Here is a 72,089-nt window from a genome sequence, read left to right as displayed (position 1 = left end):
GTGTGGCTCAGTAATCCCAGCAGAAGCTCTGTCTGATTGAAAGGTATGTGTTGGAGAGTGGGGTCAGGTTAAATTCATGCCAAGGGACCAGAAATTAGTACCAGAATCTTGAAGCCTGCAGTCAGTGCCTGGCCCTGATGAGATTCAGAGATTCCTGCACACAAGGTCCATGTCTGGTGCACAAGGATGAGCATCAGGACCCCATCCATGCTCTAGCATCTAACCTTGCAAAGCCTTCTGAACAACCACTCCTTTGTCTTCTCAGCCCTGGAGAATCTACCAGTGCTATTATTCCCTACTCTTTATGGAGGGCTGTGCCCAGGGCCACTCAGAGGTGCTGAAGGCCATGGTGTAGGCCTGGCCCTTACTCTTCCTTCCCTTGAGGGATCTGGCAGAATCACCAAACCTGGAGACCTTCAAAGAGCTTGATCTACTACTGTCCTCAATGGGTTCGATCTCCTACTTGTCAAGAAGGAGCACCCCATTGGGTGGAAACAGCAAGTGCTGTTTGTGGCAATTTGTGGCAATTGTAACTTGAGATCAGGATTTAGAATTATCATTCCATGGTATGAATATCTTCTCTGGAAGTCCTGACTGAAAGGTCAACAGAGAGTTACCTTTCAGCTAGGACTGAAGAGCAACCTTTGATCCTCTCCATTGACCTGACTATCGAAGATGGCACCCAGGATGAATTCCAAACCTATCTCTGCTAGTGGGCCAGGAAGTGGAAAGAAGGCGTCCAACTGTGCTCGACCAAGCTTCAGATTCTGTCTGGCTCCTCTACAAAATCCGGAAGGCTCTGCATGAGGTGGGCCTTGACTCCATCACGGAGCTTGTGTTGAACAATTTCTGGTGTCCAGAAACCATGAGGAAATTTTCTCCTTCCCGGGGTCAGACAAAGAACCTTTGCCTATTCTTCTCCAAGATAAGTGGCAACTTCTACACTTCCAGCTTCAGTAATCTCTCATATTTCTGCAAATACATGGTGCATCTGGGGCAGCCTCAGCATCTCCAGGAGTTTCCTGTGCAGGACATCTTTGTCCTGTATGGATGGCTACCCTCCATCCTCAGGAACCCGACGACTTTGAACACCTTTACTTTGAGTTCATGTTCACTGAAGGAAGCCAATGTGAGGTCCTTGTGCCAGTGTCCCTGTGCCAGGCAGCTCAAGCACCTGTATCTGAGGAGTTTGTGCATGGGCTGTTTCAATCCTGAGTCCCAGCGAGCCCTGTTGGAGCAAGTGACCGGCACCATGGAGATCCTGGCCTTGGAGCACTGTGACATCACTGAACCCCAGCTCTTGAAAATCATGCTCTCCCTGAGCCAATGCTCCCAGCTGCATTTCCTCAGCTTCTATGGAAATTGCATCTCCACAGCCACCCTGAACAACCTACTGTACCACACAGCCAGGCGAGGCCATTTAAGTGAGGGCCCCACCTTGCCCCACTGGAGAGCTACTGCCCTCAACATTGGGGCCTAGGGAACCTTCACCCCTACAGATTTGCCCAGGTTCAGGCTCAGTTGGCACAGGTCTTGAGAGAGAGGGGGCCAAACCAGAAGGTCCAGATCTGTACCAATTTCTGTCATCACTGGCCAAAGGGCCAATTCTATAGCCTGGAGCCCCATGGCTACTAGCAGCTCACCCCCGAGGGTCTTCCTTTCCTTCTGCTCTGCTTATGTAGTCACATGCCTCTTCTGGAATCTCTTGTCGGCATCACAGAGGAACCCCAAGACACAAGTTCATTTTCCATGGAGCACACCCTGCATTCTTCAGTGCGGGTGGAAGAGACTGGGTGTCTTTTCCTGAACTTCCTAGCTATCAAACCCCTGGACTTCTCAGCCCAGTAGGCATCTACGTGTCCTGTGTACACAATATTAGGAAGCTGGAGTGGTCTCTGCCTGGTAAGAACTGGAACACGATCCTGTTCCTAAATGTTTGTAAGCAAACCTACAAGTGCTGGGGCAATCCCTCAAGATCTTTCATTTACTGTATCACTCCCTTAATAAAACAAAAGTAAAGGAAAAGCATGAATAGAATGGTGTCATTTCTAAGCACCAATGAATGAAACTATTTTTGGTGCTGAGAATCCTAGCTACTCTACTAGTCTGAGATCTGAGCATCATAGTTCAAAGCTAGCCTGGGCAAGAAAGTGTCTGAGATTCTCATTTCTAGTGAATCACCAAAAAATGCTGAAGTGGAGCTGTGGTTTAAGTAGTGGCATGCTGGTATTGTGCATTAATTCTCAAGGACAACTCCCAGGAAGTCAGTTCAAGACCCAGAATTGGTACAACCCAACTACCATCAAATATACCCATGATCAAGATATGGATCCAATTTTGGAGAAAATGGAGTGGATGGGGAAATTCAATATCAAATACCAAACGACATCCATGAAAACAATAGAACTTTTTTCCAAAGTGTTTTGTGATGAGCGTCCTAGTTACTCAGCTTGTCTAGGGTCTGAGGATCACAATTGAAATCCAGGCTGGGAAGGAAGGTCTGTGAGACTCTCTTCTCTATTCAATCAACAGATACACTCTTAGTTGTCCCATAGCTTAAATGTTCGAGTGCTTGCTTTGTACATAAAAGCTCATGGACACAATAATGGAATATAAAGTGTATGAACCCTACAAACATGTTTGTGAGATTAAGTATCAGTATCCCACAGTGATGTAAAACGTTTGAAATTTATGTATTCACTTAATCTGTATAAAGAAAAAAAAAAGGTAAAGGGTATCACTACAGACCCTGAATTTAAGCCCCAATGTTGACACAAAAACAAAAGCAAAATAATGCCATGATCACACTCAAATATAAATAGATCCAATCTTAGAGAAATTTATAAGTAATTTTCAAAGTCAAATGTTATAAGACATTACATGTAACAAAGTATTTCTGCTTCTACAGCATATTTTTGGATGATAATTTTCAGTATGTAAATGTGGTTTGTGGTTGATCAGACATGTCTTAAAACTTAAGGCTCACTTCAATTTGTTTTTCTATAAGGAGTATTAACTCTGTGTCCACCCAGGCATGCCAAAAATAAAGAGTGAAAATATATGACCTTCGGTATCCTTCCATGAAGAACTATAAAGTAAAGTATGTGACATCACCTTCCTCTGATGGTAACAGAGTTTCACTGGGTTTTTTTTGCTTCAAATCAAAATAAACTAATCAAAGCGTGGGGACATCTTCCTATGGAGCTACGAGGGAACTGAGAACACCCACACTTTGACCCATCATTGAATACCCATTATATGTACATAAAGTATTATATGTGTATATTTAATATGTACTACTCTGGGATATTTACTATCAGTTATGTGTGACCTGCTTATCTCATGACTCCTTATTGAAGTGGGTATTTATCCATTGAATGTCATTTTTTTTTTTTGGGTCCGGTCGTGAGGCCTGAACTCTGGGCCTGGGCGCTGTCCCTCAGCTCTTCAGCTCAAGGATAGGGCACTACCACTTGAGCCAAAGCGCCTCTTCCGGCTTTTTCTCTTATGTGGTGCTGAGGAATCGAACCCAGGGCCTCATACATTCAAGGCAAGCGCTCTACCACTGAGCCACCTTCCCAGCCCCTGAATGTCATATTTTTATTATTACTAATGTCAATACCAGAACTTCATCTCTACAATTGGCCGTACTATTTGCATAACCTTGACAGTTTGTGTAAAGAATCATCTCTTCTCTTTTTTTTTCTCAGATTTATAACTTTTTTTTTCCTTCCTGATGGCCTAAATGCACTTAGTTCTGCATAATGGATAGTTGGGGACCTCATATGTTGCGACGAGTGTTAATGTGCAATCAGTGTTTAATTCACCAATAATAATCCAATTGTATTGAAGAAATTATTAAAATAAAGAAGAAAGATAAAATGTGAACTTTCTAGAAACTACTGTATTTTGACCATCTCTTGATAAAATACTAATAATTTAGAAATATTTGCAAAGTAGTATGCCTTATGAAAGGATAATAAAGAGTAATATGGATTTTTGCCAATACTTCCAATTCAAAACTAAAGTCCATTGTTAGTATATAATCATTCTCTTAGTAGAAATTAAATATCATTGGACTCATTAATTGCATGTTGAAGGAAAACATTTATAGTACTCAGGTATACTAAAAAATAGATTTTCACATAAAGCAATACAAATGTCAGAAGAAAGAAAGGTACAATAAACCAAAGGACAGGGAAGAAAGGCATGCCATTATGTGACCAGAAATAGTCATGTCTTTCTTTAAACCCAATAGTTCAATCTGTTTCGAATAATGCATTTCTTATAAAATTAAAATAATAGAAATGTAACGATTAATTGTTATCACATCAATTGGAAACATAAAAAGAAAAAGTATTTATAGACAGATAAAATGTATATAATTTTAAGTCAGGTGACAGTTGCTCACCCATGTAATCCTAGCTACTCAGGAGACTGAGATCTGAAGATCACTTTCAAAGCCAGCCCAGGCAGGAAAGTCTGTGACTCTTATCTCCAATAAACCACTAGAAAACCAGAAGTGGTGCTCTGGCTTAAGTAGTAGAGTGCTTGCCTTGAGCTGAAGAGTGCAGGGACAGCATTCAGGCCCAGAGTTCAAGCCCAACAGACCGACAATAAAAACATATAATTTTGTATATATAATATTTTAAAGGCTATAAAAAAAGAATTACTTGAAAAATACATCCAGCCATGGGTAAACAACCTACTATGAATCTTTACTTTTTAGCTATTACTTCATAAAGCCAATACATTATGATATACAATTGAAGTGTATTCTTGTAGCTTATAAAATCCATTTTTGAAATTCTGAAACAACACAGAGAAAGCAGAGACAGAAGAGGATGAAGAAAAAGAATGAAAGGAAAGACAGTGGGAATGAAATTGGAGATGGGGAAGATGGATCTGACAAAATAGATTGAGGAATATGGAAAAAGGCAGATGTGTGAATGGAAATATATAATAATGAAGCAAAATACATTCAACTGAGTATATGAAAGCATGCACTTTTAAAAATGCATAATATGAATGAATTGTGACTAAGAAGAATAGTGATATAAAGGCAGGCAGAAACTATATTTTAAAAATTAGGAAAATATGTATAAACTAAGGTACATAGAAAGTTTTGATCTGGTGGTCAAGGTTAAAAGCTAAATTGGACAGGAAATCAAAAAGAATATTAATTCCAGTTAACTATCACAGAGCAAAAAGTAGAGTTCAATTGGTGAAACATTATCCTTATGCAATAAATAAATAAATAAATAAATAAATGGACTGTACCAGGCTTTAAGTTCAATTCCCAGACAGACTAGCAGCAAAAAAACAAATTTAGGCAAATGCTTAACAAAGCATAATTTGTAAACTAGAATCAATGAAAATACACTAGTGGAGATGATTAGATAAGTACTCAGTAAATAGAAATAACAAAAAAAAAAATAGAATGATATTCAAATTTACCTGGCTTTGGTTACAACTTGTGACTCAACCATCACTAGAAAAATGAGTGCGAATCACTTATTCATGGAATTCATTACAACAATATAAACTAATATCTGATGGAAAAAAGAATGTAGACCATCTGCACATTTGGTCATCCATGTAAGTTCAATCTTAAGAGGACTTATTTTTCATAATATGTGTTTTGTCCCAGAAGCCATGCAGAAAATTTCTATCTGGCCTTAACAAAATGATGTAGCAGTTGGGGGCAAAGATGCCACCCAGCAACTCTTACTGGAATCCAAGATGGAGAAAACCTCTGTAGCCACCGTGACTTTCCTTTTGTCACTGAGGTAGACAGGCAGGAATGTGAACCGGATACTACAGAACACCAGCATGCTGAAGGTTAGGAACTTGGCTTCATTGAAGGTGCCAGACCAGAAAAAACATAATGAAGCTGGCCAGGGACAGGGGAGCCCAAGATCCCAAGCCACAGTAAAAAGTGGTGAGGGAACCCTTGTTACACAGGATGAGCACATGGCCACATTTAGAGTGTATATCTGTGTAAAAGTAGGAAGGTGAAGTCCCCAGTCAGAGTACACAGAGAGGTACCTAGATCAGAGTACAGATAGGAATGGTGACGTTAGGAGCCCCTGATAGCAGCAGCCACCTCATGTTTCTCCCTAGAGAAGTGACCTTGAAGGCCAGATCCACATTTACAGTTTTGGCCAAGACAGCAGAAATAGATACTGTGAATGCAACTCCAAACGTGGTTTGCTGTGGAATGCAGGTGATTGTGTTGGGACAGCCATTAAAGAGCAAAGGAAAGTGAGAACAGAAGATGAGGGAGATGAGCAGGATGTACCTGAGAGCCTGGTTACTAGCTTTTTTTTTAATTGTGAAAATACTGTACAGAGGGGTTGCAATTACATGGGCAAGATAATGAGAGATTACTAGCTTTGACAGTGGAGGTGTTCTGATGTTCACAAAGACTCCAAGGACAATTCCCTGTTAGTGTACATAAACAAATGGCCATGCAGGTCAAGGCCATTCCCAAGAGCTCTCCATAAGCCAGGAAACTTTCATCTCTTTAAGTCACTGGTTACTCTCTGCATTGGCATACTGGTGATCAGGACACTTTACACATTGCTCCATATCTAGTGAGGAAGTCAAATAACCAATAGTCACTTTTCACTACTTAAAAGAATATTGGGAATCCCTACATAGGGATAATACTAACATGTCAACACTTACTAGCAACAAAAGAAAATATTATCAATTATTCCTTGATACGTTCAGTACTATTTCTATTTCTTCTTCATGTTCCCACACTCTTGCCTACATTTTCCTTTTTCAGTTGAATCTTTTTTTTTTTTACATACTGTGACTATCACTCATAATATTTATTTCCATTTGTAAAAGCCTATGAAAAAATTTTTGCACATACTGGAGCATGTGGCTAATTATATCTGAAGAGTATGGTTCAAAGCCATCCCAGGCAGGAAAGTCCATGAGACGCTTATTTTTTTTTTTTGGGGGGGGGGGGCGGTCATGGGGCCTATACTCTGGGCCTGGGCGCTGTCCCTCAGCTCTTCAGCTCAAGGCTAGTGCTCTACCACTTGAGCCACAGCACCACTTCTGGCTTTTTTCTTTTTGCTTATGTGGTGCTGAGGAATAGAACCCAGGGCTTCATGCATGCAAGGCAAGCACTCTACCATTGAGCTACTTTCCTAGCCCATGAGATTCTTATTTCCAGTTAACCACCAGAAAACCAGAAGTGGTGTTTTAGCTCAAGTTGTAGAGTGTTTGCCATTAGCTGAAGCTTAGAGACAGCAGCCAAGCTCAGAGTTCAAGCCCCTTGACAGACCAAAATAAAAAGAATGTTTCTGCATGTTAAATGCTGCCATACTAATTCTCAGTCTTTTCTGTACTACTCAAACCACTAATCCAAAATTCTGGACAGAAATGTTTGGAATTCCTTGAATGTCTCTATGCAATATAAATAAGAACCCATTAGCTATTCCTTGCCGACATTATATTTGTCCATCTGACTCATCAATAAAGTGGTGGAGAACAAAAGCTGTACAATCATCCTCTGCAAAACACTGTTGCCTGCTTCTTCGACCAAACCCAACACAGAGTGCACACTCTGTTGAAAGAACATTTCTGGGCACTAGGAAATAAAGGTGTACAAGATGTCTGTTTTCTTTGCACCCTAAAGTGAACTTGAAGAAGATGGAGACCATGTACTTAAAAAGGCTTCGCACTTCATATGATAGACATTAAACTTACATTGCTAAGGAGTGGAATAATCATGTGTAAAATGAGTAGAAAAAAATAATCTTACAAGTAATTCAGAGCCTGTATTTTTTTATTTCAAGGAGCAGTGTCATCCAGTGTCACAATTAATTTACAAGGTGAAAGAAGGAAGTCTTTGAGTATGCAATTATTATACAACATTTGTGTTTCAGGGATTGGGTAACACAAGGGAGTAATCATAAATTTGTCCCTAAGTCATGCACTTACCTATTATTTATCTCTTTCTCTGAGCAAAGGGTACAATCAAAGCAACAGGTAATCTTTCCTTCCTGAGGGGATTTCCTGAATCCAGGACATATCTCACTGCAGACAGAGTGAGGAGGCTGAGAACAATAAGATATTTGTCAGTAAATGTATAGAATTTTACATAACACTAAAAAGTCCATTGATTTAAAGAATAGGATTATTAAGGATATAATTGTATGAACATAACTCTAATAATGCAGTTATAGATTCCACATCATATATCAAAAGTGTTATGTAGTATATACTTAGTCTCTATCTAGCCTGAACTACTGAGAAGTGTCTGACCTTTAAAAGACAGAGGATAATGATGGGAAAGTAGGTCCTGGTTGACAGCCTTCTAGAATTTCCTTGAATTCATAATATACTATGTAGTCTCCTTCTCATCTGTGACATGTTGAGTAACAAGGAGAAAGAATCCTCTTGATGCTTTAAAAGTATGCTATAAGATAAATCACAGGCCTCATCTTTATAGGGTTATATGAAGCCCAGGCCCTTCCAATATTCTTTTCATCTATCCAGTGCCATGCATTGAAAATCTGTTCATACAAGCTCTTTCACTGATTGCTCTCTCCACAGATCATTAAGTAGCAAGACAACAAACCATTGAATGGATTCTCCACAGAAGGGAGCAAAATAACTCTTTAAAAGAATTAAATGTTTCCTCTGATACTTTCTCTTAGCATAGAAACCAGCTAAGCAAAATACAATTTACATTTTATGATAACATTCTAAATAAACATTGAACAACACGCTTTTAACTTTTTATTTTTTGGGTGCTTAACCTAGAGATAAAAATCTGTATCTGGCCACTGTCCTTGAGGCTGTTTTGCTCAAGGTTACCACTCTACCACTGGAGCCATAGCTCCACTTGATCTTCTTGGTAGTTAATCAAGATAAGAGTCTCACAAAATTTTCTTCCCATTTTAGCTTTAAACTGATATGTAATCTTAGATCTGGGAGGATAGGATTACAATCATGAGTCCCCAGTGCTCAGCCCCATTAATTTATTCTGTTTCTTTTCTATCCAAGAGTCAATCAATAAAATTTCTTAAGTTTGAAATACTTAAATGTTAGTAAGCACAGACAGTATAAAGTCTGTGTGGTTTTTTTTTTTTTTTCTGTGTGTGAGTGTATATGTGTGAGCCAGAACTATTGTTGAATTCAGTGCCTGGGCTTTGTATCTAAGCTTTGCTGCTTAAGGTTAGCACTGTATCACTTGATCCACTGCTCCACTTCCAGTTTTTTGGGTTTTTAAATAAAGATAACAGTCTCACAGACTTTCCTGCTAGGACTGATTTGAAACCATGATACTAAAATCTCTGACTTCTAAACATCTAGTATTATAGGAGTGACTTTTCTGGCCCCAACCAGGAATACATTTTAAGGGTGAAATCTGCTTATTTATATGAAATTATAATTAGATCCCACCCACCTTTGTAGTTCCTATGGCCCACTCTACCATATTTTATTATTCAAACAGGTGATGAACATGTAGTTTATGGGGAGAAAAATTGCCTACTTCCACTTGAGGTCAGAGCTTCTGGAAAATTCCAAATGTTCACAATGTCACACTCTTTTTCTAATTTCCTTTTCTCAATCAAAATCTCTTGTCATCAAATAGATTCTGAAATTGTATTTTATTCACAAAATAGGTACACCTAAAAAAAGATACATCATCTTATGATGAAGTACATCCCAGACTTAAAACAAAAAATCTGAAATGAGAAAAGCTCCTGATTAAAATTTCAGATTCAGCATTCCAAAAAAGCAGAAAAACCTAATGAAGAAATAAAAAATTCTATGGGACAAAAAATCATCAAAATAATCTTTGGACATCCTGGTCACTCAGCAAAGAAATAGAAGGCTTTGTTTCAAGAGAAACCAGTTCCATTCAAATACTCAGAAATGAGACAATTCCCAATTTCCTCACTACAGTTTCACATAACTAAGTTTGTAAAAATCTATAGTTTCAGAATGGTAAAATTTTCATGCATAAAGTTGAATGAATTTAATTTACTTATAAAAATATGGATAATTCTGTTTAGCAGATTATCTTTACTAGTATTAAGAAACACATTAGGAAAAGGTGAATTTTTAATTTTCAAAACATTAGCTATGAGCATGTTGAGGTTATTTCAAACTAAAAGAATTTATGGAAAAATGGAATATATTTTGCACTTGTTACTGACCTGCTTTAAATCAACAGCACAAGCACACATGTGTAAGAGACCTCAATTACAAACAGTTATACAGTAAGAGACCTGTCTAGGAAATGACGTTCCTCACTGTACCATCCAAAACTTTAAGTCCTTATCTGTGCAGGTGAAGGCACTGAACCTTTTCTTTTTTCCGTTGTTTATAATACTGCTTGATGAAGAAGCGTGTCATGGAGGGCCTGGGCCACAGAATATACAGCATTCTATATACTGTAACTGTCTCCAGACATAGTCATGTCAAAAATGTGCCTAGGCAACCAAGCCAAAGAGGCATCATGAGGATAGTTCTCCCCATTACCAAATCAGAATCAGAACCTGAGCAAGTAAAGGAGAAACCACAGCCCACCAAGGAAAATGTCTCCTGGGTATTTGGAACGGTTAACTACTTTGACAAAATTTGTGAATCCAAAAACATCTGGGTGATGATGTAAAAAAAAATGACAGGTACATGTAATGAACTAAGCAGGAAATATTTTTCTTATGGTTAAATGCCATTCTACAACTTTTCCTTTTATTAAAATTTACTCAACACACACCATTAAATATATTAGGAATTCATCATGAACATATAGGATGAGGACATACGCTGATGATTTACTTATATGGTTATAAGGTGCCATGATTTTTAAATTATACATCACAGGTTTGTTATTGCCAGATCAAATTATTCTTGGCCATCTCTTCTTTCAATGCAGGAAGAATCCGCAAACCATTTTCATCTTGTAAGGTTAACAATCCTACCCAATTCCAGCTGAAGTGAAGTAGTAATAAGACCATGGCAGTTGCTACTGATGTGTTCTTTGGGGACATCTAATAGAGAGAAGGAAACTTTTTATGGTCACTCAGTACATGATCAAAAGGCCCAAAGGTAAACTAAAGTGAAGGAATAGAAGATGCTCCATGAATGAGAACATTTCTATCTATGACAATCCCAGTCATTATATATTTTATATAACCATGTGAAGAAAATGGAAGGCATGTTTTTCTTTTTTCTTTTTTTTTTTGCTTCTTCTTTTTTTCTTTTTTTCTTGCCCATGAAATTGTAACCCCTCTTTATGGTATTTTCAAAATAAAAAAATAATAAAAAAAAACAACATTGAGATATCACCTCTTTTTATTATTTTTTTTTATTTTGAAAATACCATACAGAGGGGTTACAATTACATGGGTAAGATAGTGAGTACATTTCCTATGAAAAATTGCTGCCTCCTCCTTAGTTTCCCCATACCATCCCTTCTCCTCCCCACCCACTCACCCCCACACCCCCATACCACAACCACCCTACCCCCTCCCCACCCCCTCACCCCGCCAAAGTTGTAAAGTTCGTTTTTTGACATAACGTCTTGTACATCTCGTTGTTGTAATGGGTCTAGCTCTAACCCTGTTTAAACAATTTGTTTTTTCCCTTCCTCTCCACAAATTATATCAACATCAAATACAGTGAAAGCAGCGCTTATAAAGCATTGTTGCCTCCTCCTTTGTTTCCCCTTCCCATCCCTTCCCCTCTCCACCTCCCCATCCCCCCCCAATCCCACCACCACCACCACCACCACCACCACCTCCATTTGATAGGAAATTAAAAGAATTGGAAAAAATTATATTAAGTGAAGTAAGCCAGGCCCAACGAAACATAGGTCCTATGTTTTTCTTATTTGCAGTAACTAGTATATGTCTGAGACAAACAGAAACTCTTTAACAAATTGATGTTAGGCAAAATAAACCCCAACATAAGGATTCATTTGGGTTTTTTTTTTCTTTCTTATGATTGTTTCCATCATATTTATAAGATGCTTTCTTTGTTGCTGTGTATGTACCTCCCCCATGGTATAACCCCTGCTTTCACTGTATTTTACTTAGACATGTTTTTCCTTTAGTTTTTGAAAAGAAAAAATCAAACTTTTTAATTAAGTATAAAACAAATCAATTTGTACAATGTCTTTTGGTCTTTGTCACTGTCTTTGTCTTTGTCATATCAACTCTTCTGGTCTTTGTCACATCAACTCCTCTCATTTGTATCTACCACAGGTATTCCCTGACTTTAATAGTTCCATTTTCACATATGTACATTGAATATTAGGTTGTATTTGCCCAACCATATTCTTCTTTTTCCTTTGCACCTTTCCACATCCCCTTAAAACGCCCCAAGAAGATATGCTTCTGGTGCTCATTTTTTATATAGTCTGTTAATATTTCAGAAAGGTTAGATTGATATGTACTATAATTTATTCAGATTGATCATGTATATATGTAAGTGAATATATGTGGGCTCCATAACTTTATAATATTTCATGAGCATAATTTTTATCTAATATTACATATGAGAGAACACATACCTACTTTTACTTTCTTTTTTCCTGACAATTGTGGGGCCTGAACTTTGGGCCTGGGCACTGTCTCTCAGCTCTTCAGCTCAAGTCTACCACTCTACCACTTGAGCCATGGCACCATTTCCAGATCTTTCTGCTGAGCAATGGAATCCAGGGTCGCATGCTTGCAAAGCAAGCACTCTACCACTGAGCCACCTTTCCAGCCCCCTACTTTCACTTTCTGAGCCTGACTTTCTTCATTCAATATATCTTACACAGGAGCATATGTATATGTGTAGTAATACAGGGCTATAAACTCAGGGACTCATGTACTACTCCTTTCAAAGCTACCAATCAACAACTTGAACCACACATTAATTCCTGTTTAATTCTTGTTGATTCAGAATGTTTTCTGATTACTTGCACACTCTGCTGAACATATCTTTACACTTTCAAGTCATTTCCTGATTTTTTAAAGAAAATTAGTAAGGGTAAAACTTTTAAAAAATCCCTCTTGTCATATCTAACTTTTCTCTTTTCAAACCAAAGGGACTATCCTATTCCATTATATTTGAGTACTTACTCTTTGATATCACAAAATTTGATAGGTTCATAAATCCAATCTCCTCCTATCATACTCTCCTAACAGCTGAAATGGCCCTAAATTTGATATTTTTACTATCGCCTACCCTTCCTATTCTTATCTGTGAACCTGTAAAGGTTCAGAAATGTAACAATCTGGGCAGATATTCTTCCTGATGGTCCTGTAAGTGCTGCTATGGACTTTTTTCCCTCATATGATTGTGGTTTGGAATATTATAATTTCCCAAGAAGCAAATGAAGGGATCTTTAAATGCTGTTGAAATTCCATATTGAACATTATATATATATATATATATATATATATATATATATATATATATAATCCCAGAGTCAAGTTATGTAAAAGATTAGGATATTTGTTGTTCTCTTTAATAGCAACTACCACAAAAAACACACTAGTAGTTCATGAATGTCAACCTGAATAATGAACATAGAATTTCAAGACGAGTATTTCAAACTTAGGATGTTGAAGTATAAAATGCTTAATTTCTTGCCCATATATATGTTAAAATCTTACCCTAAATTGGGATCTAATGTGAATATAGTTTCATGTGTGAAAGACATGAAGGAAATTTGTCATGAATGAAATTTAAAAAGTTAGTTAAGGCCCAAGATAGTTTGCTTTATCTCTACTACCACATAAACCACAGCAATCATTTTCCATTAAATGTGGGGCTGGCTTTCATGAGACAACAAATATTCTATTGTTTTCATCTTTGGTAACTATCTCCACATATGAGAAAAGTTTTATTTCAGCCCACCTAGTTTGTGTAATGTGGTTATATTGCAGGTCAGAGTAACTAACAAATCTTCCATGTAAGAATGTTTTTCAGAAGCTAAGTGTCATTTAAGGAAGATTCTATAGCAAGTTATGTTCACAGACCCAACAGAGTAAAAAAAAACACTTGATGCAATATCAAGCAAAACAAGACCTTAACCATCAGGTGATGGAATTTTATTTCTTATTCATATAACAATAGTAAAGGGAGTCATCCAACTCCAAGATGCTTATTATGGAGAGAGTAACCTCCAACATGGGGATGAGAATGTCAGCAAGCTTTACATTGAAATCCAATTTCCAAGGCCACCGTGGCACAATGCAGTAATCACTTCCCAATATATTTAGGTTGAGATATTGGAAAGAATGACTATAAAAAAGTAAAGAGGATCAAAGTACTTTTCATTCTCTTTTGTCATGTTTATGTGTATAAAGTTATTCGTGTGTGCACATTCTAAAGAAATTAATGCAATGAAACCTTTCAAGTTAACAATTGAGGCAATATTAAAATATAAGTAATTCAAGAATTACTTACAGAATCCATAGAAGTTCAGGAAAATGGCAATTAAAGTTTCATACACAGTATAACCAAGCAATAGGGCAGATAATCAAGATACAGAAGAAAGGTGAGTAACATGTTAAGAGTTACTAAATAATTCTCAGTCTTAAATATCAATTTTATTGGACTTGACCCTACAATTAAATGACATAGATTGAGAAATTGGATCAAAATATAAAACACATCCACCTGCTGTCCCAACCAAAAAAATTATCAAATAGAAAGCAAACCCACAAAATATAGGGTGGAGTAGCAATCCTAATATCAGATGAAATAGACATCAAATTAAATTAATGAGAATAAACACAGCAGGACATTACATACTAATAAAGGGAACTCTTTCTCAGAGTGATATACCAATTCTAAATATCTATGTACCAAATGCTGGAGTACCCAATTTTATTAAACAATGCATCTTAATCTAACAATGCATATAGATCTAAACACATTGATAATTGGTAACATCAACACAACATTGTCATCTCTGGATCATCCAGGAAAAGCTCTGCAAAGAAAACTCATAAATATATGATTGTATGGACCACCTAGTTTTTCCAGATATCTAGTGAATATTTAAACAGGAGCATCAGAATATAAATTCCTCTCAACAACTCAATGAACACTCTAGCAAGTAGATCATATTTTAAGTCGCAAAACAAATCTTGCAAATTAAAAAAATATGATATTATTCCCCTGCATCCTGACATATCAAAATGGAATAAAATTACAGCTCAACACATAATGCTATGACAGAAAATTCTGTAAAGTGTGGATAATGAATAATATATCACAGAATGAAGAGATTAGAATGGGAATTCAAATATTTATTAAACAACATACATGAACCCATAAAATACATATCCTCTAGGACTCAATGAAGACAGTACTCAGAGGAATATTTATAACTCTGTGCTTACAAAAACAAGTTGGGGAAATCTCAAATCAGTAGTTTAATGATGAAAATCAAGGTTCTTGAAGAACAGGAATAAACCAAAAGCCAAAGTAAAAGGTTGAAACACTAAAAATTAAATCAAATAAAGTAGAGAAAAAAATACCATAAAACATTAACAAATATTGGTTCTTTTAAGAAAATTAATAAAACTGGCATACTCTTAGCAAATCTGATCCCCAAAAGAAGAGTATGTACACACATAAAGAAAATTAGAGGCAAAAATGGGAAAATCAAGAGAGATACAATCAAGCTTTAGAACATTAGAAGGGAATAATTTGTAAACATTTATCATGACAAATTGGAGAATCGGGAGGAATGGTGAAATTTCCAGAGAATGTTGATATATTCCAACTAACAAAATAGATTGGAACCAAGACAATAGACCCATAACAAGTAATGAAATTGAACTGGCAATAAAAGACCTCCCATCCAAGGAATGCCCAGAACCTGATGAATATATAGCTGAATTCTATAAGGCCTTCAAAGAGAACTCACTCCATTATTTCTTAAAAATCTTCAATGAAACAGAAAGGGAAAGATCACTACCAAAGTTCTTTTTTGAAACCAGCAAAACACTCATCCAAAAACCACATACACTCATCATGAAAGAGATCTGTAGACCCATTTCTTGGAGTAACATCAATGCAAAACTTCTAAATAAAATTCCAGCCAACCTAATTTAACAACTATCCAAAGAAGTTGTATTCTATGATCGAATTAGATTCAACACATCAACAGAAACAAGGACAGCAACTACAAAATCATATAAACAAAGTATTTGACAAGATTCAACACCTCTTTATGACAAATGCTCTGGGAGAAGCTTAGAAGCCATGGACCATTCCGAAATATAACCAATGCCACATATAACAAAATTATAGACCTCATTGTATTTTATGTAAAGTTAAAAACAATTCCTCTAAAATTAAGAACAAGCAAAAATGCCCACTCTCTCCATTCCTCTTCAATAGGGTAGTGGAATTCTTAGCAAGATCAAAAAAGACAGAGAAACTAGAAAGGGGACACAAATAGGGAAAGGAGAAGTAAAGCTATCCTTCTTTGCAGATGACATGATCCTGTATTTAAAGATGGCTATAAATTCTTACCACAAATTATTTGAACTGATGAAGAACTTTGGAAGAGTAGCAGGATTTAAATCAACCCACAAAAATGAATACTTTTGTGCTGTATGAACAATGTGAAACTCAAGACTGAAATCGGGAATTCAAATCGATTTACTATAGCCACAAAAGAATTTAAGATACCTAGGAATTAAATTAACAAAAGATGTACACAATATTTAAAGAAAAATTTAAAAATATGAAAAACTGCAGCAACTATAAGGTAATTGAATAACCTTCCATGGTCTTGATTGGGAAGGATTATCATCGTGAAAATGGTAGTAGTGCCTCAAGCTATCTACAAATTCAATGCAATACTAAGAAAAATCTTAAAAAACATTCTTCAATGATATAGAAGAAGCAATCTGAAAATTCTTGTAGAATAGTCAGAGACCAGAACAACAAAAACAGTCCTCAGCATGAAGACTGGTACTAGAAAAATATCAATACCCAACTTCAAACTCTGTGATAAAGTCATAGTAATAAACAGTTTGATAATAGTACAAGAATAGGGCAGAAAGCAGGGCAACAGCAGCTCATGCCTGTAATCCTAGCTACAGAGGAGGCTGAGATCTGAGGATCACGGTTCAAATCCAGCCCAGTCAGGAAAGTATGTGAGACTCTTATCTCCAGTAAACCACTAGAATACTGGAAGTGGCACTGTGGCTCAAGGGGTAGAGTGCTCGCCTTGAGCTGAAGAGCACTGGAACAGCACCCAGGCAAAGAGTTCAAGCCCCACAACTGCCAAAAAAAAGTACAGAGGTGAGGACCAATGGAATAGAAGACCATGAAATGAACCCACATACTTATAGCCACATAATATATCAGGAGAGAAAAAAAATAGGATAGAAGGAAGGCAGTATCTTCAACAAGTTGTTGAGAGAGAATTGTGTAAACATGTGCTGAAAACTTCAAAGAGATTAGAACAGAAATTATAGAGCCTTATATATCACCCTTCACCTAAATCAATTACACAAGAAACTAAGACCTGAGTGTAAGACCTGATACCCTGAAGAGGTGGGGAAACACCAAAGATCCTTGAAACAATTCAAAATGTCTGAAGTCAATATGCAGAATCACAACAAATCAAAGAAAGTCTGGATGCATGGGATTGCCTCAAAATGAAGAGTTTCTGCAATGCAAATGGCATAGCTAGCAAGATAAATTGAAAGCCCACAGATTGGGGGAAGATCTTTATTAAGTATGCATCAGATAAAGGCCTCATATCTAAAATATACTACTGGCGTATAAGATAAGGACTATATATATATATATATATATATATATATACACATATATGTGTGTGTGTGTGTGTGTGTGTGTGTGTGTGTGTGTGTGTGTGTATAATAGGAGGTAAGGGAGTATCTGAAGCCTTTTAGTACAGAATTGGTGACACTGACTCAAATTGTTTGAAATAGCAGCCATCCCATCATAATCTGAAGTGACTTCTGGGATTAAGAAGATAGTTGAGTAAAGTGTAGTGCTTATAGCCCTAGAAAGAGAAGCTATATATGGAAGGAAACCAAATTCATTTCCTACTAGTAGATAGAAATGTACTGAACCATAGATGAAAGTACAAGTATGAAACTGAGCTTTTTACTGGTGCATAAGGATGGGTTGTCATGGTAGAGAATAAAAAGAACACTCATCTGTGCACCTAAACTTCCCTCAGGCATTGCCTATCCTGAGAACAAAACAGCAAATGGAAATAGATTAATGAGTTACTTAGGGCTTGTTCTCTTCACGCCTTGGAAACATCGCCTGTTACTGCGATCTTTGTCTAAAGTGTAGAGGGCCAAAACACCAGCAACATCCATGTGTGCTCAGTACTTCATTGTAGAAAAGCACATAATGCCAGCCAAGGACTAACAAAGAGTGGAACCTGGAGGAAAAGGAATGTGAAAGTCGAAAGGTACATCCCTGAAGTATCTGCTAAGCTGAAATCCTGGTTCAAACTGAGGCCCACAGTTTTAGGTATACACACACACACACACACACACACACACACACACACATATATATGTGTGTATATATAGATATCTTTGCACATGTGCACATGAGTCCTTTTATTCACAAACATGTATAGTATAGTCCATCTTTCATGGGAAACTCTTGTGAATCCCCAGGAAGAATGTATTAAATTCTTCCCTGGAGCTCTGCGTCTGTGGCCTTGCATCCAGAAGAAAAACATAGGTTGGAAAGCACACTTGCAGGTTCTCCTTATTCATCTCGGGTGCTACAGTTTCTTCCAAGACCACAGACAGTGAGTCCCTAGTGTTGAAGTTAACTTTGATATGTTTACTCCAATATCTGTGTCTATTTGCCGAAAAGTCATTCAGAATGATGCAATTGAATTGCATCAGAGGATCCCATGTCAGGTGCATGGTGAAATGGACAGAAAAAAAATGTATTGTAGTGGGATATCAACCAAAGTTATTAGGGCATCAGACCCAATGGGTCAGTTCATAAATTCAATGTCCACAGAACATTGCTGATTGATCTAGGCAGGGTTCCATAAAATTTCCATTTGCACAGGCTTCCAAAAATGTACCTGCTTACTTCTCCCTGGAAGCAATGATGATGCTGAAACCAACAAAATGTTACTAAGGGCTCTAGAATTTATATCTAATATATTCTGATAAATTCACAGATTAGTACATCATAAAAATATCAGTAAGTTAGTCTCAATAAATCAAGATTGATGCCAAATTGAATGTCACATTTGCATTCTGAACTTTCACCTTTACACAGGTAATTTTTACTCAACCTGCTTTCACAATCTAGTTTTGTTTTTCAGGACATGTTTTTGAGAACATATGGTAATAGAAGACATCCTTCTCTACCATGAGCCTAAATCAATATCGGTACCGACTCTATGTTTTCTACTTGTCATAATATATTAGACACAAATACCATACAGAGACCTCAATGGCCCTTGAGAGCAGAGCTACTTCAGAGATGTGTACACACTCTGCAAATGTAGAAACCTTCCATGCACATGATGATGTACTTGCCCATAATCACATACTACGTATCAGAAAATGTGCATTGCTGTTTAAACAAATCAGCAAATGTACTATAGATTGTAGAAGGAAAAACTTTTATTTATTGTGAAAATATCATACAAAGGGGTTACAATTACATAATTTGCAATAACTAGTATATGTCTGAGACAAGCAGAAATGGTCAGATAAGTTGATTTTAGGAGAAATGAACCTCTAGATCAGGATTCAAATGGTTTTTCTTTCATGCTATTGTTTCTAACATATTCATAAGATGATTTCTTTGTTGCTTTGTATGTCCCTCTCCCAAAGTATAACCCATTTTCACTGTATTTGATGTAGGAAAAATTTTTAATGAGGTTTCCACTGGCCCTTTAATCTTGTATACTCCTTATATTATATAATTGTAAAACTTACTTTTTCATTCTTAGCAGCATATGTTAATTCTATAGAGGGTTTATTTATACACATACATGTACATATGCAATGAACCTCAATCTCATAAGGTAGTGGTATTGATTCATATCTTCAATCTATTTATCGTTTTTGTGGGTTTTTTGTCAGTTATGGGGCTTGAACTCTGAGTTTGGGTGCTGTCCCTGGACTCTTCAGCTCAAGAAGAGTGCTCTACAGATTGAGCCACAGTGCCACTTCTGATTTTCTAGTGGATTTTTGGAGATAAGTATCTCACAGGGGCTGGGAAGGTAGCTCAATGGTAGAGGGCTTGCCTTGCATGCATGAGGCCCTGGGTTCGATTCCTCAGCACCACATAAGCAAAAAGAAAAAAGCCAGAAGTGGAGCTGTGGCTCAAGTGGTAGAGCTCTAGCCTTGAGCTGAAGAGCTGAGGGACAGCGCCCAGGCCCAGAGTTCAGGTCCCACGACAGGACCCCCCCCCAAAAAAAAAATAGAGTCTCACAGATTTTCCTGCTCAGGCTGGCTTTGAACCGCATTCCTCAGATCTCAGCCTCCTGAGTAGCTAAGATTACAGGCGTGAGCCACAAGCATCCAGCTATTTATAATTTGTGAGAAACTACATATATTTCCATAGTATGAAATGATATTCCTATGAATTGTGTATAAGTGATCACTTTACTTCATTTTGCCAGCATTTTTATTTGTGTTCTTGGTGATAGACATTGTCATTGAAGTGTGAAAAATTCAATGTCTTTGGCTTTGCATTTCCTTTATGCCAAGGATGTTGAGCATCTATTTTTGTATTTTAATTGGCCCCATATACTTCCAGATGTCAGGAATATCTTTAAATTTGCTTGCCAATGTGTTCATTAACATTACTTAAGAGTTTAGATTTCTAACCTTCCTTCATATTCTGATAATTAAGTTCTTGGCTGATGTTAAGCTAATCTATAAGCCATCTATTCACCCTAGTTACTGTTTATTGTGTTGTGCCACATTTTTAATTCAGTGTAACCCCATTTGTCAAATTTTGCTCTTATTTACTGATTTATTTGAAGTTTTAATCAGTAGCTTACTGTCTAAATAAGATGTTTCTTCTTTTATGTTGTCTGTAATGTAGTGTTTTATTTTACATTTTAGCTCTTCAATTTTTATGGGCTAGAAAAACAAGGACCATTCACAACTTAGGGCATACTGGAATACCTGGAGACAGTGTCCAGGAGAAGATGACTGGAATTGTGGTCAGAGAGAGAGAAGCTCTGTGAGTGGAAATATTTACTCACCACAAGTGCTGCCCTTGTGTACACATGTGGGGCCTTTGGAGCCAGAGCGATCCTGCTTGTCTCATCGACTAGAAGTCTCCCTGAAGCCAGCAGTTGTTTCAAGTACTCAGAAAGTAATCTTGTGAAATGATTCAAATATCCATTTGATGTTTTTAAGAATCAACGATATAGGGTTGGGAAGGTAGCTCAGTGGTAGAGCGCTTGCCTTGCATGCATGAGGCCCTGGGTTCGATTCCTCAGCACCACATAAAAAAGAAGACAAAACCCGGAAGTGGCACTGTGGCTCAAGTGGTAGAGCGCTAGCCTTGAGCTGAAGAGCTGAGGGACAGTGCCCAGGCCCAGAGCTCAGGCCCCACAACCGGACCAAAAAAAAAAAAAAAAAGAATCAATGATATATTAAATAAAGCTACAATTTACAAATTGTCCACATACACTAATAGGAATCATTATGCATTTCTGATCACAATAAGTAATGGAGGAAAGATTTTACCTGTTATAGGAATAACAGATATCTCCCTAGAGTAATTTTACATATCCCTAATGCCATAAGGGTATCATGGAGTAAATATAGACATTGTGACTTGGGTACAGATGAGTCTTTTACAAGGTATCCTACACTTAGACTTGTTGGAGTTGGTGAATTCTTCAAAATATGCAGCCTAACTCTGCCGACCATCTACTGGATGTTTGCCAACATCCACCTGGCACTGAACTATCTGTTCAAAATATGAGTGCCAATTCTAATAATGTGAAACTCTTGACCTGCAGGAAAAGCATTGGAAATAGAGCCTGAAAATGGAGTGCTCAGATCAGAGAAGCACCCTCACTGGTTACTTTCAGCACCACATTTTATGTGCCATGAAGATGCTGGCTTAGGCTGGCCCTTTAGTGTGTGCTGTTTACAGCTGTGGTATCTTCGGAATCTTTTTTTGTGCCTCTACTTTTGAATGAAAAAAATATTCTCTTAATCCAACTTCAACTATTTGCTGCATGAGAAAAAGAATTAATATTTATGAAGGGGGCACCTGATTCTATCTGAAAGGAGTTTCCCTAACCTATATATAGACAGAGCAAGGATAGCTTATAGCAGATTGTGAGACTTTAATCAAACAGGATTATTTGGAAAAGAGCTCGTTGTTCTAATACATTGCATAGATATGAACCACGTACAGTGTAACAGCATTCCCCCAGGCACTGGAAAACCCAAGCTCTGCTGCTCTCCAGGGAATGGACAGTTGGTCATTAACACTAGAAATCCTAAACAGGTTCAGTAGGTGTGAAGTCCTCATGGGCTCTAGACACAATGAAATTCTTCCCAACTCCAGTTTGAACTTCATACCTTAGGACCAACTCACAAAGTAAGTTTTTGTGTGATTGTTAGGCACTTTGAGACTTTTAGAATGTTTTTGACTCTTTTTGGAGCCCACTCTAGTGGCAACACTAACATTAGTTTAAGATCTAAAGCCAGAGCCAGCTGTAGCACCTTGTGTTGGCCTACAGACTGAAACTGTGCAATCAATATATTGTACTAATCATCCACAGTACCTGTTTGATTGGCAAAGCTGATTTTCGAATTTTTTGTATTATCTGAGACAAATCCAACATCAGTTCTGTCAGGAGAAGCTTACGAGATGAGTAAGGAGAGGCCTCACAACTTGTCTTGCTTTCTTTTTTTTTTAATTGTGAAAATACCATACAGAGGGGTTACAATTACATGGGCAAGGTAATGAGTATATTTCTTATCAAGCATTGTAGCCTCCTCCTTTGTTTCCCCTTTCCATTCCTTCCCATCCTCCACCTGCCCCCCCAATCCTCCCACCCGCCTACCCCCACCCCTGAGATGTATAAGTCGTTATGTCTTGCATGACAAATTCCCTTCATGTCCTTACTTATTCCTATTTACAAACATAAGTACAATATTTGCAATTTATCCTGATTGGAGATAATGTTTTAACATATTCATTGGCAGGGAAGTAAGCATTCAAACAATCAAAATCTTACGTTTTGAAAAACTCCCTAAATTTCTATGCTCATTATGCAGCTTGATTTTCAAGAACTATAATTCGTTTTGGGATTGGCTTTTTCTGTTGAAGAAATGAAAAAAAAAAACTATAACTTGACCTTGGGATTTGATATTTATGTGGTTCAATATGGAAGTTGGATAGCATTTAAAAATCCCTTCATTTGCCTCTTTAGGAAGTACGAGATCCTTAACCAGTCTTGTATGAGAAACTGTAAAACTGTGGCAGCATTTACAAGACCACCAGGATTAAAATCTGCCCAGATTGGGACACTACTGGACCTCTACAAGATTGCATAGGTGAAAGTGGGATGAGTGAAGTAATATCTTAAAATGTCTAAATTGGTGCCATTTCAGGTGTTAGAAAAGAATGAAAAGAGGCTGATAAAATGCCGTCGCCATGGAGACGCAGCCAGTATGGGCAGCCGCAGCCATTAACCCTCAAAAGCAAGGCTTAGAGCAATTTACCAGATCCCAATCTTGGCTCCTTGCCTCCAGTTACCCTGAAAGCGAACCATTCAGGAGTATGCAATACTCCTTGACTCAACCACTTCCACAGCCCTCATGGGCTGGACGCCGGGTAACAACCAGGTTTACAAGGGGAAGAAGCTAGCTGAACAGATGTTTCAAGGACTTATTCTTTTTTCTGCAAAAGTTGGATTTATCTATGCATAAATGGCCGAACAGTTTGGATGGACACTCTATATAGGTATGGCCGGATTTGCTTTTCCATGTTTGCTGATGCTTCCTCCATACTCATCTATCCACGACATCCCCTCAAATGGTTATCTGTTCAAGAATCAAGAACAGAAGACAAGAAAATTGGGGATAGAAAAATTAAGAGGTATGTTAAAAATAATTCATTGGGTTTTTACATTTGTTTTCTCTGAGATGAGCTAAGTTGACATCATACCCAAATCATGAGCCTAAAACTCCCTATGCTCTTAAACACAGATTTCTTTATATTTTAGTTTTCTTTATATTTCTTTTTTGTTATTGTTTTGTTTTCTACCCCTAGCTAATTGAGTGTTGATTAGTTACAAAATAGTCTCCTGTTGTTCACTTCTCATTTTGAAGAAGAAGCCAAAGCCAAGCCTGTCATAGTACCACTAGCCTGGCCCTTCTCCTAGCCATCTGTGAGCATTCATGAGTGACAGCCAGGTTCAGCACATTCTTGGCTTTGCTTCTGTCTTTTTTTGTACTTTTTTAATTCTAAAAATGCGGTATAGAGGGGTTACAGTTCATGAGCAAGGTAATGAGTACATTTCAGCTCCCCTATGAACCAGAAATCCCACTTTGGGGCATTTACCAAAGGATCACAAACAAGGCCATACTCAGGCTACCAGCACAACTATGATTATAACAGCAATATTTAATATAGCTAAGATATTGATCCAAACCATATGTCCTTCAATAGATGAATGGATCAAAAAATGTGATATATATATATATATATACACATATACCTGCATACGTACCATATATACATATATAAACATACATACAATGAAATTTTCTTTATATTCCAAAGGCAGTTAGAAATAACTCAGTTGTATTTGACTTACAAATATTTTAGACAAATATTTTAGACTTTTGGAAAACAAAAGTACAAGTATGCAATGTTTCTTCCAGGTACAAATAATAATAAATGCCACATAAATGACAGCCAAAAAGGAAAAAGTATGATAGGAAAAAGGTGTATTTAGGAACATAATTTTTGTGATATCAAAGACTATGCATTCAAAGATAATAGGCTATCTATAATCTAATTGGCATGAAAAAGGGAATGCAAAAGTTACAGTAGATTACTGGTTTATTTGGAGTTTTAAGCCCTATCAATAATTTCCTTTAAAAATTGGGAAGTTGAAAATGACTTTAGAGTGTGATAATATGTTGAACTGGGTGGTTCATACATAATAATACCAGTTACTAAGGAAAATTATCTCTAAGTACCCATCAAAATGCAGGAAGTAATTTGTAGTTTAAGTGGTAAAGTACTAGCCTTGAGGAAAAAAGCAAAAAGTGAATAAGGCTCTGCATTTGTCAACCTGAACTAGCATGTGTGTGTGTGTGTGCGCACACACACACACACACACACACACATACACATACACACACATGCATGGTCATGTGCAAGGGATGTTGAAAGACTCAGAAAGAGAAATTGAGTGTAAAACCTTTCATATGTAATATTAGATCTAAAATATGAACATGAAATTTGAAAAAAGTAAAACACATGACCATTAATTATATATGAGTTCAGACTATATAGTACAGAAAGCAGTAAAATTTTATGTTGTATTAATTTTTTTTGTGAAAGTATTGTACAGAGGGGTTACAATTACATGGGCAAGATAATGAGTACATTTCTTATCAAGCATTTTAGGCTCCTTCTTTTTGTCCCCTTCCCATCCCTTCCCATCCTCCCCCACCCCCCCTAATCCTCCCCTGCGAGCCCCCTCTGCACCAAAGTTTTAAAGTTCATTTTCGACATAATGACTCAATTGTATGTTGTAACCTCTCTGATGTAACAATATCATATGCGAACAGTAAAAAGATGAAGCTTATCTTGTCCTTGGGTAGGTGTTAAAGGAGACATGGAAAGAGGCAAAGGAATAGGGAGTAGATGGCTTGGAAAATACAACATAAGATTCAATGCACATATGTCTAAATGGAACTAGGAAAGAAAGGGGATGGGTGGGGTTTTTATAGATTAGAAGAGTCGATGGAAACTATGACAAAGTCTAAGAGGCATTGTAAAAACCAATTGATACATTGTACAACTGTTTTAAAAAACTATCCATGAGGCCTGTAATTCTAATTAGTGAGGAGGCTGTGAAATGAGGATTGTGGTTTGAAGCCAGCCATGGCAGAAAAGTTCATGAGACTCTTATCTCCAACAAACTACTCAGAGAAGGCTGGAAATACTGCTGTGGCTCAAGTTGTACAGGGCTAACCTTCAGCACAAAGAGGTTTTGGAACAGCACTTTGATCTTGATTTGAAGTGCCAAGACAGGCACAAAAACAAAACAAAACAAGATAAAACAAAAGAAAAAAAGAAACAAACCAAAAACAAAAAAGATCTTAATTTTTATATTTTTGAAAATTACAAGAAAAACCCATGTTCCACCTACTTCAAATAGTTAGATAATATACATTATATGGCTGTGATTATGATGGATGGAAATTTTCTCATTCATGTAGCATCTAATGTTCATTCGAGGCATGGTTTTTCATGCCTCCCAGGCTATGACTTGTGTAGGCTGAGGTTATGGGCTTGGAGCTGCAGATGCTGATACCCTTCTCAACCAGTGTTTCACCTCTTAACAGGGCAGTCATACCCAAGGGCTCCTTCAACTTCAGCTTCATGATCTCTTCGTGGTCCTGTGGGCCCAGTTGGGGGTGCCATCCTGGATACATGTGATTTGAAGTAAGTTCATCCTACTCATCCTCTATGCCAAAAGAGTCAAGTGTGAGAGGGTTTGCAGACATTTGAAGTAATGTACATACACGGTGCTCCAGTGGCCCCACATACCTACCCAGCATATGCCTGTGTATCCTAGGATTATTGGTCTGGAGCAGGGGATGCTTCCAACATATTCCCTAACTAGTGCTTCACCTGCTAAAGTGAATACATGATTGAGAGCCTCTTGTTTACCTTAAGGAAATCTAAATTCCTGATCTGTGCCAGGCCACAACAGATGCCATCCCACATGCCCCCATTTCATTTTATGTTAGACCTCTCCTGCCACACTGTGGGAACCAAATCACTGGTGAGCAGTTGTGCATGTATGTACACACATTCACACTAAGGCATGTACATAGTGTCAGATTTGACTGGTTGTGTACTATATATTATAGTACCCAAGTGAAAGAAGACTTGGAGATTCCTTGACTACAAGTTGTCCTGTTTTGCTATTTAGCTGTGTCCTGTATAGCCCAGGGTTGTGGGATTCGAAGTGGGCATGCGTCCACCCTCCACAACCAGTGCTCCTCCTCCTACAGGGAGAGCATGCCCAAATCCCTGTTCTTTCCCTCTTGGACTAACATCTTGCAGGTCCTTCTCTGAAGGCCCAGGTGACAGTGCCATTCCAGATGCCCTAGTTTCTATGCAAATAGGACCACTCTCCCTTTGTGGTAACTGAATATTTGTGTGGGGTTGAGTGAGTATATCATTGTGCTTGTGTATACACCAGTTTGTGGAACACAAGGACCTGTGGCAAGATTTTCCCACTTGGGTGCTGATGCCAGCCCAAGGGAAGAAAGGCTTAGAGAGTAGATCTTTCATGTCTCCCTTGCAGAGTATGGCCTGTGCTGCTTGGGATTACAGGGCTGGAGTTTGGCATGGTGCTGCACTTTCTAACCAGGGCTTATCCGGTTACAGGGAAGCCATACAAGGCGGCCAGTTTTTCTTCACTTTGGGACCTCTGGCTTCCTGGTATGAGTCAGCCCAGGTGCAGCTATATGTGCCTATGTCCTTCTCAGTAAGTGGTTCCACTCCCGGTTGGAACTGTGGGAATCCAGTTGTGATATGTGTTGTGCATGTGTGTATACACATTCACAGGAGGGCACAAATGTGGTGCCAGAGTGGCCTTGTTGTGCAATATATTGCATCCAGAAGAAGGGAAGCCATAGCTTGTCCTTTTTCCTTAGCTGGTTAATTTCAGTGTAGCCTTGGGAGGCCTTCAATTCAAAGTGATTCCATTCCCTCCTCTGTCCTGTGAAAATGAAATCATGGGTCAGGGATTTTGTGCATGTGTATACACATTTTCCCATGAAAGCACTTAACCTATTTTTAAATTGGATAGGTCCTAGGTGTTTTTGGACCCAAGAGAAAAAGGCTGGGGTTGGAGACTATAAAACATCCCTTTCACAGGCCTGTGGAGTCGGGCTTATACGCCTGGAACTTGGGGTGCTGCCTACCTTCCTAAATAGTGCTTACTACTGCTAAAGAGAGGTCATGCCTGGTAGCTTGCTCTTCACCATGTGGACAACTGTCTTGCTGGTCCCTTCTGATAGGCCTATGCCCCAGTACACACTTTCATAAGAGGGCACATACATGATGCCAGATAGGCCTGATTGTGGGCATATTGGGCCAGGCCCTGTGTCCATACCCCTGTAATGCCTTTGTAGCCTGGGGTTATTAACTTGGATCTGGGTATGTTGCTACCTCCCTAACTAGTCGTTTACCTTGTACAGTGACTTCATAGTGAGGACCTCTTCTTGATCATGTAAAGGAACTCTTTATTCATGATTTGTCAGCCTCAGAGACAGTACCATCTGAGATATATCCATTTTCATGTAAAGATTGCTCCCACCCTGCCATTCTATGGGAACCCATTCATGGAATGTGGACACATGATTGTGCCTATGTGGTGCCAGTTGGACTAAGGGTGGGCTCTAGAGGGCAGAAGAGATGGCACATTGGAGCTTGGAGTATGTCCACCACCCTTCCCAACTATAGCCTATATACTGGGATTATGAGTCCTGAGCAGGGGATACTGTTGCTCACCCCATCCAGTGCTTCCCCTTCCACAAAGAGGTCATGGCCATTAGCCTGTTTTTCTTAATCTTGCAAACCTCTAGCTTCATGATTTGTGTTGTCCTAGATGCAGGTACCATTTGCAGATGACCCCAATTCAAAGGAAGCTGTTCCTCTCCTGCCCTTGCCCTGTGGGAACTGAATTGCAAAACAAAAAAGAAAACATTACGAACTAGTAAGTAGTGGGGTACTTGAAGTTATTTCACAAATGAGGGTCCTTATTAAGGCTTCTTACCCCCTTTTTTCTTCCTTGAAAAATTTTCCAGTGTACTAAAAATCATCACAAATACTTATGACAGTGCATATTAAATGTGATGTCCTTCATATTATGTATGAACATTTTCTTCATGAATTTTAGTCAGTAGTGTTTGATAACTTTTACTCCTCTATATGCAGTTTGCATAATGATAAAGTTTGTATCCATATCCACATATATTCTTATATAATCCTTCTCCAATCATTTGGTATTGTCCAGTATATTTTTAACTTTTCCCTAGTCTGACAAGTGTGGTATCTCTTTATTGTTCCTGACAGAATATTTTTCATAAATCTTGCCACATCACATATGCCTTTTCTTGTGAATTGCATGCTCAGATATTTTATTCAATATCATGTATCCTATCTGTCATCTTCTTGATTGAAATGTTCCTTTGTTGAATACATACTATTTAAATGTCTTCAGTCTTAAGAGAGGATGTTTATATTTTTTTTGATGTTACTTACTCAACCAAGGTGTTGCTGTAATGTAAACTTATTGATATTTTCCTACCTTTGTATTCATTTCCTTGGGGAAAATCTCCATTCTTAAAATGCACTCTTATTTCATTCTTAAAGCTTTTAAGTGTTGCTTTCTACCTTTGTTTTTAGGAATTGTTTGCTATGGCTTTAAGTTAAGGTCTATTTTGTATCTTATTCCATATAAATAGCTAGCTATTCCAAATAGCTATTTATTGAATAGTCTAATGTCAAATCTCAGGATTCTACATAGGCTTGTTCTCAGTTCTCTACCCTATGTAATACTTTTTCTTCAGCTGTAATACCAGATTGTCTTGATTACTAGGCTTTAGTATAACAAATCCTCATTTTGAGTTATGGTGTGTCCCCAAAATTGTTCTTTCATATTCTTTGTGTCTTTTGATCTTTAGAAATCCTTCCTCTCCTCTGTTAGTGGGGACCAAACACCGAGTCTCTTGCATTTAAGGCAAGCACTCTACCACTCAGCAACTCAACTCATAACTTTGAGGAACAACAGTCACTGGGTCCAGGTGAGGTTTGGGGAAGTTTCCCTCTATAAGTAGGAACTCTTGACTTAGGGTCCTTGGTCACAGAATAAAAATTTGCAGAGTAGTCACCATGGTAAGAAAACTTGGCAATGTTTTATTGAGTTAGCAAGCAAACAAACAGATAAGCAGATAAACAGAAAGACAGAGGCACACTCAGAGTGTGAGTGCTCTTAACGGTAGACGCAAAGAGCTCTTTGACATCAGGGGCATTTATATAATAAAAGCAAGTCCTGTCATAAAGCCATATATATAGGTGTTTATCTTTGCTCTTAATCACTCTGGGGTTACACCATCTGAGTTCTTGGTTATTTGGTGATTCAGTCTTTAGTGTATTTCTTTTTATCGGGGGGAGGGTCCAGTCATGGGGCCTGAACTCTGGGCCTGGCCGCGGTCCCTCAGATCTTCAGCTCAAGGCTAGTGTTCTACCACTTGAGCCCCAGCGCCACTTCTGGCTTTTTTCTTTTTTCTTATGTGGTGTTGAGTAATCGAACCCATGGCCTCATGCATGCAAGGCAAGCACTCTAACACTGAGCCACCTTCGCAGCCCCTTTAGTGTATTTCTTACAGGAAAGAATGCATATATTTTTGCCATAGAACAGATGCTTATCCTTAAGATGATGAACGCACCCTGAGTTAGAAGCAAAGAAGATAGTGCATGTATGTTTCTAAATGTATTGTTTCTATCAGAGTTCCTAGATGTCATTTTCCAGGTCTCATTTTTCCTAAGCTATCCAGCCTGAAACTATAAAAAGTCCTGATAAGACTTCTCAGAAAATTGCATTCAATTTATAGATTGATTTGATAGAAAACAATACATTCTTTAGATATTGAGTATTCCCATGAATGATTTTTTTTTGGGTCCGGTCATGGGGCCTGAACTCTGGGCCTGGGCACTGTCCCTCAGCTCTTCAGCTCAAGGCTAGTGCTCTGCCACTTGAGCCACAGAGCTACTTCTGGCTTTTTTCTTTTTGTTTATGTGGTGCTGGGCAATCGAACCCAGGGCCTCAAGCATGCAAGACAAGCGCTCTACCACTGAGCCACCTTCTCAGCCCCCCATGCATGATTTTGACATAGCTGTATTTAGCTGTTTTTCAGTTATTTTTAATAATTAATGTTTGTTACATAGTATTATATATCTTTTGTAGGATATGCTTCTTGGTGTGTTTATGTTCGTTTGGTTTGGTTTGAACAACATGGGGAATTGAACTGGTGTATGGGAGGAAAGCATTCTACCACCTAAGCCACAATATAGCCATGTTAGTAACTATTGAAGCTACTTAAAATAATCATCCATCTTATAATTTGTTATTTTTACCTTTTTTTCATCCTGGGGTACTTGGTATAGGAGTCTGGTTTTTTTGTTTTGTGTGTGTGTGTGTGTGTGTGTGTGTGTGTGTGTGTGTGTGTGTGTGTGTGTGTGTATGCACATGCATTCATATAAGTGTATATGTGCCAATACTGGGGCTTGAATCCTCTTAACTTTTTCCAGCCAAGGTTAGCATTTACCATTTGAGCATGTATGCACCTTCAGTGTGGCTTTTCTGGTTAAATCCTACTCAGGAGGATACAAATGGCAGTTCAAAGCCAGCCTGGGCAGAAAAGTCCAGTAGTCCTATGAACTACTTTGAAAAACTACTATGAAAAACCTGGAAGTGGTACTATGGCTCAAAAATAGTGCTCAAGCTTTGAATTGAAGCCCTCAATCCTTAGGGCCAGCACATACAAAAATTAATGAACTTTGAATTGTCTAACCATGATGTATTTACACCATGATCTACAGATCTCAGCCTCTCAAGTAGGTAGCATTGTAGGTGTGATCCTGTAGTAATAATAAGTCATTTATTATTGTTACTAATGGATATTTTTTAAAGACATAAGTGTATGCTAGTGGCTCAAGTCTATAATCCTAGCCAGTCAAGAGGCTGAAGTTTAAGAATCTTTGTTCAAAGCTGACCCAAGGGAGAAAAATCTATGTGGCTTATCTCCAATTAACAATCAAAAAGTTGGAAACACAGCTGTAGCTTTAGTGGCATAGTAGTAACCTTAAGCAAAAATGCTTAGGGACAGTGCCCAGACCCCGAGTTCAAGTCCTAGAATCAGCCTCCAAAAGTAAAATAAATAGAACACAAAATAACTCCAGGTATGGCTAGTGATAGTATGCCTAGTTTGCATGAAATTCTGAATTTGATTGCCACCAGCAAGAAAAATACACAAACCAAGAAAAAATGTTTCCAAAGTCAGAGGGAATTTTTTACTGATCCTTACTAACAGACAATTTTTTTCTTACACAATTTCATTTAGAACGTTAGCCCAAGGCAGGTGCTAGTGGCTTGGCTCATGCCTGTAATATTAACTACTCAGGAACTTGAGAATTGAGGATAGTGGTTCTTGAGACTCTTCAATAAGCTACTCAAAAATAAGTGGAAGTGACCCTATGGCTCAAGTGATAGAGAGCTAGCCTTGAGCTCAAAGAAGCACAGGTACAGGGGCCAGGCCCAAAGTTCAAGCTTCATGGACAACAAAAATAAAAATAAAAATAAAAAGCCAAACAATAACTCCAGTAGAAGAGAAATGATTATGCAATGACTACTTTAGCAAGAATGCATTTCTCAGTTTAGAATGAGGTTTCACTTTGTATAACCTTATAAATATAAGATAATTAAATTTCAAGTAATTATTTAACTTCACTATCCACTAAGTTGGAGTGTTGAGCTATATGTTAAATAACGGTGAGTTATAGAAACATGAAAGACGAACTTGAGGCAATGATAAGGGGAGTTGAAGAAATCAATGTTGTTTTGAGAGCAACTCAGGTTGAAGCTGACCACCTAGGTAGGTCTTCAGGAGACTAAGGCTGTTTCTCATTTCTAAGATCCCTCTCCTTGGCTGGGCCCCTCCCATTGAGTTTAATCAAAGATTAGGTTAGGTGTGGGGAAAAGCAGCAGCTTGTATTGAAGGTTTTAAAAAAAATAAACCCTCTTTTTTGTGTTTAAATGTAGGAACTAGAGAAGTCGTTGGTTCACAGGACTCTGCATTTGAAAGAACTTCCAACTATGAAGGCCAACCTGAGCCACATATTCCAGAGAAGGACATGATGTTGGCACAGGAACAGATAGAATATTTGCAGAAGAATTTTATGTGGTGCTTAATTTATTAAGCCTTTCTTGTTTATGTTTGATGTAACCTGCTAGTAATAGATGTGAAATGAGTAAAGGATCTGTTGGCCACCTAAATTTGTTACTTCAGCAAAAGTATATCTGATCATGCTAAACCTTAGGTTTCTAAGAGGAAGAAAAAGATGTAAGTCCTTCAAGATGCTAACAAAACTGAATTCACAATCCATTAATTGGAGGGAAGGGCACTTTTTGTTGGCAATTTTAAATATCCAATTGCATTTTTCCATGCAGGTGACTATCAGCAAAGAGGAGATTGAAGGGGGCTCAGAAGGTGGCTCAGTGGTATAGTACTTGCTTCAGATGCATGAGTCCCAGGGTTCAATTCCTCACAGACACATAAACAGAAAAAGCCAAAAACTGGCACTGTGGCTCAAGTGGTAGAGCGCTAGCCTTGAACTGAAGAATTGAAGGACAGTACCCAGGGTCAGAGTTCCAGCCCCACAACCGACAAAAAGAAAACTAAAAGAGGAGATTGAAGACACTCAGTTCATGGATCCTGTTGAATGAAGACTATAAGGAGCTGTGTGGATAGCTGGTACTGATGGAAAACAGTTCTACAGACAGCAGACAGCAGTATCATTGAAGAAAGGGTTGAGAAGTTTCAGAAGGTGAACCAGCAGTATGAAGGCAGGTGTAGTTACGACATCCTTCTCAATGCTGAGAATCTCATGCTATAGGTATGTTTTGTACAAGAGTTGAAGAGACTTTCGAACTACTTTTCATCTTTCTGAGGGAAAAGAGAAGATTGCTGAGAGATGAGAGGGGTGAGCCACTCATGGCTAAGCATATATTGAGAACAGGTGTTTTTCTGGGTTGGCAAGTCTGATAAGAGGAGGGACTTATGTCTCTTGAAGTATCTTGGTGTCTCAGACCAGTGAAGGAGTCTAGTTATTATTGCCCAAGGGCAGAAGTCATCCCGAGTAAAGTTGGTGATTTCATGTGGTCACTAGGCCTCAGATGTAATGTAGCTTAGTAATATAACAGGAGTGATGTTCTTTGAGTTATTTGAAACTGAGTTATATTCTCTTGGGACTCCCAAGTAAATTACAATAGAAGCTACCCATGAGAGACATGAGAGAGACTGTTGCATTAAAAAGTAAGAACTAGATTTTGAATTTGATTATTGAGCTTTTCTTGACTTTCTAGACTTTCCTTTTGAAATTGCATTAACTCATTTGTACAATGAGAATTTTTCAATTACAAAAATCTTTAAAGAGCACCCTTATGTTTGTGGCTAAGGAAGAAATGGTTCTTTCCATTTTTTTTTTTTAGTCATGCAACTTGAACTCTGGGCCTGGGCATAGTCGCTGAGCAATTCAGCTCAAGAGTAGAACTGTACCACTTGAGACACAGTGCTACTTCCTGCATTTTCTATTTATGTTGAGAATGGAAGCCAGAGCCTCAAAAATAATTTATCCTGTAATTGTTTCATTTTTGGTTATTATTAATGTTTTTTCATTGTGAAAATTCCATACAGAGGGGTTACAATTACATGAGCAAGGTAATGAATACATTTCTTATCAAGCATTGTTACCTCCTCCTTTGTATCCCCTTACCATCTCTGCCCTCCCATTTCCCTTCCCCCCATCCCAACCCCCCACCAATATTGTAAAGTTCATTTTTCGACATAAGGTCTTGTACATCTCATTGTTGCAATGGGTCCACTTGTATCCCTATTTAAACAATTTCTTTTTTCCCTTCCACACCCCAAATTATAACAACAAAAAATATAGTGAAAAGAGGGGTTATAACGAGAGGGAGGGACATACAAAGCAACAAAGAAATCATCTTATAAATATGTTAGAAACAATCGCAAGAAAGAAAAATTATTTCACTAGTTCTCTAGGTGTTGATTTCGCCTAACATCAACTTTTTTGAACTTTTCCGCTTGACTCATACATATACTAGATATTGCAAATAAGGGAAACCATGGGACCTATGCTTCTTTGGGCCTGGCTTACTTCACTGAATATAATTTTTTCCAAGTTTTTCCATTTCCTAACAAATGGGGCAATGTCATTCTTTCTGATGGAGGCATAGAATTCCATTGTGTACATATACCACATTTTCTTGATCCATTCATCTACTGAGGGGCATCTGGGGTTGGTTCCATATCTTAGCTATGGTAAATAATGCTGCAATAAATATTGTTGTGCTGGTAGCTTTAGTGTGGTCTTGTTTGTAAACATTTGGGTAAATGCCCAAAAGTGGGATTGCTGGGTCATAGGGGAGTTCTATGTGAAGTCTTTTGAGGAACCTCCATACTGCTTTCCAAAGTGGTTGAACAAGTTTACATTCCCACCAACAATGAAGTAAGGTTCCTTTCTGTATACATCCCCTACAGCATCTGTTGTTGTTAGAGTTCTTGATTTTTGCCGTTCTAACTGGGGTGAGGTGATATCTGAATGTTGTTTGAATTTGCATTTCTTTTATGGCTAGGGATGTTGAACATTTCTTCATGTGTCTTTTGGCCATCCTTCCTTCTTCTTCAGAGAAGTTTCTCTTTAAGTCTTTCTCCCACTTATTTATTGAGCAGTTGTTTCTTTGAGGATTTGTTGTTGGGGGATTTAATTTTTTGAGTTCCAAGTATATTTTAGATATGAGACCCTTGTCCGTTGTATAGCTAGTAAAGATCTTCTCCCAATCTGTGGGCTTTCTATTGATCTTGCTAGCTATGTCATTTGCCCTGCAGAAGCTCTGCAACTTTATGCAATACCATTTGTCCAACCTTTCTTTGATTTGTTGTGTTTCCGGGTCTCTATTCAAAAAATTTCGGCCTTCTGTGGGGTCAGAAAATACATACAAAAAATATTCTCAAACCACAATGAGAGCTTTGTTTGTAAAATGGGAAATCCATCCATAATAAATGAGCAATATGTACTGCCATCCAGGCCTGTTCATGAATTTGGGTGTACAAAGAGGATCTTCGTTTAACAGTATCTGTGTGATGATGTATTTGTTCTTGCTAGAATGCTGTTTAACTGGTAGAAGTCCTATGTTTTCACTAGGGATATTAATAATCATTAAATAAGGCTATGTAAATAATTATTGTTTTTATCTGTTTATCTCTACTGTCTTTCCCATCAAATACCGTAATAAGGGGATTATTTATATAGTGCTAACAAATCAGAGTCTGAAGATAGGCACATCTCTTACATATATTTGCCAAAGACAGCAAAAAGAATTTGCAGAATTAGAGAGCCTTCTGTACCTACATCATTTTCCATATACCTCATTGTATATATTGAGCAATTTAAAAGCTGCCTTTAGTAGTACTGTGAATACTCAATTTTAATAAACATTAAGTTGTCTTCTTAAAAAAAAAAAAATTTCGACCTGAGCCAAGGAGACCTAGGGTTTCTCCTATTCCATCCTGTAATGTTTTCAGAGTATCTGCTTTGACTTCAAGGTCTTTGATCCATTTGGAGTTGATTCTGGTGCAGGGTGATATATAAGGATCTAGCTTTAGTTTTCTACATGTAGTTAACCAATTTTGCCAGCACCATTTACTGAAGAGGCTGTCTTTCTTCCCTTCTATTGTTTTAGCTTCCTTATCGAAGATCAGATGGCTATAGGTCTGTAGGTTCATTTCTGGGTTTTCAATTCTATTCCATTGGTCCTGAGGTCTGTTCTTATGCCAATACCAAGCTGTTTTGATTACTATGGCTTTATAGTAGAGTTTGAAATTTGGTATTGATATTCCTCCAGCAGTGTTCTTTCCGTTGAGGAGCGTTTCTGCTATTCAGGGTCTTTTATTGTTCTATATGAATTTTTGGATTGCCTCTGCTATTTCCTTGAAGAATGAGGTTGGAATTTTGATAGGTATCACATTGAATTTGTAGATAGCCTTGGGAAGTATTGCCATTTTCACGATGTTAATCTTGCCAATCCAGGAGCATGGGAGGTTTTGCCATTTTTTAAGTTCTGTGTTGATTTCCTTTTTTAAGATTTTAAAGTTTTCATCATAGAGGTCTCTCACTTCTTTAGTTAAGTTAATTCCTAGGTATTTTATTTTTTGTGGGGCTATTACAAATGGAGTTGCTTTCCTAATTTCAGCCACACGTTTCTCCTTGTTGACATACAGAAAAGCCATTGATTTTGGGGGGTTAATTTTATAACCTGCTACATTGCAAAGTTTTGAATCAGCTTGAGTAATTTGGGAGTGGAGTCTATGGGATTCTTTAAATACAAGATCATGTCATCTGCAAAGAGGGAGAGTTTTATTTCTTCTTTCCCTATTTGGATCCCCTTTATGTCTGCATCTTGTCTTATTGCTGTAGCTAGGCATTCTATTACTAGATTGAAGAGAAGTGGAGAGAGTGGGCATCCTTGTCTTGTTCCTGAGTTAAGACAAAATGGCTTTAGTTTTCACCATTGAGTATAATGCTGGCTGTAGGTTTGTCATATATAGCCTTTATTGTATTGAGGAATGTTCCATGGATTCCTAATTTTTCCAAAACCTTCATCATAAAGGGGTGTTGGATCTTGTCGAATGCTTTTTCTGCATCTATTGAGATAACCATGTGGTTCTTATTCTTGCTCCTGTTGATGTGATGAATAATATTAATTGATTTGCGTATATTGAACTAGCTTTGCATCGCTGAAATGATTCCTGTTTGATCGTGGTGTATGATTTTTTGGATGAGTTGTTGAAGTCGATTGGCCAAAATTTTGTTGAGAAGTTTTGCATCAATGTTCATCAAAGAAATGGGTCTATAGTTCTCTTTCTTTGATGAGTCCCTGCCTGGTTTTGGGATGAGGGTTATGATGGCTTCATAGAATGTGTTGGGTAGTGAGCTTTCTCTTTCAATTTCATTGAAGAGTTGGAGGAGTATTGGTGTGAGCTCTGCTTTGAAGGCCTTGTAAAATTCCGCTGTAAAACCATCTGGTCCTGGACTTTTCTTAACTGGGAGATCTCTTATTGCTGTTTCTATTTCAATGCTTGATATGGGCCTGTTAAGATAGTTTAACTCATCTTGGTTTAGTTTTAGCATGTCAATATTTGCTAGGAAAAGGTCCATTTCTGTCAAGTTCTCAAACTTATTAGCATAAAGTTTTGAGAAGTATTCCCTTATAATGTTCTTAATCTTGGTTGTTTCCGTGGTGATATTTCCATTCTCATCTCTGAGTTTATTAATTTGGGTGTGTTCTCTTCTTTTTCTGATAAGATTTGCTAAGGGTCTGTCAATTTTGTTAAGTTTTTCGAAGAACCAACTCTTTGTTTTGTTGATTCTTTCTAGTTTTTTTGGATTCTAATTCATTTAATTCTGATTTAATTTTGATTATTTCTTTCCATCTACTGGATTGGGGTTTATCTTGCTGTTCTTTTTCAAGGAGGTTTAGATGTGTCATTAAATTGTTAGTTTCAGATCTCTCCAATTTGTTGATGTAGGAGCTCAGAGCTATAAACTTGCCTCTGAGTACTGCCTTTGCTGTGTCCCAGAGGAGCTGGTAATTTGTGTGTTCATTTTTGTTGAATAGCATGAACATTTGAATTTCCTTTCTAATCTCTTCCATGACCCACTCATGATTCAGCAGTTTGTTGTTCAGCCTCCGTGTGATGCTGGACTTTCTTTGGTGGATTTTGGTGTAGAGTTCTAATTTTATTCCATTGTGGTCAGAGAGGATGCAAGGTATAACTTCAATGTTTCTGAATTTAGACAAGTTTGCTTTGTGGCGTAAAATATGGTCTATTTTAGAAAACGTTCCATGTGCTGCTGAGAAAAACGTGTATTCTGATGCTGCTGGGTGAAATGTTTGGTAGATTTCTGTTAAGTCTTGTTGATCTATGCAGCTGTTTAGATCTGTGGTTTCTCTGTTGAGTTTTTGCCAAGTTGATCTACCTAGTAGGGAGAGTGGTGTGTTAAAATCCCCAACAATTAATGTCTTTGGATCTATATGGGATTTGAGGGAAAGTAGTGTTTCTTTGATAAATTTGGGTGCTCCATTGTTTGGCTAATAGATATTTTGAATTGTAATATCCTCCTGAAGGAGAGATCCTTTAATTAGTATGTAGCGACCTTCTTTATCTCTTCTCATGAATTTTAATTTGAAGTCTATTTTATCTGATATTAGGATTGCAACTCCCGCCTGTTTATGGGGGCATTTTGCTTGGTAGATTTTGTTCCAGCCTTTAACATTGAAAATGTGTTCTTTTTTACGGGCAAGATGTGACTCCTGCAGGCAGCAGAAAGAAGGGTCTTGTTTTTTAATCCAACTAGACAGTCTATGTCGCTTAATTGGAGAGTTCAGTCCGTTAACATTAAGAGATAAGACTGAGAGGTATTTGGGAGTTCCTGCCATGTTATCCACCTTCATGGGGGCTGTGAAAACTGGGTTCTTCCTATGGTTCTCGGATTCTCAGTTAGGGTGCAGTTTTTTGGCCTTTATTGAGGTCTTGTTGGTTTTCTATGTGTAGGACATCTTTAAGAATCTTTTGTAGGGCTGGTTTGGTGGAGATGTATTGTTTCAATTTTTCTTTGCCATGGAAGGTTTTTATTTGGCCTTCAGTTATGATGGAGAGTTTAGCTGGGTACAGTATTCTTGGTTAATAGTTGTTTGTTTTTAGGGCATGGCATACATCATTCCAGGCTCTTCTTGCTTTGATTGTCTCTGCTGAGAAATCTGAGGTGATTCTAATTGGTTTCCCTTTATAGGTGATTACCGTTTTCTCCCTGACAGCTTTAAGGATCTTTTCCTTGTTCTGAGTTGATCCTGTGTGGATTATAGTGTGACGGTATGATGTCCTATTCTGGTCTGGTCTATTTGGGGTTCTAAAAGTTTCTTGTATCTGAATAGGCCTATCTTTTTGTATGTTTGGGAAGTTCTCTGCTGGGATCCTGTTAAACAAATTTCCTAGACCATTAACTTCTGTTTCTAGATGCTCCTCTACACCCATTATTTAGATTAGGCCTTCTGATGGTGTCTTCCAGGTGTTGAATAGATCTATCATATTTCTTTGACTTGTCTTGGATGGTTGTATGTTCTTTCTCTATAATATCTAGGCTGTCTTCAATCCCTGAGATTCGATCTTCTGCATGGTCTAACCTGCTGTCAAGACTCTCTACTTTGTTTTTAATCTCTTTTCCTTCTAATTGGTCAGCTTTGATGGCTTCAAGTTCTTTGTCGAAGCTTTGTTTTAGGTCTTGTATGAATTTCTTTACTTCCTTAATTTGGTGTTCAGTGTTTGTTCTCAAATCACTTAGTTGATTGGTTATGGTTTCTTTGGACACCCATTCCTTCTGTTGGATTCCATTCAGCATTCCCTTTGTGATCTTCCTGACTTCCTTCAGCTCTTTGTTAATGGATTCCATGAATGCCTTTAGTGATCTTTGTGTATTCTCTACCTGGTCTCTCAATTCCTGTATTACTCTTTGATTAGCTTCTTCCCGTTCGTGGAATTCCTTCAGTTCTCTTTCCTCCCATTCATGGGATTCCTGCAGTTCTCTTTGAGTGTTCTCAGCCTGCTCATGCCATTCCTCCATTTCTCTTTGAGTATTCTCAATTTGTTCACACAAATCCTGTATCATTTTTTGAGTAGCTTCCTCACGCTTATGATATTCCTGTATAAATTTTTGGGATGCCTCCTCTCTCTCCCTATCACGCTCATACAGAGTCGTTTGTAAGTTGTCAAACTTCTCATTTATCATGTTTGCCAGCAGTGTTTGTAGAGCTATTTGGGAACTCTCCTCTGGATTATTCATTATCTGTTCTGAGCCCTCATTATCAAGATTGGGAATTGAGGTACCCAGATTTGCCATTTTTCTTGTGTTTTTCCGGCTTACTCTGCCCATTTGAGATGAAAATAGCACCAGTTTTGTACTAGAACACTATCTTAAGGCAACCATCAACCAACGTTTGCATTTTTACAGTCAATAGTCTACAGATACAATCTAGTTCAACAGATACATCTATTCAACATATGTTAATGGGCTTCAAACCGCAGAGAAGAATTTGGAAAACCAGAAATTATTAGGGTTAGGGAGAGATGTGGGTAAAAAATTGGAATAGATTGGTGTGGGGAGGCACAGGGAGAGTTAACTATGTCCTAATCCCAATGCAGGATATAGGTTGGGTAGGATGCAAGTAGAGAGAGAGAGAAAAAGAAGAAAGGGAAAGGGAAATGAAAAGAGACCAGAAAAAAAAAAAGAAACGTAAAAATTAATATTATTATGGAGATCAAAAAACCATCTATTTAGAGAGGAATGTGAGTATATTAACAGAAGGGAAGGGACATAGAGGAGAAGTGAAAAACTCAAAAAAATGCTTAAAATATTATATCGGTATAAAGAGGTAGTACTGCTATTAAGGAACTTAAGTCTCAGAGGTTTTGAATTGAGTAATAAATTTGTGGATTAAGTGTGTACACAATGGGGGATAGGGTCTACTAGTTAAGTACGGGTTTATCTGAGGATGTGCAGGACAAGAGTTAAGTCACATAAAGAAGATCAAAAGAGAGGAAAAGGTGAGAGGGATAAGAAAGGGAGAAAAAAAGATCAGAAGTTCAGTAGAGCTAGACAAAAAACAAAAAGATAGTTAAGAAAGAAAAAAAAGAGAAAGAAGACAAGAAAAGAAAGGAAAATGCACATTCACGTATTCCTAAAATAAAAATTATAAGAGGAAAAAAAAGTTACTGGAAAACAATTATTTTTTCAAAAAAGGCAAAAATTAAAGATTAATAAAATTTTAAAAAAGGAAAAAAATTTATATATATATATATATATATATATATATATATATATATATATATAAGGTACCAAAAAAAAAAAAAGAAAAGAAGAAGAAGAAGAAAAAAAAAAAGTTCTTTGATTTTTTTGGAGGGGGCAGGGTTGGGAAGAATCCTGTATCTCCCTTTTGTCTGTAACCAGCCTCTTGTTGGAGTCTCTGGTCAGCTTGAGGTCCTGTGGCTTGATTGGTTTCTTAAGTCAGTTTGTTCCAACAGGCAGAAAAATGCTCTGCTTTACCCAAGATTTTGAGATCCCCCTCCCAGGTTAGTTTAATGGGAGGGTGATCTGCTTTGAGAATCACAAAAGAGGGGGATGCAGTGGTGAGGCTAGTTTCTGGGTAGAGTTTAGGCCTTTCAACAATCAGTAGCTTTTCCCTGGGGCTATTTTGTGAAAAAACTCACAGAGCCCAGCCTGGAGCCATTCTTAGGGTTTCTGTTTTTCAATTGATTGTGGAGGCTGCTAGAGGGAGGGGCAGCCTCTGGCTCTGGTTACCCAGTGAGGCAAGGCACTCCAATGGCTGGCGCCTGAGCTGGTTGACTTTTCCCTGGATGGAGCTGAGTCTGGCAGGTTACTTCACCATTAAGTTCTTGTGACCTGCTAAATGACTCGTTTTATTCCATGGCCTGAGTTGGAGCTGGCAGATCCTCCGAACTTTGTCGGTATCCAAGATGGAGATCACTGGTGCTAAGGGGGGAGGGGTGGCCTTCCCTCCTCTGCTCCCTGAGAAAGAGTGAGGACGTCGAGCTTCTACTCACGCCAAGTCTTGGATCCTGGGTCGTCTCTGGTCTGCAAACTGCAGGATGAAGATGTCCGCTCCTTGTCGGTTCTTGCTGGTGTTTAGTAGAATCCACTCGCCCGCTGCGTCTGGCTCCTTCGTCCCGGACTCTCTGTGTGAGCGCTCAGGTATGGTCCCGGCTGTGGTCTCCGCCGCGACCCTGCCGCTGCCGCTGAGGCAGCAGCTGGCAAGCGCTCAGATGTGTCTTCTTTCCTTGGCTTCCCCTCTCTTGTCTAACTCTCTGTCCTGTGATGGCACACTTGGTGTGATTCTCTGGCTTAGGACTGTTCACTGGAACTCTAAAACTGCTTTCTATGTGAGAGCTTGTTCAGATTCCAGCTTCTCCTCCGCCATCTTCCCGGAACCCCCCTCTGCCTTGATGTTTTTTGTTTTCATTTCCTTTTGTGTTGTACCTGAGGCTTGATCTAAGGAACTGAGCACTTACCTTGAGCTTTTTGCTCAAGGCTCGTGCTCTACTACTTGAGACACAGCTCCATGTCTACATTTTTGTGGTTAATTGGGGATCAGAATCTCAGAGACTTTTCTACCTACACTGGCTCTGAACTGTAGACTTCCTTATATCTCAGCTATCATTACAGGCATGAGCCCGTAGCAGTGTGCTCCTGTTTTGATGGCCACAGTCACATGAAGCCCAATGTGGAATCTTCTCACTTGAGACAGCATCACAACACAAGATTCTCAGATTAGAGATGCTCAGCCTGCATCTTACTTCTTTACCCCATTGGTTTGTCTGTAGCACTCCATTTTGAATACCATAGTTCTGAAGAAGTCCATAAAAGCACTTCTCCTCCTTCTCAGGGAGGTATTCCTGGGGTTAAGATCTTTTTAAACTCAAGTTATTTTGTTGTTTGCTGGCTTAGCTTCCTGATGCAAACTTATGCCCCCAACCCCTACCCTTTGAAATAAGAAAGTGGGTTAGGGTAAAGTAGAGACAGGTGTTTACAATGGCTTTTGTGCTGTCATTCTGAAAGGTAGGGGAGGGAAGGTGTAAGATTTTTGGGAAGGTCACAGAACATCAGCACTGGAACCCACCAATGGGAAGTCCTCATTACCAAGCCTCTTCTCCAATCAGAGACCTCCAGGAAGGCAACCCTTTCCAGTTGTCTGGAAACTTTCTTGTCTCTGGGCAGTCACAAGGAGAAAATGTTGGTGTGAGGAAGGTGGAGCTCTACAGCTGTAGGAACCAAGTAGGCAAGTTAGTTGGAGGCATTGATTCTCATGACCCCATCTGAAGTCTTACATGCCATGAGGGTGCATATGCCTGCATGTATTCCCTCTGGGGGAAATAAGAGGGACTTCCCTTTCTCCATGTCAGGGCAAAGGCCTGATGCCCAGCTGCCAGACTCAGGTGAAAGTTTGCAGGAAGTGCCATTATTCTCCCCTGGTAATTCTATAGAACAATGCCCGGAGACTCTCTTTGTGTGTCTAAGGAAGCTCACCTGTGCCTTGCTTACTCTTTGCAACCTTTGATCACTGGAGCTACTTCACATTTGTTGACAAGGTTTAATTCTTCCTGCTTACTGACTTAAAATTACCTCTAATTGTCTGTGTTCGTATGAAATTGTGTAAAGTTAACTTTCTGCTCTTTGTCTGAAGATCTACTTTTAGGTCTGTATGCTGTAAATCAGCATGTGATATGTCAACAAACTTTGTCCATACCCACATATTGTGGTCCACTTTCTGCCTATTGATCATGCGTTCCCAGGTCTCACTGAGGAATTGGCAGCAATTTGGGTTATGTCTGTTTCCAGAACCAGACTAGCATCCCTTACTCCCTTTTTAATAAATCATGCAACGGCTTTGAAGGCAATGTGTTTGCAATAAGAATTGTTTGCAGAATGTTTGCCCTTCAAACTGATCATGCCCACACGCCCTGGCCATTGTCTATTGACCATTGACATTGGTCATTGTCCCAAATGTCTTTAATATGTTAAGTTTCCCACAGTTCCCCCTCAGTACCCAGCTAAGGAAGGTAATCCCATTACCACCATATTCTACCAATGAGATCAAACAAGCCAGGATTCAAAGCCAGGCCCTCACCACCAGCCTGCATGCCTTGCTCTAAGGGCATACACTTTGCTATTAAGAATAAACACTTGGTGTTTTCTGGTGAGCTGGGGTTCGTAGGTATACTCTTAGCTGCTCAGAAAGCTGAGATGTGAGGGATCATGGTTCAAATTCAGCCAAAGTAGTGTGATTTGTTTCCCTTTTATGTAGGTGGTTGTATTTTCCCACCTCCTGAGCAGATGTCAGGGACTGCATGAGACACCCAATTTGTGGCAGAGCAACCAGTCCCAGGACAGCACCACTGAAACAGATAGTGGGAACACCACACTTTTAGTTGTGACAGGATAGCAGTTGCTCTGTTTTTGCATTTGGCATAATTATCTTGTGTCGAGAGCAAAGGAAACATCATGATCTTGAAATATCACAAGTTAGTCTAAGCTGGTTCTGTTGAGTTGGTCTTCTGGTCCTGTAGCCATTCCCTTAAGTGTTTGGCAGGGCACCTGAAATGCTAGAATAACTGGGCTTCTGTGTGTGGAGTCCTCAGAGACTGTCGTGTATACATGGTCTCTGGTGGCCTCAACACATGGCAGCTCAAAGGTGGCAGTGACTAGACCTTCTTCAGACTCAAGCCATAATTCTGTGGCTTGCCCTCAGATGAGACAAGTGAGGCCCATCTAATTCAAGAAAAGGACCAGTGCCTGTGTGCTTGACTGGAAGCCACCAGTCAGACAGAAGCTGGGGGGTCCTTCAGAAGCTGAGGCTACTTCCAGTCACTGTTGGAGGCAGCGATTGGATGAGAAAGACACCAAGGGCCTTCAAGAAGGTTCTGAGGAATTCTATTCGTGGATTTCACATCTGTTGAACCAATAAAGTATGGGGGACAGAGCATTCCAAGGCAGAGCCCCCCTCCTGTGCTACCATAGAGCCTGGAAAATGGGATGCTATCCTGTCACCTCGGTGCCAGTGAACAGCAGGCTCCTGTCAGATCCAACCTATGGTGCGATTTGCAACTGTTCTTCCCTAAGTGCATTCTCTGGAGACCTCACTCTTCCACTTGTGTGGTGGTGTCATTCAGCGAGAGTATCTCAAAGTAAGTGTCTGCACCTGCAGAGAAGTCAGGGTTATCTTGCCTTGGCTCCTGAAAGAAAGGCCTTGATATCCTTCACCATCAGGAGAGGTCCCTTTCCAGACCCCTGAGGAACTTTGGGCTGTGCAGTGGCTTCCATTGATCCATGTCCAATTCTTCCCATGTCGCTCAGACCTCAAATGGTTTCAGAGAAGGTGTCACCATATTAGGGGGTGTAGTGACTATTTGCTTATCAAGCCTGTAGAGAAGGAGATTCCAACTCAGTATGTGCACACAGGATTGTGAATCCAATGGTCACTACACTTGTCATAGTGAATTGTCTGTTTGGAGGGACTGTTTTGAGTCTTCCCTGAGCACAGTCTTTCACCAGATACAAAGCATGTATCTGTTGTTGATTTCACGGTTTTGACTGCTATTTCACAATGATTCAGTGTAGGTTCCCTCCACAAAGCCAGGAAGCTGTCACGTTGTTATGTAAGTGAATGACCAAACCAGGCTCGTGGTTTCATAGGTGAGTCTGCCAGGTATTTGGTGAGAACAATTGCAGGTTCTCAGGTGAGGTGGGTTCTATATGTCATGATGCAGGTAGGGTTTGGGAAATGGGGTACTTGACGTGCAGATTTTATTGAGAATTGCTTAGAGATGGACTGTGAGAAAGTGAAGGGGCTCAGGGTCAGAGCAGTCACTATTGGGCAAATCATGAACATAGATGTGATGGGCATGTGTGTAGCCAGCCTACTTTGGGGTGGTTGTTAGGCATTCAAAATGCATAATACCCCTTAGCTGGCTAAGTATTTTAAAGTTAGAAGCACAGGATTTTATGTTTTGGGAGAAAATTGTAACACATGTATTGAACATTTTAAAAACCAAATTTAGGCTCTTAATTTTGTTTTTAATAAAAATTTCATCCCAGCTGCATGGAAGAGCTAAAATCAGGAGCATTGACCTTTCAGGATAGCATGGGGAAAAAATTGAAAAGCTGAGGATGGTGGCATGCATCTGTCATCGCAGTGTGGCATGACATGCAAGTAGGAGGATAACAGAATGTCTGGTCTTGGCATAAAGCATCACACAAAGGGATGTGGCAGGGCTACAGTGGTAGAGCATTTGATTATCAAGAATGAAACACTGAGTCAGATGCCAATAATGCCAAAAGTACACAAATTAAGAGAATGAATCTAAATAAACCCCTCATGCCCACTGAATGGCCTTCCTGAAATTCAAGGCCACCATTTCCTTCATCATTAGTGATTTTTGAAACACCACATGGGAATATTGGAAGGGCTGTCTGGGTTTTCCTGCTTCCTCTGCTGAGAAACCTGTCCATATTATGTTTTTAGATTAAGAACTACTATGAATTCTTTTTTTTTTTTTTTGGTATTCAGGTAAGGGGTAGGTTTACTCAAGATGGCACCAGGCCATTTTGGCCCTCCACAAGGCAGGGAAAGGCGTGGGAAAGGCCTGGGAAAGGCCTGGGAAAGAGTTGGGAAAGAATTGGGAAAGAGAACTGGGAAAGAGAGAGCTGGGAAAGAGAGAGAGTTGGGAAAGAGAGCATCTGGGCCTGGGTTAGGCCTTATCTGGGGTATGGGTGGAGAAAGGTGTGGCCACATCAAATTCAGATGTGACCTCAGTGAATGCAAATGTGACCTCTTCCAGGTGTTCCAGGCGCCTAGGTAATGCAGGTACTCAGTGGAGACTTTGCTCTCCATCCAGGAGCAGACCTTACATTCCAGTCTTTTAATAATCATGAAATGGGGCACGGATTCTCTCTGGCTACTTCCTGCTGACAAGGGGCATTGACATTAGGGATAAAAGTCTGAAATTTGGTCCCCTCCCAGAGAAGGCAGTGAGCAGCTGCTGTCCCTTGGTGGTGTGAATTCTTAGGTGAACTCTGGAGAGGTCTCATGACGCATTGAGGGGCTGGAAAAAAATACTAGAGAGCAAATAAATGGCAAGAGGAAGGACTTGGGGCTGAAAATGTTGGTCGAAATGTCCCTAGCTACTTATGACATCTGGCGACTAGGTAGAGGATAAGTCAAGTGACAAAGACAAGAATATAAATTCCTGTTCAGTTAATACGTAGACCGGTATAGACATTGGATGGGCAGGCTTCTTACTTCTATCGACCTCCCAACTGTGGTTAATTTTGAAAGGGCAGGCACAAAGCAGCTGTTTGACAACATCTCCTCTTACACCTATCCATGGTCCCTTGTTCCCCAGACTGGCTGAGTCTAGGTGCTCGTTGCTGGGATGGCTTGTCACAGTTGGTATTCAAGGAGGTTTGAACTCAAGGCCTGGGCACTATCCCTGAGCACTTCTGCTCAAGGCTAGTGCTCTATCACGTTGAGTTACAGTACCATTTCCAGTGTTTGGCTGGTTAGAGATAAGAGTCTTGAGCCATGCTTCCAACCTGTCTCTTTGCAGGTTAGTTGGGAGATGGAGTCTTAGGGATTTTTCAGCCCAGGCTGGCTTTGAACTGCAATCTTTGCCACAAAGGCCCTTTATTATTTCAAATAAGTCAACAAGGAGATCAAATAGAATAGAGAATAGAGCTTACCTGGTCCTTATCAAGAATTGACCAACAAATATTCTGCAATGACTAAACTTGTTAGATGTGATGAAAATTTTAGCACAGATAGGCCCAGTATTTTAAAACCACGTAGTCAGTAGTAGAATACTCAACATAAAACAAAAAAGGCAAAACTCAAAACCTGAATTTTTTTTAATTGTGAAAATACTGTACAGAGGGGTTACAATTACATGGGCAAGATACTGAGTACATTTCCTATCAAGCATTGACAATAGTGTGTATACATCTTTGGTAACAAAGCACATCAGATGGTTGGGCCTCACTTACCAGGGCCTGAAAAAGAGCAACTTATTAGCAAGACACCTTAGAATAGATGGATGGAGTAGTAAGCTTGGTGGAAGTTTAAGGGTCACAATGTGGCCAAGATGGCGAACTAAAGACGGTGAATTTCTGAAAGAATGCAAAGAAACCCTGAACAAATACATCAAGCCTACATTGGCTAGCCTTTGAGAGGGAACCTAGAGGAGGGGTTCCCCAGGACCCAGCCTGCATCACACTCTTCAGGGCACAAGCCAAAATGTTGTAGAAAAGAGAAGTGGAGAGATAGGGAAGGTGGACATGAATGGCAGAGAGAGAGCAAAGAGAGCCTGAAATTAAACTGACTTCGGACCATTTACCATTGAAGTAGCAAAAAGTGTGTACATCTGAGAATGACAAAAAATTAGGCTCTCTGGCTTTCCAGGGAGTGCAGGAGGCATTTCAAAGGGGTTTCACAGCACCCCAGAGCTCACCAGGCAGAAGCAGAATCCTGACTTCCCCAAGAGCCCTCTAGAGAAAAAAGGCCATGTCCCAAAACCAAGCATCCTCGGCTTCAGAGGTGAGCGGCCTTTCAGCTAAAGGCTGTAGGAGCTCTCTGGCATGGTGCCATGTCTGGACAGAGACTGAGCAACTGAGAATTGTAGAGAGTAATTTCACTCACCAGAGTAGAGAAGTGGTGTGGACGTGGATGTGAAGGCCAGTAATGGTATCGGTGTGATGTGTCCACAGCAGACAGACCAATTCGCAAAAGGCCATCAGAACTGTGGGTATTCCTCAGAGCAAAAAGGGAAAAACAAGCAAAAAAAGAAAAAAGAGGAAAAAAAAACAGAGAGGAATCCCACCTATCCTGACTTTAAGCCCTTTATCCGAGTCACGACACCATTTATGTTAGATTTTTAAAAAGAGGTAGCTGAGTAAGAACAGCACCAAGCACTTGGTATTCAGGTAAGGGGTAGGTTTAGTCATTGTTCTGGCTGGCACCAGGCCATCTTGGCCCTCCACGCGGCTGGGAAAGGCCGGGGAAAGACCTGGGAAAGAGCTGGGAAAGAGAAGTGAGAAAGATCGCTGGGAAAGAGAGCTGGAAAAGAGAGAGAGCTGGGAAAGAGAGAGCTGGGAAAGACAGAGAGTTGGGAAAGGGAGAGCTGGGAAAGAGAGAGTTGGAAAAGTACTATGAATTCTTGAATCATTTCTAGGAAGAGGGATTATGGGAAAGTAGGGGTGAGGTTTCTACACAGCAAACATAGAGCCTCCATGATTTAAGGAGCCTTTCATTGGGTCTGGTACTCTTTAATTCTGTTGAAATACTTTCCCTTTTTCCTCTTGAAAAATAAGTTCCAAAATAGAGTTTATTTTAACTTCCATCACTAAAAGTTCTTCCTTTTACTCTATGGGCAGTTCACACATGACCAAAATATAAACCAGCTGGTTTTACTGCATCATATACCTCTGCTATGTATCAAATTTTTCATCCTAATCCTCAAATCATGTAATAATTTGCCTATTTATGACTGAATTGTAGTTCCTTTATTAATAAAAGCTAATGGGAAAGGATTGTGTATTTAGTTGATGAATAGACCTACATTTTATTTCCCTGAGATACTGTAGCAGAGTATTAAAAGGAATGTAATATATATATATATATTATATAATTTATAATATATATAATATATAATATATAATATATATATATATATATATATATATTTGGGGGGGTCCCATCGAGGGGCCTGAACCTGGGCCTGAGCACTGTCCCTCAGCTCTTCAGCTCAAAGCTAGTGCTCTACCACTTGAGCCACAGCGCCACTTCCAGCTTTTTTATTTTTGCTTATGGGATCCTGAGGAAATCTAACCCAGAGCCTCGGGCATGCAAGGCAAGCGCTCTACCACTGAGCCAACTTCCCAGCCAGGTATGTAATATTTTATTGATAAGTCTATCCCTTAAAATGAATATATTTTGGGGCTGGGAACATGGCTCAGTGGTAGAGCGCTTGCCTTGCATGCCTGAGGCCCTGGGTTTGATTCCTCAGCACCATATAAGCAAAAAGAAAAAAGCCAGAAGTGGCGTGGTGGCTCAAGTGGTAGAGTGCTAGCCTTGAGCTGAAGAGCTGAGGGACAGCGCCTAGGCCCAGAGTTCAGGCCCCACGACGGGACCCCCCTCAAAAAAAGTAATATATTTTAGGATGTCATTATTTTAATGTGAATTATGTAAATGTTGATAATATGCTGTTGGTTATACATTTAGTTTTCAAGAGTTTCACTTAATTGCTTTTTTTGCCCACATATAGTACAAGTCTATTTGCAATTGTTTTTTAATGGCACTAATAGTATAGTTTATATAGAGAAAATAGAGTTATTTTAGGACCCTATGATTGGTTATAGTATTAATAACACAATTAATTTGAAGTATCAATATTTCTCACCAATTACTGACTCTTAATGAGGTTGCGTGTGGAGTTTTGGAGTGCAAATGAGATGGTGGATGTATAGAGTTGTAAGGAAGTGTTTAGGGACCATTAAAAGGCATTGGGTGACCCCAAAGTGTAGGTCCCTGGTCTTCTGTGAGTAACTAGTTCTAGGAAGGTCTCAGGAGAGATCTGCATTGCTTGAGACACATTGTGCTCCTGATATGCATACCCCTGGCCCACCTAGATATGTCCTTTCTGGAGGCCTGGCTCTCTTGTGACTTTATCTATGAAGCACCCAGCCCTCATGGGGGATTTGATATTTCAGTAGCTCTTAAAGCCTAGGCAGAATAGAAGACAGAGCTAACCTCTCCCAGTTCCCAGGTCTTGCTTTGAATGGATGGATGGAGAATAGGGGAGATATGAAGCTGTAGGTCAAGCAGGAGTGGCTCAGGTCATGTGCCAGAATCCCAGATGTTCCTTGTAATTGTAGAAGACTCCTATAGCTTCTACAGTGCAGTGCAGGGCAATGAATATTGGCATTGAAGGCAGGGCCAACATCAGGTACCAGATGTGTCTCCTATAAACATGTCCAGGCCTCAGCCTGCATTTCCTCCTCTGAGAAATTGGGATGGTTTTCTTTCCTGATGGTCTTGCTTTGTGTCTATGAGATCCACTTGGAAGTCTTGCTGAGAAGGTGATGCTGTGATTCCCTCATCTGGGCAAGGAAGGCAGGAGGAAGAGAAGAGAGTGTGAGAAACAGAATCCTTCTCTAAGCTTGTCCTAAGGAGGTCTGTCTATGTGGTAGATAGTGCTTCCAATCTGGCTTTGTGTCAGAGCCTCTGCTACCTGCCTCTGGCTTTACTGGATGGCACCCTTGGCTGCAGAGAGTATGGGCTCGGCTTGAATGTTCCTTGTCTCTTGTGTGTTGGTATACTAACCCGGCCTCCTGATTGATGGCTGAGAACCCTATCTCACTTGGGGGTAAACTTATCTCCAAGAAGCTCCAGACCAGTCACCCCTCTGGGCATTTGATTTACTAGGGAACTCAAGCCTGAGCATAGCATGCACACAGCTGCTGCATTAGGGTGCCTGACAATCTCATCAGCCCTTTAGTGCTCATTTGTGCATACTTGTGGATGTGGTGCCTGGAGCCTACAAGTCCAGCTTCCTTGTTACCCTGGAGCATTGAGGACTTCAGAGTGAGTACTCAGTGAGTACCTAATGGCGCCCAGTACAGAACTGCTCTGTGTACTCACAGTAGTAGACATAGTGCTCAATTACTGTAGGTGATTCATAAGTGAGTTAAGAGGGCACATGGAAGAAGGATTGGTTAGCTTGAGTTCATACCAAAAATAGATGAAAAATATTTAGGTCTTCACAGGAAGGTAATATTGGTTCTGAATATTGGGGGATGAGATCTTCTTTGGTGGTCTCTGGGAAGAGTCTGAGGCCCTGGCAAGCTGTGCACTATTCTATTTGGTTCCTTGGTGCCAAATTGCCTGTCTAATACTAAATGGTTCCTGTTAGCCCCAATCAGATCCTATTACACTAGTGCAATTTGAGTTCCAGCATCAAAAGCTCCTTGTTCAGTTAGCCGAGCTCTTTGAGTTAGTTACTAAATCTGTCTTTTGTGTGAAGCCTGCATGCTTGTCTTGGAAGAAAGTGCTGAAACATCAAATTATTTATGAAGCCTGTTTTCTTTGCTTACTCATAAAGGGATAAATAGCAGTTTTGGAGCCACAGTATTGGCCTGAAAGGAGGAACAATGGCTCATTGTCTTCTCTAGTTCTGAAGGATCATGGTTCCCATGGGGCTCTAAAACAGAGCTAGCTGTGGGTGTGATGGGTTTAATCAAAACTGCTACAAAGACTTTACAAATAGGGCACAAACTCTTGAGAGTGTTTGCATAGATATGAGTCTTTTTTGTATTCATATAAGTAAAACAGTAGTACATTCCTCAGAATAAATACAATTTGTGCATTGTAGAAAATGTGTGTAATAGAGATAAAGCATGATGAAAAACTAATTCCATATCTCAGCAGAAAGGATGGAACACTACCAACACCTTAATGTACAATGTTTTAAATGTCTCTAAGCATGTGTGTCTATCTTACCTTTAGCATATACCTACTAACACCTTTAAAAGAAGGGCATTAAAAGTGTATTTTCTTTTTATTTTCATCACAGCCACGGTCTCTCTCTGGTTCACCAGGTTTCCCATTGACTTGACAACTCTCCCAGAGTCTTAGCTGATCTGTTGTCATCACCTTCCCAATAAGAAATATTCTTAGCCTTATTAAGAGCACAAAACTTGTGGGGGTGAGGTTATCACAGGAGTTACAGCTCTGTGGCCCTTAGAGTAGGGTTTCTAAGTAGTCCCAGGACAGGAGATGGAATGGCTCTGTCACTTAGGAAATACCAGGTTTCTCTGAGTCCTTGGTGGAATGGTATTGGATAGGCCCCTTTATGGCTTGCCCTAAGTTTTTAGGACAGTCAGGACTGAGTTGTGCTATGTCTCCAGCTCTGTCACTTGTCACTTTGTGGGTCATTGAAGATGCTTTTCACTGCTTGCAGATGGCTCCAGTGATGTTTATAGAAACAGTTTCATCAGAACATGCAGTATTTGGGAAATAGCATGGGAAATGCTTGGCTCTGTGGACCTTCTTGTCAGTGTGGGGAAGTAAAAGTACACAACAAGGGACCAGAAAAAACTGTGTCTTCTCCTGATTTTAAGAAAACCTAGAGCCGGGTGCTGGTGGCTCACGCCTGTAATCCTAGCTACTCAGGAGGCTGAGATCTGAGGATCGCGGTTCAAAGCTAGCCCGGGCAGGAGAGACCACGAGACTCCTATCTCCAATAAAACCACCAGAAAACCGGAAGTGGCGCTGTAGCTCAAGTGGTAGAGTGCTCGCCTTGAGCTGAAAAGCTGAGGGACAGCGCCCAGGCCCAGAGTTCAAGCCCCACGACCGACCAAAAAAAAAAAAAAAAAAAAGAAAACCTAGAGTTTTTTTTCTCTTTGCCTCTCATAATGAGTGTCAAAAAGTTCCAACTTGTTCCTGCTACAAAAGAATACTTGCTCAGTGTCCAGGTTCTCACATCCAGCCACTCCAGAAGGGGGAGATGAGTGTGTTCTTGAAGTCTGCCCAGGACTCCATTCTTAGTGGGAGTCCAAGACCCAGGTACCACCTGTTCATCTTGACAAGTTAAAGGCATGAGAGTCTGTGGCTCACCTCACCTCTCCCTTGAAGGATTTGAGCAGGAAATGTGAGGCTCAGCTAGTTTGCCAATAACTGGCATATACCCAGTGTCATAAAAAGGAACAGGATTTTCCCTGTGTCCTTTTACTTCTCTGATAGAAAAGAAGTAATGATTAATTTGTTTAATGTTGGTGATATTCAGCTATTGTGATACCAAGTGGTATATCTTTGAAGTTTGAGTCTGAAATGTTCCCTAAAGGCCCATGTGTTATAGACTTTGTGGCCACCCCATGATGAAGCTGGCAGAACATTTAGCTGTGTGCAGTGATCACCTCATAATTTTGTATTGTGCCTGTCATCCCATTAATTGGGAAGCATATTAAGATTATAGGGAGGCACGAGTCAAGTGTTAGAGTGGCCGTCCAGCAATTATAGAGCTCTGAGTTCAATCCCTAGGACTGCAAGCAACCATTCAGAAACACACCCCATGCTATGGTAGAGTCAACCTTTTTATTCCGCAGCTGAGGTGACCAGCTCCCAGTCTTGTCTACCTTCCTTCCTCCCTCCCTCCCTCTTTCCCCTTCCCTCCCTACCTCTCTTTCTTTCATTGCTTCCTTCTTCTCTCTCTTTCTCTCTCTCCCTATCTTCTTCCTTCCTTCCTTTCTTTCTTGTTTTTGACCTTATAGAAACTCTTGCCTTGTAATCTGTGTTTACTTCACGTTTGTCTTCTGAGTGTGAAGATAGTTTTTCTCCCAAATGCTACAGCAGGTAATCATTTAATATTTTATGTGTTTCCCATCTGCATATTTGTTTGCTTGTTTATCTTGTTTAGGTTTGAACTCAAGACTAGTTTGCCGGGCACATGCTCACACAGCCACTGGAGACACATCTCTACTCCTTTTTAGCTTCAGTTATATTTTATATAGGACCTCCTGTTTTTTGTCTTGACTAGGCAGAACCAACATCCTCCTGTCCACAACTTCCTGGGATTTGAGATGGGATACATGCACAATCATACCCAGTTTATTGAGATGATGTTTCAATTTTTTGTGCAAGATGGCCTCCAACTTTGATCATCTTGATCTCCACCTTCTGAGTAGCTGGGATTTGGGGGGACAGACGTGCACCATCCCATCCTTGGCTTTGAAAAACTTCTTCATTGTTTGTGGTCATTGTCTGTTTCTGGGGGCATTTTCCCCCACCGTGCCTATTTCTTAATGAACAGAGATGTTATTCATTTTGTTCTCTGGTTAGGTTCATGTAAGATGTCAGCAGACTTTTTTGTGTGTGGCAACCTTGGGGTAGAACTTAGGACCTGAGTACTGTCCCTGAACTTTTTTGTTCTAGGCTAGTACTCTACAACTTGAGCCATACCCCCACTTCTGGATTATTGGTGGTTAATTGAAGATAAGATTCTCATGGACTTTTTTTGTCAATGCTAGCTTTGAACCATGATCCTCACGTTTCAGCCACCTGAGTAACTAGGATTATATGCATGAACCATCAGTGTCCAGGTGTCAGCAGACATTTTTAAGGGGGAATGAACAAACGGGTAGTATTTCATTTTCACCTGTCTATAGGTGTTTAATATTGGTCTGATTTTTTTTTTTGCTTAGCTTTTCCTTGGGTGGAGTTAAAAGTTTCTGCTTTTCAACAAAGGATATTAATGTCTACTGAAGGAATAAGAGCTATATCTTAGAGAAACCATCCATATTCTTTTTGAATAAATGTTTATCTATGACAATCTGGGTATGCATATTTCCTGGCAGGTTTTAGAAGTCCAGAATCTTCAGCATTTCAGCTTCCCACAGACTCTTAATTATTTCATCCAGGTCTCCTGTTTCTAGGATTTCTAAAATTTTGAATTCTCTCCTTTATTAGAAATTACAAAATAGGTAATTCTGTTATGCATTTCCTTTGATTTTACTGGGACTTTAGAGTGGTCTTCGATAAATCACTTTCTGTGATCTAACAACATACTTCTGGTGATAAGCTGAAAGTATTACATTCATTTTTCCTAAAGATCTCATTCTTCTCTGTTCAAATTGTTGTCAGTCACTGATCAATGTTGCATATAAATTGAGGTCTCAAAAGCAAAATAATCCGTAGCCTTCAAAATGGATACAGTCCCGTAATTATGAAGGAACAACTATTTTCAGAGACCTCTTGTTATTAGAGATGTGCCTTATAAACCTACTGAGGGAATCTTTGGAGTGAATTTTGTAAGTTTCCTAAGGGCAGGATCATGTTCATACAATTCTGAGCACTTTCTGAGTGTTTTGTTATGTTGGCTTTTTGTCTTTCTTCTCTCAATGTCAAGTCTTAGCATGTAAGTACTCAGTAGTAGAGTTAATCAGGAGTACAGCAGACTTGGTTTACAAAGAGGTGACTCCCAGTCATTTGTTTGTACAACTTCCTTCTCATTGGACCCTCTACGGGCTCTTATTAAGACCTTCAATATTGGGAAAAGGGAGGAGGACTGAAAGGGGATAGGCTTGACTCAATTGTCAATAGGTGAGGACTTTTTATTGAGGAACACCGAGGGGCACAGACCTTCCTACAGTTTGGAGGTTGTGTTTAGGAACTTGGCTATTCATCTGAGCAAGGAGGCAGAGATGAATGAAAGGGCCTAGTCTAGTGAATTGTGCCTTTCAAATGAGCTCACATGGGATGTTCACAGCTGGGTTCAGGCACATCAAACAAACATACCTGGGAATTTGTCTGGCATCTGTATGGACCTGGGACAATAGGGTGGGAGTCAATCCTTCACTCTACATCTGATACTGTTGCCTTTAGTAGTCCTGTGACAGAACACCTTTTGACACCTGAATTCTTTCCTGTTCTACTCACATTTTCTGTCTTATTGCTTAAAGACAAGCTATAAAATACTATTTCCTACTCCTGTGATTATTGAGCTTATGAATTGTCAATGAGCCCTTATACACACGGGATGAAGTAAATTTCTTCCCTGTGGCTTCTGGGCCCTGTTTGGCTAAGGTTAGCCTTTACATACACACACTCTCTCACACACACACACTCACACAAGCACGCACGCACACACGTGCGCACACACACACACACACACACACACACACATGCACACATCTTCAGACTCTCATTGTTTCTAGGCTTTCTCCACGGTATTCATTGTCCCAATCAGAATTACTTAAATACTGAAAATTGGACCCTATTAATAATTATTCTGGGACAATGGCACAAGTTGGTTGGACTCAGAGAACAGGAACACATGATCATTTTAGGTATATCTCACTCTTGTTCCCTTTTCCCCTTGATCTCCATTCTTTTCTATTTAGTTCAGCTCAAGACTCTCTTGTCCTTAGTGGCTTATTGCTAGGAAGCTTCTCTGAATGAAGTCTGAGTTTACTAGGTCAAAATGATGAGGCTCCATGTCAGAAGCCATTTTGTTCTTCAGCTCAGTGTTTAACTACTGGGGTAACATTTTGGAGTGTGGGTTCTATAGCAGGCTGTGTCCTGGCTATTAGTAGCAAGAACTAGACCACAGAGGGCTCAATGTCACTAAATTGTCTGTGTTTGTTGTACATATATGTCTTACATTTGCCATTCTTTTTGGCTTTTCAAGTCCCCTATTCTTAGAGAAGATCAACATTTTAAAGCAGTATCTATTTAAGATAAAAGCCATTTTATTAATGTTAATGATTAACATATCTAGTCACTTAGCTATCTTCTTATATCTTTTACAAAAAACTGTTGAAGCTTCACACCTCTTGTTTAAACTTGTGTAAAGAGATTAAAGGATCAATATTAATACCTTAAGAAGTATTTGATAAGCTATAAAATAGTATCCATGTGTTAGTCCTTATGTTCTGTTTCAAATAGTGAAATTTAATTCTTGACCAATAATGCTATATATCAAGTTGTATAACACTCTCAAAGAAGCTCAGCACTTATATAAGGAATCTACTCTCAAACATAGATTTTTAAATTCTTTGTTTTATATTTCTAGATCTATGTTTTCATTGCTTATACCAATACCAGTTAAGTATGTTTTATGGTCATTCTTTTAACTCATGGTTTTGCATTTTGCTCTCTGGAAAGTGTTTGATGATAAAGATACACTTTAATTTTAACATCAACAAATCTGTGCCTGTTTCATTTTCTACACAATTGAAATGTCAGGTAAAGGCTTTTCAGGAAGGGATCATTTAGACTCTTGCCTGGCAAAGATATCAGCAGTGACAGTGGGCAGTGTTCCTAATGATGGCTACCATGGCAGATGTGGGTGGCAGCTCCAGCTGAGGTGTCTGCCCCTGGCACTGTGCAATCGGTAGCTTCTTGACACCAGTTCTGCAGATGTGGAGACTCATTCTTGGTGTTGTGCCTCTGCACCAAGAATATTCTTGGTGTGTTCTCTGGCTTTCCTGGATGTTTAGAGATGTTTACATACATATTATAAAAAAAAAAATTTAGCCTAGCAGAAGTAGAGAAAAATTATATAAGGAATATTTACCTATCAGCAGGCACATTTAAAAATTGTGCAAATTTTATTGTTTTATTTCTTATCCACTTTACTGTTGCTATTAAAGAATTTAATTAAATTTAATTAAAGAATTCACTCCTAACACTTCAGTATAAGTCTCCAAGAAATAAGGACGTTTCTTTATAACTTTACTATTCTTCATCTTTTCTATTAAGTTAATAGCAGTTCTTTAATATTGTCATTTAAGCCTGTATTTCCTCGATTTTCTAAAAAAAAAAAAACCAAACAAACCTCTGCCTTTTTGTGTGTGTGATATTGGAGACAGAACTCAGGGCCTTGTGCTCCTAGTGTTCCTCCACTTGAGTAATTCCTCCAAATGTGCTCATTTCTCAGCTGAGGTCCTGCAAACATTTCTGCCTAGGCTGGTCCCAAACATGTGGTTTGCACAGGAAGTAGAAATAGCCATGAGGAAAGACACATGTGGATGTGTAGTTGTATATATAGCTATTGAAGGTAAAATATTCTTACACAGAGGCATCCCCCTCTAAAGTCTAATCACCCAATGTAGACTTGTACATGGTATTTGTAAGCAAGTTTAGATGGGGAGAGAGATAGTGGTATGGAATAAATTTCTAGGAAGAAGTAATTCTGCAAAGGGCATGTTCAGGGAAGTGAACAACCTAAGAAAATTAGAGATTTGTGACAGTTTCTCAGCAATTGCAGACTGTGAAGGAAATGGCCCAGCAAGGTAAGTGTGCTTACAGAAGCTATAGGCCAAGCTACTTTGAACAATGACTGGTTTGGTTTGTCACCAGAATGTTCCTGCAGGGGTAAGAGTACTGGCTTATTTCAGATTGCTCAGCCTCAGGTCAGCCATGCTAGGCTCCTTGCTATCAGTATACTTGTTTCATTGTGTGCCATAAGAAAAACACTTTCTTTGATGCTTATCATGATCAGGACAATTGTGAGGGCCATAAGGTTTCAGACTATGACAATAAATGTATTCATTCATTCATTCATTCATTTTTGATGTTTCAGTGTTGTTCTGCCATAGGTCTTGCTGTGCCAGCCACAGTTGAGTCATACCTCCAAGCTTCCTACCAACACCTGAATGAAAGTATTATAGGTGTGTATCCATCTGTTTATTTTATCTTCTATGTTGTATGGTTTCCAACCTTGAATTGATTATTCAAAGAAACCGCCAAGACTGTATAATAAAAGAAAATAATTTCTTTGGATGCTTGTATATGAGAGGAACAGTCAGCAGCTATGTAAAAGAGCCTTGTGTCCTGAGATGGGTTGCATAGTGTTTATGACTTTGAAGTTATGCCTGTGTGTCCCTGTTTGTATGTCCTGAGGTTTGAACTGAGGTCCAAGGTGCTGTCCTGAATTTTCTTTTCAAAACTAGTTCTCCATTACTATAATCTTGCATTTGAAAATTAATGTTTGTTTGTCATAGGGCTTGAACTCTGGGTTGACATTGTCCCTCAGTTCTTCAGCTCAAAATTAGCATTCTGTCCCTTGAGCCACAGCACCTGTTTTCTGGTGGTTTAATGGAGATAAGAGTCACACGGACTTTCCTGCACAGACTGGCTTTGAACCGTGATCCTCAGTTCTCAGCCTTCTGAGTAGCTAGGATTACAGACATGAGCCACTGGCATCCAGCTGGAAATTACTGGGGTTTTTAAACATAGCAAATATTATTGACAAGTAAACAACTGTGGCCTCATCAGAAAGAAGCCCCTTTGCTTTCCACCATTGTCCCATTCCTATAATCTTACCTCAGAAGGATGAGAACTGGAGAATCATGGTTTGAAGAAACTCCTAAAAACAAGTCCACAAAACTCCATCTGTAGTTAACTAATCAAAGTACAGAATGGAGGCCTGATTCAGTTGGAAGAGTGTCAGCTGTGAGCAAGCAAACAAATCCTAAAGAACATGAGTTCATGTTCTTAGTTTAAGTGGTTGCAAAATATGTAGATGACATCCAGGCAGACAGTCAAATAAATAGAAGATGATAGATCACACTTTCTTGTTGCAAGTTGATCCCACAAGGTAAAACAGCTCATAATACTGGATAAAATATAACTTTTAAATTATGAATTGGATTTGAGATGATACCCAATGCATACAATTCTTGCAGCTCCAAAAATAGCTCTTTGCACCCCCACAAATACCAGTTTTTGAAATCAGAGCCTTGCCCTTTCTTGCCTTTGCTTCCTCATCTAGCCGAGCTCTCTCTCTCTCTCTCTCTCTCTCTCCTCTCTCACTCTCTCTCTCTCTCTCTCTCTCTCTCTCTCTCTCTCTCTCCTCTCTCTCTCTCTCCTCTCTCTCCTCTCTCTCTCTCTCCTCTCTCTCCTCTCTCAACTCTCTCTTCCTCGACCCCTCTCTCCTCCCTCCCTTCTCTCTCTCCCTCTCTCTTCTCTCCTCTCTCTCTCTCTCTCTCTTCCTCTCTCTCTTAACTCTCTCTCCATCTTCAATCCTCTACAAAAAATTCAGCAATTTTCATTGTTCTGTTTTCATACATGAAAATAAGTTACATCAAGACTTAAAACCTTTAGCTTTGGGATATACCACTTGGGGTAGCTGGTGGCATACTCATCATTAGACATTTCCAGTCCTGAGAATGGTGGTTACATCTATTGGGAAAGCAGAGGAGGAGCACTGGAGGGCTGCTTAAGCATCTTGAAGACCAAAGAGTACCAGATGGTTAGAGGAAGCCTTGGTTCTCCATCAGGTACCGGAAGAGGGGTGCAGAAAAGTTCTGGTAACTGTTGATTTTGCTATTACCTGTCACAGAAACAGTACTCCAATTTTGATTCAGGTGACCACCCACAAATACACCATTGGTGTATTTTCCAGGCATGAAGTATAAAGCCAGCAAAGCATGAAATCCCTTGTAATGACTTATTTAACAAGAGTCCATGACTTTTTGAGAAGATTGGACCTGGGGCCTAAACCCAGGATATAGAGTGAAGGGAACAGAAAGGCACTGGGCAGAGCAGAGTGCCTGTGGCATCCCAAAATGGTTGATTAGAGTAACAGCAATTATTGTGCACTTCAGTCTAGTCTACATAGGTGGGTTTCAATACTGTAGTTGGATCCACTTACAACGAATGGGACAATGGTTGGAGGCAAAGGGGCTTCTTCCCAATGGGGCCACATTTGTTCATGATATTTGTCAAGAATAGTTTTGCCATTTTTTAAAGCAGTAATTTTCAGCTGGGTGCTAGTGGCTCATGCCTGTAATCTTAGCTACTCAGGAGGCTGAGAACTGAGGATCATGGTTCAAAGCCAGGGTGGGCAGGAAAGATCATAAGATTTTTAAGACTTTTTTATGTATCTAATCAAGCCTATTTCCTATTTCACCCTGACAAAAGCAATGTGAAATGTGTAAAAAATATCAGGTTCAAACAAAAATCAATCCAGCAAGATACATTTGCAGTTTTAAAAGTTACAAGAAAAGTAGTGCCTTGTGGTAAAGTTTCTTACTCAACAATTTCGAATGTCTCAGTGTCTGTGTATAAAAAGATTATGGCAAGGCACGAGTGGCTCATGTCTTTAATCTTAACTATGAAGGAGGCTATGATCAGAGGATTTAGATTCAGTCAGCCTGGAAAGGAAAATCTGATAATCTTTTCTACAGTTAACCAGCAAAAAGCCAGAAGTGGAGATGTGGTTCAAGTGGGTAGAGTGCAAATCTTGAGGGAAAAAGTCAATAGATAACCTTAGGCCTTGTGTTTTTGCATTCGAGTCTCTGTACACACACACACACACACACACACACACACACACACACACACACACACACACACACACACACACACACACACATTATGGAAATTTGGCAGTGTGTAAAAATGTGAAAGGAAAATAATTTTCAGAAATTCACATGTATGTTTTCAAGATGACTTACTTTCCTCTTGATGAAAGCAATAGCAATATGATTATGCCCATTTTAAATGTCTCTGGATTTAGTTATCATAGTCCTTTAATAGTTCAGGAGTTTATCACTAGGCTTAATATAAGAACTCCTGTCTTTATAGAATTAAAATAATTTTCTTTATATTGTCAAGTGTGCTGGACATTACAAACAATTCTATACCATTTTAATAGATTTTTTTTTGCATTTTGTAAACTGAATATGTCTTTTCTTTTGAATGACTCATGAGAAAGAGGTGGTGCCTCTTTGAATTTGCTTCTTTCAATATTGAACTCGGACATAGCTAAGCATTTCCAATCTCTCTTCTAAAACTCACCTTAAGACTCACCATTGAAAATTAATTAACTTTAAGATTTCTTGCCATTTAAGTTGCAGACTTTGATTCTGCAAATCTCAGGTGTCAGCTCTTGCAGTGTCATGTAGTTCTTGTGAGACTGTTTATTTTCCTGGTGTGTATAATTTGTCAGATGTACTCAGCTTACAGTCCCATTATAAGTTTCAAATACATAGAAAATAAATCTGACTTTAATATTCTGATAAAACATTTAGCTCCTTCATGTACACGTTCTATATCCATGAATTCAACTCACTTTTGATCACAATGATTTAAGAGAGTGATTTGATCTGTCAGGAAACTGTACATGCATTTCTTTTTCTCAGGGTTTCCTAAACAATAAAAATACTACTTGTGAAGCATTTATATAATATGGAGCATTTTAACTTCTTTAGATATGGGAGGATATGGATGGGTTCTGAATTGATAATCTGTGTATTTTGGCACTTTTAAAATATAAAAAAAGAAAGGAAGAGTGGGGTGGAAGGAGGGGAGGCCCATCTTGGAGCCAGTTACTAGATATAGGGTCAACCAAAGGAGATCACCTGCTTTCTTGAGGTGGGCTGGGTCTGTAGGGTTTGTCCATTACACAATGGAGGCTTCTCTGCTTCAGAATTCCAGGAATTCCATTGGATGGCCACCAGGAAGCAGGAAGTATGGGTTCCTCAGGGCATTCCACTTAGGCTGTCCTGAATAATCCTGTCCAATTCAGGAAGAATCACAAAATGAGTGTGTTGTGTTCAAATAATTTTGGGAAGCGTCGGGTTAAGCAGGAGTAAGTGCTTCCTCAATGTCAAACACTTCAAAATGTTAACATGCTGATTTTTGTCATGAAGCTAAAACATAACCTCTTTGCCAGTCAGAGGCTTCAAAGCTATACATGCCCATTGGTGGTTTGCCAGAAGGAACTTGACTACCCTCTAGCGTTGCTGCTGAGAATTATCCATACAGGAATTACCTTTCATACAGAAATTACCTGTATGAAAGGTAATAGCCAGAGGGCAAGGGGGTGGGGATGGCGGCGTGGGAAAAAAGTCCAGTCTTTATTCTTTTCCTGGGCATGTGGTCAAGCCTGACACTTGCTCCAGTTCCAGAGCAGGTTTGAATGCAAGAATCACTACCTAATTCCTGAAAAGTAGGAGTTGGTAGGAGGAGAAACACAGTGGAAAAGGGCATCATATTTAGTCTACACCTTGATTTATACCTGCATTAAGCACCAGCTGCATCCCTTACAGCTGCACCCTTCTTTCCACTCCTTTTTTTAGATTGGCATTGGTTGACAAGGTGGTATAGTAGTTGAGGATCCAGCCTCTGGGCTTGAAAACTGGCCCTACTGTTTATTATTCTGTGTGCATAGAGGAGGTTCCTTGGCTTCTCAATGATTTGTAAAATGAAATCAGCTCTCATCAAGCTGCTGCACACATGAAATGCACTAACGGTTTTTCCATTTGAATGAAGCCACTCAGCAAAATTCCTCATATATATATATATATATATATATATATATCTTATATATTTATAGATATAGTATGTATTACATACATTATGTATGATATACACATATTATAAATAGTACAAAACACGTACGTAATCACAACAAGAACAGCCAAGGCACAGCTTCTCCCCCAAAAAATGTATAAGAAGGCAGGGACAGACAAACACCTCTCAGTTCTAACTCACAATTTTAATGGTTTTAACTCTCCAGTTAAGCATCATAGATTGTCCAGTTGGATCAAAAAGCAATATCCTTCTATCTGCTTTCTTCAAAAGACACAACTTACCCACAAAAATGAACATTCTGAAAGTGAAAGGCTGGAATAAAATATATCAAGCAAATGGCCGCCATAAAGAGATGGGAGTTACTATACTAATGTCAGATAAAATAGACTTTAAATTAAAATCAATGAGAACTGACAAAGAAGGTCACTGCATTCTAATTAAGGGAACTCTCCTTCAGGTGGATATTATGATTTAAAACATCTACTCACCAAATAATGGAGCACCAGAAGAAGTGCTACTTTCTCTCAAATCTCACATAGATCCAAAGACATTAATTGTGGGGGACTTTAATACACTACTATCCCCACTAAATAGATCCACCCAGCAAAAAGTCACCAGAGAAACTTCGGATCTTAAAATTTGCATAGATCAACTAGTCTTAACCCACATCTACCAAATATTTGACCCAGCCCCATCAGATTACACCTTTTTCTCAGTAGCACATGGAACATTCTCCAAATTAGACCATATTCTAGGCCACAAAGAAAATCTGTCTAAATTCAGAAACATTGAAATTATACCCTGCATTCTCTCAGACCAGAAGGGAAAAAAATTAGAATTCAATACCAAAAGCCACCAAAGTAAATACTGTAACACATAGAGGCTGAACAACACAATTTTGAACCACCAGTGGGTCATGGAAGATATTAGAAAGGAAAATCAAATGTTCATGATATTCAACAAAAATGTTCACACAAATTACCAGCTCCTCTAGGACACAGCAAAGGCAGTACTCACAGGCAAGTTTATAGCTCTGAGTTTGCACATTATCAAATTGGAAAGATCTGAAACCAACAATTTAATGAGGCAACTAAAGCTTTTTGAAAAAAAGAACAACAAGCCAAACCCCAATCCAGTAGATGGAAGCAAATAAAATTAAATCCGAATTAAATGAATTAGAGTCCAAAAAAAAACTATAGAAAGAATTAACAAAACAAAGAGATGGCTCTTCAAAAAAATAAAATTGACAGACCCTTAACAAATCCTATGGAATGGAAAAAAGAGAACACACCCACATAAACAAACTCAAGAGAGTACAATGGAAATATAACTACAGAAACAGCCAAGATTCATAATATATAAGGGGATACTTCTCAAACCTTTATACTAATAAGTTTGAGAATCTAAAAGATACGGACTAGTTTCTAGCAAATATTGACATGCCCAAACTTAACCAAGATGATTTAAAACCACAGACCCATATGAAGCATCGAAATAGAGCAGCAATAAGAGACCTCCCACCCAAGAAAAGTCCAGGACTGGATGGATTTACAGCTCAATTCTACAAGGCCTTCAAAGCAAAACTCACACCAATACTTCTCCATCTCTTTAATGAAATGCAGAGCAAAAATTCACTATCACACTCTTTTTATGAAACCAGCATAACCCTCATCCCCAAACCAGGCAGGGACTCATCAAAAAAGAGAATTATAGACCTATTTTTTGATGATTATTGACAGAAAACTTCTCAACAAAATGTTGGCCAATCGACTTCAACAAGTCATGAAAAGAATCATACACCATTATCAAACAGGATTCATTTCAGGGATGCAAAGCTGGTTCAATATATGCAAAACAATATAATTCATCACATTAACAAGAGCAAGGATGAGAACAACATAGTTATCTCAATAGATGCAAAAAAAGAAACATTTGACAAGATCCAACACCCCTTTATGATGAAGGCTTTCGAAAACTAGGAATCCATGGAACATTCATCAATATAATAAAGGCTATATATGACAAACCTGCAGCCAGCATTATACTTAATGGTGAAAAGTTAAAGCCATTTCCTCTAAATTCAGGAATGAGACAAGGGTGTCCACTCTCCCCACTCCTCTTTAAACTAGTATTAGAATGCCTAGCTACAGCAGTAAGAGAAGAGCACGGCTGAAATTAGGAAAGCACCCCCTTTTGTAATAGTTCCACAAAAAATAAAATACTAGGAGTGAACTTAACAAAAGAGTCACCTTCACAGGAACTCTATGACAAAATCTTTAAAACCTGAGAAAGGAAATTAAAGCAGAACTAAGCAAAGGGAAAAACCTCCCATGCTCCTGGATTGGGAGGATTAACATCGTGAAAATGACAATACTGTCAAAGGCTAAGTATAAATTAAATGAGATACCTATGAATATTCCAACCTCATTCTCCAATGAAATAGAACAGGCAATCCAAAAATTCATATGGAACAATAAAAGACCCCGATGTCAGTATAATTTGTGGAGGGGAAGGGGAAAAACAAGTCATTTAAATAAGGATACAGGTGGACCCGTTGCAACAATGAGAAGTACACATTCTCATGTCGAAAACGAACTTTACAACTTTGGTGGTGGGGGAGGTTTGGGTGGGGGGGGGCGGGGGAGGCTGGGAAGGGATAGGAAGGGTAAAAAAAGGAGGAGGCTACAACGCTTGATAAGAAATGTACTCACTATCTTGCCCATGTAATGGTAATCCCTCTGTACAGTATTTTCACAATAAAAAAATAAAAATATAAAAAAAGAATAAAAGACCCCGAATAGCAAAAAAAAAATCCTGAGTAGAAAGAGCAGTGCTGGAGGAAGATCAATACCAAAATTCAAACTCAACTACCATAGAAAACTCTCCTCTACTCAAACTCTACTCTACTCAAATTCTACTCTACCATAGAAATCCAAACAGCTTGTACTGGCACAAGAACCGACCTGAGGACCAATGGAATAGGACTGAAGACCCAGAAATGATCCCACCGACCTATAGCCACCTAATTTTCAGTAATTGAGCTAAAGAACTATATTGGAAAAAAGATAACCTTCTCAGTAAATGGTGTTTGCAAAATTGGTTAAACACTTGTAGAAAACTAAAACTAGATCCATATATATCACCCGCACCAGAATCAACTCCAAAATGGATCTAATATCTCAAAATAAAAGCAGACTCCCTGAAAACATTACTGAAAGGAATAGGAGAAACTTTAGGGTTCCTTGGCACAGGAACCCTAATAGAGATCCAGAAGCACAACAAATCAAAAAAAGTTTGGACAAATGGGATAGCATGAAACTGCAGAGCTTCTGCAAGGCAAAGGACATAACTAGCAAGATCAACAGAAAGCCCAAGGACTGGGAGAATATTTTCACTAGCCATACAAAGGACAAGGATCTCATATCTGAAATATACATAGAACTCAAAAAACTAAATCCCCCAACAACAAATCCTCAAAGAAACAACTGTCTGATTAACAAATGGGCTACAGACATAAAGAGAGACTTCTCTGAAGAGGAAATACGAATGGCCAATAGACATCAAGAAATACTCAACCTCTCTAGCCATTCAAGAAATGCCAATCAAGACAACGCTAAGATTCCATCCACCCCAGCTAGAATGACTATAATCAAGAAGTCTTGTAATAACAGGGAACCCTACTGCATTGATGGTGGGAGTGTAAACTTGTTCAACCACTCTGGAAAGTAGTATGGAGGTTCCTCAAAAGATTCCACATACAGCTCCCTTATGACCCAGTAATCCCACTTTTGGGCATTAACCCAAACGATCAAAGACAAGGTCATACCAAAGCTACCAGCACAGCCATGTTTATTGCAGCATTAATCACCATAGATATGGAACCAACACAGATGCCCTTCAGTAGATGAATTGATCAAGAAAAAAAGAATGATATTGCCCCATTTGTTAGGAAATAGAAAGACTTGGGAAAAATTATATTAAGTGAAGTAAGCCAGGCCCAAAGAAACATAGGTCCCATTGTTTCCCTTATTTGCAATATCTAGTATATGTCTGTGTCAATAAGAAAAGGTCAGACAAGTTGATATTAGGGAAATGAACCCCAAAATAAGTATTCAAATGTTTTTTAAAATGTGATTGTTTCTAACATATTTATAAGATGATTTCTTTGTTGCTTTGTATGTACCTCCCTCACGCTATAAACCCTGCTTTCACTGTATTTGATGTTGGTTTAATTTGTAGAGGGTAAGGGGAAAAATAAATCGTTTAACTAGGGATACAGGTAGACCCATTGCAACAATGAGATGTACAAGTCATTATGTCGAAAAACGAATTTTAAAATTTCGGTCAGGGGTGGGGGCAGGATCTGGTATGGGGGTTGGTGGGGTATGGGAAGGGATGGGAAGGGTAAACAAAGGAGGAGGCAACAATGCTTGATAAGAAATGTACTCATTATCTTGTCCAAGTAATTGTAACACCTCTGTATGGCATTTTCACAATAAAAATGTGATATATCTCTATCTATATATCTATCTATCTATAGATATAGATCTATCTATCTCTATCTATCTATCTATCTATCTATCTAGATAGATAGATACATAGATACATAGATATTTACATAGATATATATAGATAGATACATACATACATATAGATAGATATAATTATATAAAATGTTATTCTATGTCTCCGTCAGAAAGAATAACATTGCCTCTTTCATTAGGAAATGGAAAGACTTGAAAAAAATTGTATTAACTGAAGTAAGCTAGGCCCAAAGAAATATACATCCCAAGGTTTCCCTTATTTGCAGTGACTAGTACATATCTAGGACAAGCAGAGAAAATCGAAGGCTATATACATAAGACCACATGAGATAATGTTAAGCAAAATGAACCCTAAGATGGGGTCAAGAGGTTTGTTTTCCTTTCTTGCAAGTGTTATTAATGTACTTACAATGCACTATGTGATTCTTTAGTTTCTATTGTACGTCCTTTCCCGATGGTATAACCTCTGTTTCCACTGGATTTTATGCTGGTGTTCTGCACCTTGTATAAACATTTTTGTAATTTGGGGAGGGGAAGGGATATTACAGAACCGCTTAAAATGGGGATGCAGGCTGACCCATTGTGACAATGAGATGTATAGGACACTATACTGAAAATGAACATTACAAGGTCAGGGTGGGGGGGCTGGATGAGTTGGGAAGGCGGGGAGGGAAGTAATAGTAGGGGGAAAATAAAGGAGGAGGTAACAATGCTTACTATGAAAAGTGCTCATTACCCTACTCATGTAACTGTAACCCTTCTGTACCCTACTCATGTAACTGTAACCCTTCTGTACATTTTTACAATAAAAAATTTAGAAAAATAAATAGTAGAAAATATGTTTATATATTATATAACATATATTTTATTATACTAGTTATATATTATAAAATATATGTATTAAAATGTTTCAGATCTACTATATATTTTACATATATATATAATATATACACATTTTATACAGATTTATTTATATACTTTATATACGCTTTATACATATATATGTAGAACTTTGGGAAGCACAGTGCCAACTGTCTGCCAGGAAACCATGCTGTGTAAAGGTCAAGCCCTCCTTTGCCATTTTTAGTGGACATTAGCACAGGTTCTTGCAAGTTTGTGTACAAAATTTCCTGGTGTTGGCTTTGGTGGATTCTGGGTATTTACAGGCTGACTTCTCCCACAATCTCCTAACCTCACATACCCACTCAAGTTGTCTGGAATTGAAAAGCTGAAAATCACTTGATTTCCTTAACTAGGGTAAAATACAAATCTATTGCCTCAGTTCACGTGGTGCATCATGCACGTAACAATGAAATGGATTTGTTGCTGTCTTCCCTGATCCTGATAGGTTACCTGGGGGAACTGGAGAAAAGCTGGATGGGATCAGGCAGGGAGGGGCATGGGAGGAGCAATGGCTGCCCACGTTGTGTTAGACACATCCCTGAAGAGCTCTGCTAGAGCCTCCAAGCAGACAGAAGGAGCAAAAGGAGCAAGCTAAAGGTGAGGTTAAGACGAACATGGGTAGCTGAGGTTGGTTCCAGTGGGACCCCATAGGGCAAGGGATACCTCCTAAATTGTCTAGTGTCCTTCTGTCCTTGGGTTTTGGGGGATCTGCTCCCAGTGTGTGCTCCACCACGGGCAAGAGGCCTGCCCCAACTTCTCTCTGCTCTTCTGCCCCTATTATAATTGAGTGGCTCAGACCTGTAGGGACTCACGCTACTCTGCCTAAAGCTCCTACTTGTCTACTCCTAATCCCAGGCATATTCTTTCTGGCCTTCTTTATTATTTGTTATCTCTAAAGAGAACCATGCTTTTTCCTCTAGGGGATAGCCATTCCTCTCTGCCCAATCAGTGGCAGGCTTTTTCCATCTGTCTGCTCACTAAGTGGAAAGGCCTGGTCTACGCAAAACGGAAACCATTTCCCTCCATGTTGCCTGCCTAGGAACCCAGTGAACACTACAGGCCTCTGCTGGACTGAATGAGGCAGGTGGAATGAAGGAGGCACCAGAGACACAAAGCTGGCACTCCTGGATTGTGTTCAGTGTAACCAGCCCCCACACTGGATGATGATTGGCCATCCATAGGGAATAGACACACAGAGCAAATCATTTCTCAATTAGGCAAATCATCTGGAAGCGGTTTTTCATTGTGTGTAATGTAATGATTTTTCACGTAATAATGTAATGATTGCTTATTCAAGTCAGTTTGGGCCTTAATTATAACATAAATTTCTGATTAATTACCAGCAGGGATACTCATCAGGTTATACAGCATTATCCCCTTCAACATTACCTTTGCTTGTAGATATTTTTGTACTTATGCCACCTGTGATTGGCAAGGTGTGTGCAGGTGAACTGATGGTTAACAGTCCATCGAGGTCCCACCTCTACAGGATACACCAAGCATTACCCTTCTGCAGACCAAATCTATAGATCACACCTATCTCTGGTATGAAGTGAGCTTCAGAGAAACAGTGGAGCCTTTTAGCAAGGCTGCTGCCAGCAAGGAAGAGCTAACAAAGCAGGCCTACTGCAGGCTCAGCATTGGCTATAATCTGGGATCCTGGATCTTGGGAGAGCTTTGTCCAATTCTCCAGGGAACTATGTCTTCCTAGTAGTCATTCGCTTGTAGCATAGCTCACCATGTTTTTAATTGAATGTCCAAAGAATGTGGCCATGAGTCTGGAGTCTGGAACTTGGTATGTTCCATGAAGAAAGGCTAGGGATCCGCGCCAGTGGACTTCCCAGATGTTGGCTTTCTGCTTCCCTTCCCTCCCCTGCCCTGTGCTGCCCTGACCTTTTCTTTCTCTTCCTTCCACTCCCTTTCTTTACTGTTCCCTTCTTTTTCTTCTTCTCCCTCTCTCCTCCCTTCCCATCTTCTCCTCTACCCCTAAACAGAAAATCAAAATTCACTAAATAATGATACCTCCTGCCCTTTCCCCAGCCCTTGACAGTTACCATTTCACTTTCTAAGAATTTTTCAATGCT

General features: G+C 39.2%; 2 long non-coding RNA genes across 3 annotated transcripts; both read left to right on the top strand.

The window, feature by feature from the left end:
- The first annotated feature begins 28,588 nt into the window (after nucleotides 1-28,588).
- Nucleotides 28,589-33,583, top strand: LOC138822164 (uncharacterized). 2 transcript variants are annotated; one of them, XR_011370370.1, is made up of 3 exons: nucleotides 28,589-28,972; nucleotides 33,080-33,380; nucleotides 33,488-33,583. It is a non-coding gene; the product is annotated as an uncharacterized lncRNA (long non-coding RNA). The 2 variants fall into 2 exon arrangements; XR_011370371.1 differs by lacking the exon at nucleotides 28,589-28,972 and adding an exon at nucleotides 30,029-30,062.
- A 120-nt stretch (nucleotides 33,584-33,703) lies between these two features.
- LOC138822163 (uncharacterized) lies at nucleotides 33,704-65,216 on the top strand. The gene is made up of 3 exons (XR_011370369.1): nucleotides 33,704-33,933; nucleotides 59,820-59,907; nucleotides 64,764-65,216. It is a non-coding gene; the product is annotated as an uncharacterized lncRNA (long non-coding RNA).
- The last annotated feature ends 6,873 nt before the right edge of the window (nucleotides 65,217-72,089 follow it).

The sequence above is a fragment of the Dipodomys merriami genome, unplaced genomic scaffold (genome assembly GCF_024711535.1).
Source record: "Dipodomys merriami isolate MVZ:Mamm:240054 unplaced genomic scaffold, mDipMer1.0.p SCAF_993, whole genome shotgun sequence".
Taxonomy (NCBI): domain Eukaryota; kingdom Metazoa; phylum Chordata; class Mammalia; order Rodentia; family Heteromyidae; genus Dipodomys; species Dipodomys merriami.
Note: the sequence above shows the minus strand (reverse complement) of the source record. Positions and strands in the feature narration are given on the sequence as shown.